This window comes from Malaclemys terrapin, chromosome 2, assembly GCF_027887155.1.
Source record: "Malaclemys terrapin pileata isolate rMalTer1 chromosome 2, rMalTer1.hap1, whole genome shotgun sequence".
Classification (NCBI taxonomy): domain Eukaryota; kingdom Metazoa; phylum Chordata; order Testudines; family Emydidae; genus Malaclemys; species Malaclemys terrapin.
The window spans coordinates 268,219,011-268,291,099 of NC_071506.1; positions in this window are offsets into that span (position 1 = coordinate 268,219,011).

The window sequence follows — 72,089 nt, forward strand, 5'->3', positions numbered from 1 at the left end:
GATGAGTGGCAACTTCCTCCTGCATAAATAGGCCATCACTGAGTAATATTACTCCCCAGTGACTCCCTTTAACCTTAAGACCATAAGGCCATAACTTCAATATAGTTATGCAAAAAGAACAGGAGTACTTGTGGCATCTTAGAGACTAACAAATTTATTAGAGCATAAACTTTCGTGGACTACAGCCCATAGTGAAGTGGGCTGTAGTCCACGAAAGCTTATGCTCTAATAAATTTGTTAGTCTCTAAGGTGCCACAAGTACTCCTGTTCTTTTTGCGGATACAGACTAACACGGCTGCTACTCTGAAACCTGGAATATAGTTATGTTATTTCCTTAAATATTACCTGTACTCACATCACGCCATGATTATTGACATCAATAAGTTGCAAGCTTTCAATGGAGACCTTACACATGACTTTTCATGGACAAATACCCTGTAAGCAATGTTTTTGATATAGTGAATTTGTCAAGACTGAGACAAGAACTGTTTGGAAAGAACAGGGGGCCCTTTGCCAAGAGGTCTTTGTGTCACTGTCCCCACACCAAAAGCAGCGTAGAACAATCAATGCCAAGTTTCCAGGCCTTCTGACTTCCAGTCTGAGCCTGTAAGGAGCTGAGAACCCTCCACTCCTATTGAGGTCAATGGAATCTTGCAAGTGGTAGTCAGCACTCAATAGACTGGCCCTAAAACCTGGTCTCACATTTTTGCCATCTCATCTCTATCATTTGATCTTCCACTGCATTGACACAACTTTCTGCTTCCTCTGGTCTTTACCTGAAGCTGTTCAGCTCCTCTCTTATAAATGTTTTATTTTAAACAATATACCATATAAACTCTTATTTACCCTTGTACCATTTATACTAAATTAGGTTACTGGGGTGGAGTGGAGTCCTACAAAGAAAAAGCATTTAGTGGCTGAGTTTCTTTTCCATACGTAGAGAGCTCTTTGTGTACAAGTGTAATTCCTGTCAATGAAGCCATGTGACAGCTGTGCAGGCTTTTGTGTTGAGCAGCATTATGGCAGTTCCAGATGCGCCTTCTGTGTTTTAGACAGGTGGTTCACCGGAAGAAGAAAAAGGTTACAAATTATTTTAAAAAACAGATTTGATACAAAATGATTCTTTTCATAAATCTAGTCCTATACTGTAGAACTAAAAAAAAAAATTATCTTGACAGAGTTAAAGCTTTTTGTTACAGAGTAAAATGCAGTCAGAACATTCACATGTTCACAGTTTTCATCCTGTTGTCAATGAAAATGACTAAAATATTAAAGCCCGAAATAGGGATTTATAATGAAAGCATAAACAGCCTTAAGTATACAGCACCATTACAGCCTGAATTACTCTAATTAGAAGCATTCTTCATTATCTGCTTTATGCCTAATCTTCAGCAACACTTCACAACTACTTCTGTCCAGTGTGCAGTAAGACTGCATACACAAGTGTGCTTATAATTTCTCCAGACCACATGTTGGGTCTAACAGGAATAATTAACCACAACGTGAATAGTAAAAACATGGCTGTTTCGGCTGGTTAGTCTCTCAAGAAGAGCTTCATGGAAACATTTTTTTTCAACCAAAAATGGATTTTCAACCAAAATCACTTTTGTGAATTATTTTCATTTTGGTTGAAATTTAACTTTTCTTTTTTGTTTTGGTTTAGTGTTTTGGTTTTAAAAAACCTGGGATTTGGTTTGAAAATGAAACCAAAACAATGCAAAAAAGGCGCCTTTGTTTTTTGGTGAAAAATTGAAAAATCTGGGGTGAAATTTTAGAATAAAAAGAAAAATTTTAAACATTGCCTGAGGAAAAACAATTGACGTTTTTCAATCAGCACTAATCTCAAGCTTTAACATAAAAGATTCAGCCTTGTTGGCCCAGATAGGGTACTGCTGCTCCAATTCAAAGCTCAGTAAAGTTTTTTGCAAGTACCAGAGTTGACAACATTCGAAATTTTATTGTGAGTCCCACAACATTTCATGTAAAGCCTCAGCTGCTGGAGTTAGGAGCCTGTCTGAGAATCTCAGCTTTTATTTTTTAAAGTATGTTTGTAGGTCTCATGAGTTGAGGGGGAAAGCTGAAAAACATGACCCCCATGCAGCTAAAGCTACTGAAACCAGACAGCAAATAAAAAGAGCCCACCGTTTATTTTTTATTGTTGTTGTTATTTTTAAATCTCATGATTTTTGAATGGTCAAGTTTGGCAATAATGAAGTACTAAGAAAAAACTTTAGGGGAAATTAATTCTGTGAGAATAACAACAAGAAGCAGCAGATACGTTTGCATAGGGAACTGGAGTTTAGTGTGATCTGCTGTGTTCAGTAGATCAATAGACCTTCAGGGCACTGATAAAGCTAGCAGGACAATCAGGTAGATTGAACAAGGAGGATTGGAAGGAGACAAAGTCCTCCCCAGATATAACTTATATTTTCCCCTTTTTTCTTGTGTTTACAAGTGGCTGAAACCTTCTCAACTTTACTTTCAACAACAACAAAACCCACACTAGCAGGCAGAGACCAACACTTACAATGAAAACAGGGGATTGGCATGGAAATGGAATGCAACCTTAGCTATGTGAAACCCTAATACAACCTGAACTGTGGTGATTTTAGGGAAGGAAAGCCACTGAAACTATTTTGAAGTTCTACTGTACGTGAGGCTGCACATTAGCAGGGAGGAAAGCAACCTGAAAAAGACAGGAGGATAATTGCATTCAGTTAACAAACAGGTGAACAATGATGATTTTAAAACGGAAACCAAACACTTTCAAAGAAGTCAGGCACACAAGTTAGACTAGCTCTGGGCTGACAACCTCACACTGATATTAATGCAGCCAATGCCTTGTGGGGAACATTTTCACCAATATGATCTGATATTTTCAAAAACGATGCCAGTAACAGGATTCCTGAAAGATCAAGCACACTTCATCTTGTTCAGCCTATTTGCTCACTGCAGGAATACTCTTCTTGTGGCCAGTGCTCTGTCAGCATGCATTCAAGGTAAAACCTGATCTTTCTACGTCAGAAAACAGTAATATCCTCTGCTGATAGTTGAGTTCCATGCTCAGTAGTACAGCCAACTCTCACCCATATGCTGGAAGGTTGAATGCTTTTTAAGCAACAAGTGCTTGCAGTGAACATGCCTTTTCCACTCTGAAGGCCACGACTGTAGGGGCCCATTTACTACCTGGGGTGGCCTTTACTACTCACAGAAGTCAATGGGACTAATTCATACTGCACCCAGACTCCTGCTTTTTTCTGAATCAAAATTGTTTTGCTCCCCTTTTTGTAATGCTTATATTCAATGTAGTATATGGAAAATGTTTAGCAAGGTTTATCTTTTTTTCCCAGGGAAATTTGTACTCTTCTAATGCCATTTTTATAATACCACCCATCAGAACCCATTTTTCATGAATATATTTTGCTAACATAGTCAATAAGGACTTACACTGCAAATACCAAAGTAATAAATGATAGCATTCGGCGACGTATACATTATAATTTTATGCAAAAATATTTTCATGAATGATTGTATTAAGGAGAAAAGAATGCTCTTAATCCTATCATATCTCTAGCTATACCTTTTAAAAGCCAGATTTATGTTACACCCAGCTGAAATTTATATCAGTTATACATGTACCAACCTCTAACAAAGGATAGAACACAAAGAAGATCATACAATAGTAAAACATGAGATGAAGAAACTGGTGAAAAGCTTTCATGAAACATGGGCAAAATTTGTCACCAATTAATGTGTTTTTTAATTTTTCTACATTTATTTTCCCTCCCCGCTCCCCTGTTAAAATGTGATTAAATGTCTTATTTACTTATAGCCATTTCTGAAGCACTCGTCACTAAGGCTATGAGTTGGTCACAGAGGTCATGGATTCTGTGACTTTACATGACCTCTGAGACTTCAGCCCTGGGCGGCAGAGCTCTGGCTGTCAGTACAGAGACAGGGCTCTGGCTGTCAGCCTAGGTGGGAGGGGCTCCAGCTATCAACCCTGGGCAGAAGGGCTCCAGCTTCTGTGATTTACTGTTTATAGCCCATGACTTTTACTAAAAATAGCCATGACAAGACCTTAGCCTTATCACTGTAACACCTGCATGTGGCTATGGACAGGAGCGGCACCAGGGTTTTTGCCACCCTAGGTGGCAGCGCTCCTCCTCTGAGCATTCGGCGGCGGGGGTCCTTCCACTCCGCGTCTTTGGGGCACTTCAGCGGCGGGTCCCAGGGCGAGTGAAGGACCTGCCACCGAATTTCCGCCGAAGACCTGGAGCGGAAGGACCCCCCGCCGCCAAATTTCTGCCAAGGATGGCAAAATGCCGCCCCCCAAATCCTGTGACCCTAGGCGCCTAGTGGAAGCGCCGGCCCTGGCTATGGACAACTTGAACTCCTGTATATTTTCAAATTTTTATGTAAAGTGAATATAATTTTATAGCTAAAGAAAATTAAGAAAAATCAGGAAAATTAGAAAGGTTAATAAGCTTGCCTGAGTGGTCCCAGGGGCCTGGGAGTCAAAAAAATATGGGTTCTAGTTAGGCTTAAACACCAATGTACTGGGTGACCATGAGCAAGTCACTTACCCTCCCTATGACGCAGTTTCCCTGTCTGTAAAATAATGGTAATTAAGTTATTTGATAGGAACATCGCAAGGCCTAACTAAATGTTTGTAAAGGAGTATAAAAATGCATGGAACCACCATGACATTTGCAAGCCATCACTATTCACTCTGTATGTTATAGGTCTTTCCCCCACCCTGTGTCTAGTTTGTCTAATATGGAAGTAAGCTCTCTGGGGAATGGACTGTCCTTTATTTTATATTTGTACAGTGCGTAGCACAAAAGGGCCTCATTCTCTGTTGACCCCAAGCACTAGTGTAACAATAACAATAAAAGTAATTGTAATGCCAGATAGTGGCAGAGGTAAAAAATATAATTCAGGAGTTCAGATCTCTGTGCCCTGGGCTCAAACGCCTAGGCTATGCTGCTTCTAGGTAGGCTCTTCCTAGCTGAATTTTTATAGGCCTCTTTAATCATTCACTCTGACTCCTCTTAGCCAACATTTCATGGGCCTCTTTTGCTTGGATTTGGCAGTAGTTCCATGAACTCCAACTTTCATCATGAATATTTTGCGCAGCAGTAGTCACCAGCTTTCTTGGAGAGGCTGATGGGGACCTGCTGTCCCTCACTCACCTGGAGACAATAGGTTCCTGGAAGGTGCAAGCACTATTTCAGGCACTGGAGCTGATTCTTGTGATTTGAGGCACAAGGCCAACTGCAAAGAGCTGCTCCCCCAAAACTGATTCACATGGCTCCCCCTATAAAGAGCAACTCCTCAGTTTCAGACACTACGGTTGCACCTCTCAAAGAGCAGCATTCCCCCTTGATCGGAAACACCAAGGCCCCAGACAATGCATAACTTTCCACTGAGAAACCTACCTCCACTGCCCAGCTATGCTGTTAGCACCTCACAACCAGATTTATCCTTGATTCCTTGGCTAAAGGACAGACTTTTACAACCACTCTGGAAGCTGAACCTGCTTTTGAACTTAAAGTAGGGGGAAAGTAGCTGTGTGTGGAAAAGAACAAGATTTCAATTCTTTTTTCTGTGGGGAAGTTATAAAGTAGTGTTTAAAAACCTGGTATTTTTAAAGTCAGACTACTTTTTTTGACTACCAGGAAGAACCCCAAGACAGAAAGGAGAGCTAAGTGTCGTTGCCTATAAATAGCTGTGGCTCAGAGCAAACAATCACAAAGCCAATAACTTTGCTCCTTATACAAGTAGTTACTTTTTAACTCCTGCAAAAGCAGCTACTGGGAAAAAAAAAACAAAAAAAAAAACCTGTGACCTGATATTATCACCGTAATGAAAATATATATTTTATGTACAAATTGTTGAACTGAACATATTGTATCATATTTTTTCCCTTTGGCCAGGAGCAGACATTTGGTACGTTAAGAAGTTTCCCTGGCAATATACTTAAATTATATTTAAAGGTCTCACAAATTGTATTTGTGGTTTTCAGCAGAAATCATTTTTGAGAAGAGCTGCCTTTTTTGGCATAAAGTAATTGGAAAGTACCATAGATATCTCAATAAAACACATCAAAAGTAACTTTCTATGGCTTGTTTTGACATGTCCACTTGTGGGTTGTGTCAACTTTAACTAAACATCAGTTTTTCCCTCAGACAGAACAAACCATTAAAATATTCAACAGAAAAGGCAAATAGAAATAACTGTGTTTGCCTATTTTCAAATAAAAGGAGATACAGAAAGGCGTGGTGACTGCTGCTGAAAGTGCATTTTTCTGATTCATATATTTGCCGTAACTATTTGCATAGGATTTAAATGTCTAAGAAAAATGTCTCAACCATTTTAAAGAGAATGCTGCATTTGAAAAACTTGAAAATGCTAATCTAGTTTCATATTTACCAAGGTCTGTTTACTATATGTGTGATCAATTCACTAAATGACAGAAAACTTTGGTAAATATTGTTTTGATGTTGAGACTCCGTGACCTGTTTATAGAGGAACGGCAATCTTATCTGCTCTAGAACCGGTCCTAAAGGGGCACACTGTACTGATTTCAGTTGAGATTTTATCTTCTTGCCTCTCCCCCTCCTACGAACAGTGAATTCTAAGTTACTTCCTTGTCAAGGCCACTTATCAGAGCCACATTTACACTTGATATCATTTTCTAAACCGGTAGCAGATCGTTTATATGTTGAGGGGGAAATGCAGCAGTGTTTTCATCTGAAGGAAAAGCAATTCTCAAGAAAACTTATGCTGGTTAGCAAGCCAATATCCTGGTAGATAAAATCATCCATAATTTAACAAATCTGGGAAACTGGCAACCAAAATGACAACCATTTTAAGATAGACCTATGCGTTTTCTGTGTGCCATGGATAATCTGGGGCACATTATTCTCTGTTGATGCCATACTTGTAAATGTATGATGGAAGAACTTTCCTTAAGGAGGAAATTTCACTACAAGTATCTTAGCGAATCAGCCTACATTAGCACATATATCTATTCATAAGCCATATTGCCCACTTTTCAATAAGTGCTATAAATGGCAGTCTGTATACTACATGGGCAAAATACACCATAGGCCTAAAATAGGACTTCTTTATTCTTTATTATACATTAGCATTGTTCCAGGGTCACAAGGCAATCAGGAAGGGAAGGGGGTTTTAGGTAATCAGAGTGAGAAGCTATGGAGAGGCAATCTATTCTAAAAGAACTGGCTTTCCTAATTAGACCACACTGGGACACAGTGGGACAGAATGAAAAAGGAGTGAATTTGGCCCAAAGAAACTCAGTTTGATCCTGAACAAAAGAATTGAGGTTCTCAGATACATTAGTTGTTGTGTAAAGGTCCCACTCCTGCTGTCATTGGATGATTGGGATCAGGGCAGACTAAATGATTGGTGGCCACCAGCAGAGGCAGGAAGGAGAAAGGCGGGGTTGTTTCTGCCCATTACCAGCTGACAAAGACTGTGTGGGTCTCTTCACCATCCATCTTGCACCCTGAAGGTCTGGTTTAGGGATTTAAGTATGTTTGTTGCAACTTTGGCAGGTTCCAATGCAGCTGGTGTGCTAAGAAAGGGTCTGATGTGAATTCCCAGTAACCCAATAGACTGCTTGGGCATAGGCCCTGAGCACAACTCTGCACAGTGTGGGGATGCATCTCCAGGTCCCGCACAGTGTGGGACTACCTTCATCTCATCTCTCCTACTTCCAGTGTGGAGAAGGGGAAATGGGCTGGAACTCCGGATTCTTGCCAGGGTCCCCAAGCAGGCCTGGGACGTAGCGGGGACTTGCCCTCGTACCCATCCTCAGGTTTGTAGAACTCAGGGCTATTGGTGCCCACTTAAATTCTGCACTGGTAGAGCCTTGTGGGTAGTTTGGGAGGGGTTCCCCATTGGCCAATAATTTAATAAACTTGCAGCCTCCACATTTAACTGTACTCTGGCACATGTCTCACATTGCTTCTGGGTCCATGTCAATGTATAGTGTGGGTTACACACTAGGAGAAAAGCAATATACAAATCAAAGGAGTAGGTCAAAACATGGGGAGACAGACTTAGAAGTAGCACACATGAGAGGAGGCTGTTTGACTCCCAGACACCTAAAGGAAAGCAGGATTCTTTTTGATTATCCTATGGTGATCTTCTAACCATTCCCACTGTCTAGCCGAGGTTCATATTAGCTGACATAGTGACATGATTTGGCACTGCTGCCCAGAATTGACCATAACACTTCATGTACTTCTACCAGCCTTCTCCAGTGATCCTGGTGGAGCCAGACTCAGGAGGAGCACAGAGAAGATAAGTTGATTTGAAGAGGCAGGTGAAGGCAAGAGGCCTATCTTTTTTTAATATGATTGACTCATGCTACTAGGCCTCAGGTACTGAGTTTGGAAAATAGACTAAGCAGGAGAGGAAAACTTTATTTTTTAATAATGTGATTAAGTTGTGGTTGATTTAAGATGCTTCTGACAAGAAAAGCATTTAAGAGCTCTGATACTACAGTCACACCAAGTAGCAATGGGATAAAGGTTAAGGTTAAGGCACTTCGCTTACAAAATACAGTAGACCCAAAATCAATCAAGAGGCAACAAGTCTTGCTTAACACCTCCCTCCCTATTCCTAGCACTGTAGTGCTACAAAATGCAAACTCAGATTCCCTCCTGTATTGTACAGTTAATTCCAAGGATAGCAAAGGTGCTCTCTTCTGACAGTGCTATCGATATACTGCCCCTCTTGACTTCTGAACCCTATTCTAAGGAATCAGAGAAACCCTCTGTTAATCAATTGCAATTTTAAACTAATTTAGATAAGAACTTGGAGGCAGGGTTCAAGAGTAATTATCTTCATTTCCCACATTTCTTGCAAAACACAGTGCAATTCCTCTCTGCTGCTTTTTACTCTACATTCTACTCACAGTGTATTCCATTTCACGCACTATAACCCATTTATTACACATACTGATTTCTCAGGATAATAGGTATTTTTTTAGATTTGTAGGATAGTCTCTGAGGTCACATGTTTACAGATCTAAGTCCTTCAGAAAACCTTCTAGGGTGCTACATTCGGAGGCTTTTTACTGTAAATGGGATATTATGGTTTGTTAACATATTGATACTGAAGAAGAATGTTCTTCTTTGACTTTGAGTTCCTTTGACTTTCACTGGGACTTGTGCTCCTAAGATGCTTTTGAAAATCCCACCCATAGTCAAAATTTTCTTCACCCATTTCAGTCCCTACCTTGTTCCTTTAAGTGTTCCAGTGGTAGCTGCATGTTAGAGGAAGAGCCTTTTCCCAGTGAAGCAAGTGGCAAAACTCTTATAAACTTCAATAAGAGTAAGATTAATCTAAAAGCCCAATTTTCTCAACCCCCTTAGGCAGAAGTAAGGTCAGAGGTCTAATTCCGAACTTCATCATTTACATATTGGATTACTATGGAAATTCTGAAACTACATCACAGTGGAATAAATCTTGCTCAGGTCCTTCCCAGCAGGTCCCACTGCCTAGCTTGACTCAGAAAGAGCCTAAAGATGACTGTAACTCTAACAAGTGCAGAATCCCTTCACCCTTACAAAGAATTAGTATGTATTCATACCCTGCTAATTAACTCAGATAATAAGTGTTAGTCAACCTTTCAAAATTCTGCTAGTCCACTCACCAATGGTTTTGATTTATGAGATTATATACCACATATTTTTTTTCATTATTGCAAACAGCATGGACAAAGAGATTTTGATCTTGAGTTGCTAAATTTGCAGGACTGGGTAACAGGTGGAATCTTTTCCCTCAGTACTAATTTGATCATGTTTCTGAAACAATTGACGAGAAGTTCCAGATCTAGTTTGTTATTTATTTTTTAACTACAGTGATCAATTGGAATCCAACTGGGTTTACAGTGCAACTTAAATTATTCAAACCATGGATACTCACAATTCCCTCTGACCTCAAACAGGGTCAGATCCCCTGTTGTCTATTAGTTACAATGACAAGTCTCCAAATGGGCAGAAATCTTGATTATCCAACCTATCCCTCATGATATTTGGATAACTGAGCTTATGCACTCTTGAAAGTTGTTGAAATATCACCATTCTGCATAATTTATCATTAGAGTTGAGGTGAATAGGGTTTAGGATTGGTTATAAATTAGAACTATATCCTTGATTATACAAATATTATGCAAAAATCCAGTTGTTACAATTGTTATATAAATAATCCTTCTTGTGGTAAATTTTAAATGGTAAGAATAATATGTCTTCCTAAAAGCCCTCCTCAATTTACTAATAGTCAGCAAAAAAGGTGTAACACTGGAATAAACCATAAGAGAGTCAGTACATTCATAATGTAAAATACATCCAGTACCTAAATACTTAAAGCTCATTCCTACACCGTCTTGAGAACCCTGGCCCCAACCCAGAAAAACACTTAAACACTGACTAATCAGTGGTACTACTTATGTACTTAAAGTTACGCACATGCTGAAGTGCTTTGCTGGCTCGGCATCCCAGTGCTCAGCGCATTGCTGGATGATATCCCTAGTCCACAGCCTTATATCTATCCAGGTATATATATATATAGTACAATATCTGCACACTCCTATAAGTATGGCATCCAGGAGATCTTTGAATTTTGTAGGACCGTCCGTCTCCCCTGCAGCGGAATCTTCCTTCTGTATCGCAGAGCAGTGCTTTTTCCTTTACAAACACAAGGATGCGAGAGTGGGAGTGAGGTTGGGAGTCTCCCCTGTTCAAATTGGCAAGGAATGTACTGGATTTAAATCTTTACAGCGCTGTGCCAGTTTCAGCAGTGTGCTACTCTAGTGTTACCGCAGTGTAACAGTGTTCATTACCTAATTATTTTAAACCCAATTCACATTCAGATAATAATCAGTAAGGGAATTAATTATTCAATTATTACTCCTGACCATGGCTTGATTCAGAATGTTGATCCTCCAAAGGCTACTAACCTGACTCTCCAATCAATTTAGACATGAGCATAATGCTGATTACACAACTTGAATTAGTTAGGAAAGTACAAGAGACTATCTTACAACAAGCAAAATATACTGAACCTCCAATGGCTTAAAGTTAAAATCAGCAATAGAGACGTCAACCTTCTGGACAGTTGCAGCCAGTGGACATAGGGACTTTCAAACAAATCGTATGACTCCTCATATTCAAGAAATTAAATGGCTGGCTCATTTTATTCAGATTAGTTTAATTTGTAAATTAATTTCAGACAAAGTCAATACCCCACTGAGTAATACATCAAGCTAGATGGCTAGAAGACAAGCAATTGCTTCTCTGACCCCAAACAAACAATATGGCCCCAGTAAGGAAAAAGTCCACCAGTGGAGGGTGTGGCAGAGGAAAATGTCTCCCAAATATTCACTCAGTCACTCAGACTGGCCCCACACACTCAGGAACTACTTCACTCACTGAGCTTCACCTTTCACAACACGCATATCGACCCAGCATTTCCTGGACCTTTCCTACAGTATCTATCTAGCTTTTTCAGTGGCTTCCTCCTTTATAGTACCTGAGTGTCTCAAAAGCATTTAAAAGGAGAGTAACAATAATAATCTCTCTCCTTTTCCTAGACTGCAAGGTAAACAGCTGGATTCATTTGTATGGTTTGTTTTGGTTTTTAATTTCTCTGTGTGTGAAAAGCTTACTGGGAGAAAGCTACCATGAAGAAGAGTACTTTTGCATGTAGTTCTGAACACCACAAGGCTCATGGTCATTCTTATCTCTGAGCCACTTGTGCAGTTTGGATCCAGCTCCTGTGAAAGTTCTGTTTCCCATGCTCACAAGCCCCCACTGGTGGTCAACCCTTGTCCTGTCTCCAGTGGAAGGTAGCTGTTAAACAATTAGGGCCAGTCCCTTGGAGAGCTTTGAATATTAAAACAGAGATCTCAAATGGGACTGAATGGGGAATATTCAATAAGGAACTGGGTCAGACAGCAGAGCATCACGCTGAGGTGTTCCTGGCTACTCACAGTGCTAAGCAGCCACTGCTGTATGAATGCACCCACTCATTGCTGCTATACATACTCATGCCACCACAGGTCCCTGCAGACGCCACACATCTATTCACCCACTTGCGCCCCCCTCCGCACAAGTACACCCAGTAACTCACTGCCCCCCATCCATCCACCCATTCATCAGGTCCTCCTCCATAAATTCACACACATACTAACTCATTCGGCTTCCCTTCAACATAAAATCCACACACCCTCCTTCCTGCACTGCCCCCATCCCGCACCCAGGTACCCAACACACCGAACAATTCAATCAGTGTCCGCTACCCCACACTGCTCCCAACTAGAGCGGTTTCCATTCTGTGGAATATTTAATATAATGCATGGTATGTAGCACGGTACATCTAATATTTTAATACTATATACAATATTTAATATAATATATACGATATATCATATTATGATATATAATATTAAATGTTTTAAGATAAAAGTCATAACAAAATGTGCCAAAACAATATAGTCAGAATGAAAAGTCTGGACGTTATCAAAACGAAATGAGGAAGCTGAAACAATTTGTTTTGACATTTTTCCATCCAAAATTGACATGTTCCTGCTAAATGTTTAAATTTTGAAGAAATTTTTCTATGGAAAACTTGCAGCCAAAATGTTTCAACCAATACCCATGCACACACCTTCCTTCAGCCACTGGTTCCTCTTACACACACCCCTGCATGTCCTCACTCACTGCCCCATTTCCCAACGCTGATTGTCCCCACCCACCCACAAACATGCAGTCACATGCATCTTATATGCTCAGGCAGCCCACTCCCTCTTTGGCGAGGCCTTAGAGAACCAGGTATCGCATGGGCTGGGTGTGTGTGGGCAGAGCTCCCAGAGACATGCTGATTCAACGCATCCCCACGGCAACATCTGCCTAACTCTGCCCTCCCGCAACATGACCTCTGAGAAAGGGGTGCAGTGGAAACATCAAGTGCCCATTCCAGGGCAAATAGTGCCCAGAGCTCACTGGGCCTTGCTGCACTGGCCAAGGTGAATCTGATCTCTACTGTCTATTGCACATTTCATTGCAGAGAGCTGAGGCTATGAGCATGTACACGGATTTGAACCAATGTGTCAGACAGATTCTTGCTTCTTCTAACCTTATGTGATTAGCATTTCCAAGGGCAGAACTAGATGACGCTCCAATAAATATTAAGGTCAAATGCCGGCACCTATCTCAATGAGATAAAATAATCCACTTCCAGGCCCATCTCTAATGTTCTGAGATCACAGAGTCATAGGACCATTAAGGCCAGAAAGGACCATTGTGGTCATCAAGTCTGACCTCCTGCACATCGCAGGCCACAGAACCTCAACTCACCTACTCCTGTAATAGACCCAGAACCTCTGGCTGAGTTACTGAAGACCTCAAATCATGGTTTAAAGACTTCAAGTTACAGAGAATCCCCCATTTACACTAGTAAACCTGCAAGTGACCCATGCCCCTGCTGCAGAGGAAGGCACAAAAAAACCACCCAAGGTCTCTGTCAGTCTAACCCAGGGGAAAATTCCCTCCCAACCCCAAATATGGTGGTCAGCTGGATTCTGAGGATTTCGGCAAGATCCAGCAGCCAGACACCTGGGAAAGAATTCTCCGTAGTAACTCAGAGCCCTCCCCATCTAGTGCCCCATCACCAGTCATTGGAAATATTTGCTACTCGTAGTTGCAGATCTGCAAACAACTGAGGTCAAACAAACAGGCCTGTAGTTTCCCAGATCACATTTTCCCTTTCTTAAAAATAGGTACAGGGAAACCCCGCTATAACGCGCCCCGCTATAACGCGCCCTGCAAATACGGCTCATAATGCGATCATAAGGTGGCTCCCGCCACCCCAAGCACCAAAAAAAAAAGCAGCCCGAGTGCCGCTGAAGCACAAAAAAAAAAAAGAAAAAGAAAAAGTGGCCGGAGGGCTGCCGAGGCACACCAAAAAAAAAAAAAAAGAAAGAAAGAAAAAGAAAAAGCGGCCGGAGTGCCGCCGAAGCAAACCAAAAAAAAAAAAAAAGAAAGAAAAAGCGGCCGGAGCGCTGCCGAAGAAAAAGGAACGTGCTTCCCCACTGCCTCTTCCCCTCTACCCCCACTTCTCCTTTTGGCGGGAAGAGCCATTCTCCTCCCCAGCTGCCCCTCGCTCCTCCTCTGCCCCTTGCACATCTCCCCTGCTCTCTGCCCAAGAGAAATTGACCAGCTTGAAACTGACCAGCTTGAAATGGTAAAATTTTGGTAACCCCGCTATACCGTGACCCCGCATTTATCACGATTGAAATTTTTGGACCCCAATCATCACGTTATAGCGGGGTTTCACTGTACTATATTAGCAATGCTCCAGTCATAGGGTATGAGCCCCGAGTTTACAGATTTATTAAAAATTCTTGCTATTGGGTTTGTAATCTCACGTGCCAATTCCTTAAATATTCTTGGAGGTTATCTGAGCCCCCTGATTTAGTCCCATTAAGCTGTTTGAGTTTGACTCCACCTTGGATGTGGTAATTTCTACTTCCATATCCTTATTTCCATTAGCTACCCTGCCACTACCCCAAAGCTTCTCATTACCCTTATTAAAAACTGTGGCAAAGTATTCATTTAGGTGTTGGGCCAGTTTTAGTTCAATTTAGACTTTTGCAAATGATCATAGATTTAATTATAACTAAGTGCAGACCCATCAATAATTCTGGAATGGGACACCTGCCCATGTGTCTACGTTATGTGAGTGGGTCTATGATAGCAGGAGCTGGAACAGGGCCCCAGCATCAGAAAGTCCACCAGCGACAGAGGGTGCAGTAGCATAGTGCAGCCACAACTTAACCGCACCGTCTTAGAGAGTGGGGGGGCCTGGGACCAGAGCTGATCAGAAAGTGGACAGCACAGCCCAGGAAATATGGCCAGGGCTGGAGGGGATGTGCTTCCCACCTGCTTCCACTCCCTGAGCTCTTATGGACCCCTATTTGTGAATGAAAGCTGCTCCCCCTTCAAAAGCAGAACCTTCAGGAAGGGTAGCAGCAGTAAAAACACTTACCCTTCTTCAGAGCAAAATACTCCCTGGGGCCAAGGTATCACAGAGAGGTGCAATTTATTTGCATGTCTTCACCACAGTGAACCTGGCCTGTGTATTGATTTGCCCCGCGTATAAAAAAGTTCTAGGGACAAACCACAGAGGTTCAAAATGGCTCAGTCTATAATTTTTTTAAATCAGAAATTCCCTGGTCATCAGTTTTCTAACTCCTAATTCTGTTCCAGGAGAGTTAGCTTTTAGCCCTGTTCACTTATCACACAGAAAAATGAAGGCGATCAATTAAAGTTTCCCCATGCACCCTCTTGGACAGATGGTTGCTCCATTTTAATTAAGAGTATGTATTGGACTGACAGAATTGATGTATCTGACGTGACAGACGTTTTCTGTGCTCATTTAGGTTTTTAATCTTCCGGTCTCTGTAGTATTGCTGGAATTATGCTATTTGCACTGTGCTCTTGGGCAAATGATTCAATACACAGTCAATTGCTCCAATTATTACATTTTTATTATTTGTCGTTGCTGATTTTTGCCATGGTGAATAAACATTGCAATAGCAATTCACCACCATTACAGAGGTCATGGTGAGTGGACCTCACTGAGGTCTTTGTGAAAAAGGAGAGAAAATGGACCAGATTTTAAAAGATATTTAGCCTTCTAAAGATGTAGATAGGCACCTAGTGGGGTTTTCAACTGTGTCTAGACACCTAGCACCCACTGAAATCAATGGGAGTGAGGCACCCATCCCAGATCTTCCACAGGTGTTAGATTTAGGCACTAGGCACCTTTGAAATCCCATTAGGTGCCAATCTCCACCTTAAGTGACTAAATATTTTGAAAACTCTTACCCAGTGAGTTCTTTTCTTTGATTTACCCTCTAGTGGTCTCTTTTTTAAATTAAGTTCAACCATTTGGATGATATAGGTCCATGCTGGTGGAGGAAAAGTCCTCTTTTACCTGGACCAGACCAAGCAGCACCCACCCACACGTGGAAGTGGTGAAATACTGGGTTTTGTCAGGATACACTGTGGGCATTATGCTAGTCATTCCTTTCTTGGGGGTCTGGGAAGGAACTTTTTCCTCACCGCCAAATTGGCCCAGGCAAAGTGTGTGTTGCCTTCCCCACAGCAAGTTATGGGGGGCTTAGTTGGAGCAAACAGGCTATGATGGTGCAACTCATTATGTAAATGTGGGGCAGATCATAGAATATCAGGGTTGGAAGGGAGGTCATCTAGTCCAACTTGCTGCTCAAAGCAGGACCAATCCCCAGACAGATTTTTGCCCCAGATCCCTAATGATCCCCTCAAGGATTGAACTCACAACCCAGGGATTAGCAGGCTAATGCTCAAACCACTGAGCTATCTCTCCCACCCAATGCAGGTACTCCATAAGGAAGGGATGCAGTGATCAGATAAAATGGACTGGGAAATTATTTAAAGGTGGTATTCTTTAAAGGAGTGGGAACAGGGGCAGGGATTTCAGGGCTCCTGTGACTGGTACAGCAGGGAGCTAACCCTCACTTCTTTATAACCTTCCCATAACCCTCATTTGAGGGAGAGTGGATGGTGAGGTCCCAGCAGGGGGTTGGCTGGGGACCAGGATAGGTAAGGGGGAGGGGGTGATGGAAGCCCCCCAGATATATATAGAAACGCTTATGGAATCACCTGCACTGTACACTTTTATCTGCTGGGTACTCCCAGACATTTCAGAATAAAGTTGCGGCCTAATTAAATCACATCCAGTGTCTCCTGTCCTTCCAGCATAGCTGGAGAAATGTACAGGGTTTAATGGAATGAATTGGCTTCCACATCACCTGCTTTTATAGAACAGGGTCCAGTTTAACAGCATTCTGCTCATGTGCATTAATAGTCCCACAGTCATTGTTTAATTATAGTTACCTCTTATATGCAGTAGCATGCTAATGTCATAGGCAGGCTCGGCAGAATTCAATTTTTATATATTTTTATAATTTCAACAGATAATATCAATGTTTATTTGTAAGCCCTTTTTAAAAAAATTATTGATTTAAATTTTCACCATAGCAAAAATTATGGATTTTAAATGATTTTTTTGTTTTTTATCTATTTAAATTTTTACAATTGCTGGAAATTATGAGCGGTCAAACAATCATTATTTAATGACAGAAGCTGTTGAGGTTCGTAAACGTAAAGCTTTATAACCATTACCGCATACATTGTCAACATCACATGTCAAAATATACAAAGTAACTATCTTTAAATCAGACTCTAAAAGTTCTCAGACAGCACTTTTCTTTCCTTGCCTATCTGTAAATTTTGATTATTATTGATGGAAATATTTTTTCATTGCTTTGTGTGTGTACGATGAAATTGATGTTTACCAACATTTACTGATAATAATCTAATCCTTCCAAGCCTGCCATTATAGATGTAGAGACTTATCGGCATTTTTTCATTTCCCTATAATACAGTAGATATTCATTAAAATATTTGCACTTGCAGCATTTCCATGTTCCCTGATTTTATTGTGCCTCTCCAGAGGCTGTTTTGGTCCTTCACTGATATTAATATCAACATTTTCTCCTTGGGATTTGTTGAATACAAGTCAGTAGCTGCAAAACCCTGTATCCAGCTTCTTGCAAATTTGTATTCTCACAACTACTGCAAATTAAGACATATACAGCACTTCTTATTGCCAATGTTACCAATACAGAGGGAAATTCAATTCTCACTGTAGATTTTCCGGGTACTTCTTCTGTGTGTATCACTGCAGTTATGAAGATGACTGTAAAGACAGAAGGAATGAAAAACACTGGCAATCTTCTGAAGGTCCACAGGACTGGAGGAGAATGAGTAAAAGAATTCCTAAGCCAACATTTTTATCTATACATATAACATGTTTACTATAGCAGCCCTCACTGAGGCATCAAAATGCCAGTCCAGTTCCCATTGACTTGAATGGGAATCTTTGTCCAGGTGTTCAAACAGGTCATTTAGATCTGCAACACAGACTTTTGTCTTCTCTTTTCCCACATTCTATGATTTCTGGCTTTTTGGTTCACCTCCTCTCATAGCTCCCATTAGTGTTTTAGTATTCTATTGGGAGTCTGGAAGTTAGATGGATCTTGAAGTGTCATCTAAAGTTTTAACCCTTTGGGAGGAGAGATAGCTCAGTAGTTTGAGCATTAGCCTACTAAACCCAGGATTGTGAGCTCAATCCTTGAGGGGGCCATTTAGGGATTGGACTAGATGACCTCCTGAGGTCCCTTCTAACCCTGATATTCTATGATTCTAATATGGAGATATACTTATCTCATAGAGCTGGAAGGGATCTTGAAAGATCATTGAGTCCAGTCCCTTGCCTTCACTAGCAGGACCAAGTACTGTCCCTGATAGATTTTTGCCCCAGATCCTTAAATGGCCCCCTCAAGGATTGAACTCACAATCCTGGGTTTAGCAGGCCAATGCTCAAACCACTGAGTTATCCCTCCCCCCCTGTGTTAACTCCTCCCATAGCTCATTCCCAAGTTGAGAACATCTAACAAAGAGCACTTGAATAAGGAGTTAAAACTGCAGGATAACTTGCTCATTGAGAACTGCAGTTACCCTGACACCTGTGAAATAGCATATACAGATAAACACCAATAACCTCAGAGACTCCTAAATCCTGTAGAGGTAAAAAGCCAAAGCCTCCCATCTGAGGGAAAACAACCCTGGAAATACTTGTAGGAGGCACTGACGGACCATGTCTAAAATAGGAAAGTCTGGTATCATTAAGCACAACCTATCTGATTTCAAGGTATTATGGAATGGATCGACAGACCACAGCAATGTCAGGATATTAAATTGCAAGAAAAGAAATTTAGAGGCATTAAGACTCCATTACATACAAAGAGGAAATGTTAAAATCCATGAGGGTGGAAGTAAGCTGGACAATCCTAAAGGACGTTGTATTTGTGACACAACCACAATTACTCTGAGAAAAGAAAAATACAAGAAAACCAATGTGACTCCCTGAGGTGCTGCTCAAAAACCAGAAGGTAAAAATATCCGCTTCTGGATATGGAGAAGAAAAAAAAGAACCAAATGGATTTTCAAGCCCAAAACAACATGTGCCTGCAAATAATAATACCTAGCTCTCATCTACAACTTTTCCTCAGTAGATCTCAAAGTACTTTACAAAGGTGGTCAGGATCATTATCTCCATTTTATAGATGGGGAAACTGAGGCACAGAGAGGCAAAATAACTTGCTTAAGATCACCCAGCAGGCAAGTGGCAGAGCTCGGAATAAAACCCAACTGCTTTGAGTCCCTGTCTAGCGTTCAACCCACTCATCAACACTGTCTCCCTATTCATGCATATACAAAATGCTACCCTGGCACATGCTATCAGGTAAGTGCAGGCACAGATGATTACTTATGGATGTATGTACCCATCTTGATGGTCACACATGCATAATGGCTGTGCACTTTTTTGCAATCACATCTGCTGTGCTTTGAAAATCTGGATATAGGAATATTCAGAAAAATGGAATATAATCATGTCAAAATGGTCAGATACCATGCATCATCCTAGGGTTTTTGGAGAGTTAGCTAATGATCTTATCAAATCACTAACGATTATTTTTGAGAGGTTATGGTGGAGAGGTAGCAGGTGTTTGTGAGGCTGTGAAGCAAATGCAGTGGTGATCTTCAAAAAAGGAGGAAAGAGTGATCCTGGCAGTTACCATCAAAGAAGTGTAAGTGAGCATTTTATAAATATTTTCTTGCAACAAAACGTAAGCTTTCAGATAGCTATTTGGTACTACAGTAACTGTAATAAAGTGTCTTCCCAGTTCTACACACAGATTTAATAAACAGACTCACTCCTCACTTACAAGAGTTAGCCATTAGACATTTGATTCTGTATGAGGAAGATCTGGTCTGCTGAGATGATTCGAAGAATATCAAAGGGATCCAGTCGTTCAGACTGACATTATCACATGAGCAACCACATTTTGATATTTAAGCTTATACATTCCTTAAGCCTCAGTCAAATTTCTTGGCATTGTCAAAAAACCAAGCCATGCTCTTGATGAAAGCAGCTGTCAGTCAGCACCAGGACTTGCCTTTCGAATAGCCATACTTGATCTCAAACACTCTCACCTGTACAGCATGATAGGTTGAATCAACTCCACTCTTTTTCTCTCAACCTTAGATAAGCCTGTCATCAAAGTGAAGAGATAAAAAAGAATCATAACTCTAATGTCAGATTTGACAGAGAAACCTGTTAGGCAAGCAGCTTTAAACTGTTTCTCCTTTCTACGTATCGAGTGATATCCTGGCACAGTGACAAGAAGTTATCACTGCACTTATTTGTACAATGAAAGAAAAAAAATTACCAACCTTTGCTGGACCTTAGAAACAAATGATCAGAGAAGACATTTGATGAAACACTATCACAACTGCACAGCTTTCATATTGGTTCTTACAAAGACCACTGTGAAGAGCCCATAACAAAACATTAAAGGTAACCACCCTAATAAATAGTTAAGTCAAGTTGCTAAGTAAACAGGCTTCTGTAGGCCATATCCTGAATTCCTTACTCAGGCAAAATGCTAATAGTGCAGGAATAGGTCCAAAGACAACTAGCTAATGAGAAACTGCAAATAGCTTGTTCATCACAGCTAACATTCCAATTCCTAAGCCTGAAGAAGGGTGGCGAGAATTGGCCCCAAAAGTTGCATATATAACAGAATTAAATTATGAAATACTGTCAACGCAACTGTTAATTCATTTATAGTATCTATGATTATTGGTCCTATATGTGGCCTTTTGCCAGAGTTACATTTCTGGGAGATGCAGTTTTAAACACTACCACTTTGCATTTATGCATCATATTTCATCCAATGATTTAACAATGCTGTACAAATGTTAATACTCACAATTCCGCCATCAGATGGGCAAAGAATTATACCCATTTTACAAATGGGTAAACCGAGGCACAGAAGTATTTTTAGGCTCAAATCTTAGGAAGTGCTAAACACTCTGGGTTCCCATTGGTCTGAATGGTAGTTGATGGAATCCAGCATAAATGACTTGGTTACTGCTGCCCAATGAATCATGGCCAAAGTTAGCCATTTTGGCTCCTAGTCCCCTGTTCTAACTCCTGGACTACACATCCTCCTGCAAAATAGTCTGAGACAATAGTTGCTACTAGGTTTGTGTTTCAGAATAGAATTGAGTGGCTTTTTGAAATGAAAGCTATCCTATCTCCGAGCACCTTAGGTTACCAGGAAAGACAATACTTTCAATTCCAGAAAAGCTACAGAGAGAAAGAAAATTCATGACCGTCAGAAAAGGTCTGAGAGTTAATGCCTTTTCCATTTAACTAAATTAAAGCAGAATTCTAACAGAGTGCTGGGCTTCTGTCAGAAACATACAGGAGCAGAAATTAACGGGTGCATTTTCAGTCATTCCTAAGATAACCCATTTCCAAAGTTTAATGCACAAAAGTGGCATATGTTCTCAATAATAAATGGTTTTTTACAATATTTCAGATAGTGAAAGCGATTTCCATGCATTGTTTTTTAAGATGCAAAAGAGAAAGCAGTTTACAAATAACAAAACTCTATGGCTGAGCTTTATAAAGAGGCCACAAGTAGTTAGCTGTATGTTGGAATTTTCAAAAGACTCTAAGGCACTCAGATGCGCAGCTCTCACTGACTTACAATGGGCTATGTGCTTATCTCCTTTAGGCCTGGGCTACGCACAGATGTTGCAGTGGTAAAACGAATATGTTTGAGGGATGATCTTTCACCAGAATAGTTAAAGTGGTACAACACCCCTAGTGTGGATGTAATTACGTTGGTATAAAGGTGCCTTATACCAATGTAGCTAATTCCCCTTCTCATCAAGGAATAGCTATATTAGCAATTAGGTGTTTATATGCTTTTAAAAATTCCTCTATATGCTTATCTGCGTCTTTAGGCACCTAAAACACTTGAAAAATCTGACATTTAGTCTCTCTGAGCCTCAGTTTTGCCTCTGTATAATGGGGATAATAGCAGTGCCCCATCCCACAGGAGTATTGTGAGCATAGGTGCTGAATCAGCGGGTGCTCAGGGGTTCAAGAACCCATGGGAAAAAAAATAGGGAGTGCTCACCATTCACGGACCGTGGCCCCCCCCATGCTCTGCCCCAAGGCCCCACTCGCACTCGGTCTCTTCCCCTGTGGCCCCGCCTGTACTGGTCCTCTTCCTGCTCCCACTCCACCTCTGCCCCTGAGGCACCCATCGCTCGCTCCTCTCTGTTCCCTCCTCCCATCACTCACCCTTAAGGCAGAAGGGTGCAGAAAGGAGTGAGCAGTAGGCAGGAAGTGCTCATGGGTGGGGCGAGAGGAGCAAGCAGTGGATGGGTGGGGCCTCAGGGTCAGAGAGGGGCAAGCAGCAGGAGGGTGGGGAGAGCCTCAGGGAAGGGGGGAGAGGAATGAGTGGGAGGCGCTCATGGGAAGGGGTAGAGAGGAGCGAGTGGTGGGCAGGTGGGGGTGCCTCATGGGAAGAGGCGGAGCGGGGTGGGAAGAAGCGGAGTGGGGGCGGGGACTCAGGAGAAGAGACCAAGCAGGAACAGGACCTCAGGACAGAGTGAGGGTGGAGCACCCACCGGGAAAAACAAAAGTCAGTGCCGGTGATTGTGAGGATAAATACTAAGCCAGCTGGAGAATGACAATTCCAATTTACAAAGATTTCAAAATTTGGCTTCATTTCAAATCAGAATGAAACCCAAACAATTCCAAATTCCCTGTGAAGGAAAATTCTGAAAGAAAAATTGTTTTGAAAAATCAGAAATGTTTCACTTTGACAAAAATCTAAGTATTTAGCTTCAGTTTCCATTTATTTCATTTTATATTATAGTATAGAATACAAAATACAGGAATTCTCATCCAAAAGTTATTTTAATGAAAAATCCAAAAGTTTCCTTCTGAAAACGTTGAAACAGTGCATTTCAACAGTGGTGAAAATTCTTTCCCTCTAGTTTTTCTCCTAAACGAATTTTTGGCTACATTGAAACAATTTTATGAAGCATTTCAATTTCAACAGCACTACATTTTCCAACAGAAAAATGGTTCTATCAAGTTTTTTCCAACAAACACTAATAAATATATTTGAGCATAAGCTTTCATGGGCTACAGCCCACTTCATCGGATGCTGTAGCCCACGAAAGTTTATGCTCAAATAAATGTGTTAGTCTCTAAGGTGCCACAAGTACTCCTGTTCTTTTTGCGGAATACAGACTAACACGGCTGCTACTCTGAAACTAATAAATATGTTATCAACCCTGAGCACGGTCGGCTCTAGGTTTTTTGCCACCCCAAGCAAAAAAAATTTTGGCGGCCGCCCGTCCCAGCCCTGGGCTCCTCGCCGCACCCCCCTGCCGCCCCAACCCTGGGCTCTCCCCCACCACCCGCACGCCCTGCCCTGGGCTCTCCCCCCCTCGACCCGCACCCCCCTGCCGCCCCAGCCCTGGGCTCTCACCCCCCCACCCGCACCCCCCTGCCGCCCCAGCCCTGGGCTCTCCCTACCCCCCTACCATTGCCCCCCTGCACACACCTCCTGCCACCCCAGCCCTGGGCTCTCCCTCCCCTGCCCTGCACCCTCCTTCCGCCATAGCCCTGGGTCACTGGTAACTCGCTCCCGGGGCAGGTCATTCAGCAGGAATTTTGGGTGTGCACAGAACACAGACAGGATTGGTTCCCATATGGTTACAAAACTGCAGTAAAGTGGAACAATTTTCAGCTTGTGTGATTGGAGGATATCTGGATGCATATTATAAGACTGTCCTACATAAATGAGGAAAAGTTGAGATGCCTTTATTATTCTTTTGTTCCATTCTTTCTTTCTTTCTATGGGGAATTTGTCAATGCAATATCACTGTCTTCCTTTTAAACAAACAAACAAACAAACAAACAAACAAACAAAAGGCAATGGTTGTTGAAAATAGCAATTCCAATCCTAATAACCACTGGGAAGCATTTCTTGCTCAAGTTTATCCTACTTTTTCTACAGCAAGTTACAGTGGATCAGTATATTTGATTTGGGAGAAATGAAGTAACAGCCGCTCAACCTGAGCTTGAACACTCCTGAATTTTGAGGTGTTCAAATCTGGAAGGCAGGTGCTGGGGAGGGGTCTGTGGCTCCGCAGGGGAGCACGGCAGCATGTATGCATCAGCGTGTCTGGCGCTGCGCGAAGCTAGACACGCTGGTCTGAGTGGCACGGTAAAGGGGCTGGGGGGTTGGAGAAGGGGAAGGGAGTTCCGGGGGGGGGGCAGTCAAGGGACAGGGAGAAGGGGGGGTTAGATGGGTCAGGGGTTCGGGGAGGGGGGCAGTCAGGGGACAGGCAGCAGTTGGATAGGCATGGGAATCCCAGGGGTTTGTCAGGGGACAGGTAGGGGGTGAGGTCCTAGGGGGGAAGTTGGGGGGAGTCTCAGGAGGGGGCAGTTGGGGACAAGGAGAAGGGAGGCTTAGATAGGAGGTGGGGTCCCGGGAGGGGGCAATCAGGGGACAAGGACCAGTGGGGCTTAGACAGGGGGTGGGGTCCTGGGGGGCAGTTGGGGCAGGGGTCCCGGGAGGGGGTGATCAGGGGACAGGGAGCAGGGGGAGTTGGATGGGTTGGGGTTTCTGTGGGGGGCAGTCGGAGGGAGTGGATGGGGGCAGGGTGGGGCTACCCTCCCTCCCCATGGAGTGTCCTATTTTTTTAATGTTAAAACATGGAATCCCTACTCACAGTGTCAAGTATCAGGGGGTAGCCATGTTAGTCTGTATCTACAAAAACAACAAGGAGTCTGGTGGCACCTTAAAGACTAACAGATTTATTTGGGCATAAGCTTTCGTGAGTAAAAACCTCACTTCTTCGGATGCAACAGTGCAGCTCTCCCTTCAAAGCAGGCTGCAGCATGAGGTCTCAGCTTCCTCACTCCCTTCCCCTCTTTCCCGTTGGTAGTGGCCAAGGGAATGCTGGGAAATGTAGTTCTTTTCCTGCTCCGGGGCTGGCTCTATAGGCAGAGAGCTAACCAAGGAACTACAGCTCCCAGGACCCCCTGTTGGTTCTCAGCTCCCATGCTTGATCCCTGCCGCCCCTGCAAATGGGCTGCCCCAAGCATGTGCTTGCTTTGCTGGTGCCTAGAGCCGCCCCTGACCTTGAGGTACTCAGGTACTACAGTAATGAGAGCCATATAAGTACCTAAGATAGGTTGCATTCCATGTTCTTATATTGAAATCAGTTTGTCTTTTCAGTGTAGGTATAAAGGCTATTCCAGGTGATCTTCTGTTTTTAAACATTTTCCTCATTTTTTTAGACTAACTTGAATGGATAAGAGGTACAAAATTCTGATTAGCACCTGAAGACGGGAGAAATAGAGCTACAGACCGGCGCAAAATCTTCTGAAAAGCATCTTGAATATCCCTGTGTATTCCAGATTTAAATTTTTGTGCAACTGGAGCTATTGGATGGGCACCATCCCTCAGCCCATTACCTCAACTAAATATAGGAGTCATCAGGATGAGAGCTCTGTGTTGATGCTATTGCCAAGTTAGGGAGCACTCACACAGATAAGCAGCCCATGACCTATGGTCCCTATGACAGGTCATGCTGTTGCCCATTGCTGCTCCTGAACTAGAAGGCCTGCAGGATTATTTCTCCTCAATGTTTTAGAGGTGCCAGGATAGGGAGTGACCTACTTCTACCCCATACTCTTATTAATGCCTGCTCATTTTCTGGCAAATGACTTTGTGCACCACCATAATATTCTAAATGTTTCTCTATTTTAACTTTATTTTTATTGTTTTTTTACAAACTTTACACACACACACACACACACACACACGTATATATTACATATAATTATTATTAAGCCCTTATAAAAATAATTATGCACCTGGAAAGGAGGAGAGACTGGCAAAGCACCAACACTTTGTTCCTCACAGAATTTCCAGACTGGAAATCATGTAACATATACTGGCTTGGTAGAATTTGATTTTTATTGATACCACTGTTTATTTTTAAGCATTTTTTCTATTTTTATCAATTTAAATTTTCACAGCTTCAGGAAATTATGGGGGATTAGACAATAATTATTTAAATCTTTATAACTGTCAAAATTTACCCTTAAATCAAACTCTTATAAGTTCTCAAGCCGCATTTTTCTGACTTTGCCGATATGTAAATTTTTATTATCATTGATGGAAATATTTTTATTAGACAGTTTGTACGGTGAAATTGACATCTGAACATTTTCCAATAAAAATCTAATCTTTCCATGCCTAAACATACAGTAGCAGATTAGCATGTATGAGCATGGGATCCATAAGAAACACTCTGTTCAAACTCCATAATTTGGAATTTTATTTGGCTGGTTTAAACTGGGCTCCAAAACCCTGATACATTATGAGGAATTAGAAGCCACAATGCTGGATCTGAGATATTCCAGTCAGGGTCCTCAATGCAATCTCTTGCAAATGATAGGGAATGACAGTTCAATTACTCTGTTTTACATAGGGTCACTAATGCAAACACCTTAGAATATTGTACATAAACAGTTAAACAAAAATCTAATGTGGAGGTTGTGATAGGTGTGAATTTTTACAACTGTCTAGTTAGAAGAAGACCCTGAACTTTTCCAGGTTCCCCAATCCCTACAGACCCAGCTGGAATTATTTAATAGATACCAGTATAAATAGTACAGTACCATTAAATACAAGATGAACAGCAAGCCTAGCAGCATCTCAGTCAGATACTATCTCTACATCCCATGTAGCGAACACTATTAACCTGTAGCAGATCTGGAACATGGACATCACTATGAATAAGGATGAATATGCCTCAAACCCCATTCTAGCCATCCTGTTTTAATGAACCCTTTATTTGCTGAGGGATAAGTGTGAACAAGCAGATCAACACTCTCTTGGATAAATTTTACATCTGACCTGTGAAATGCAGGTCACTTAGCAAGTATGACACACAATACTTCCTAAGACCCAGAGAAGAAAGGTTATTCCTAATGTGGCATAGCAGCCAAGCCACAGGAAGCTCTTTAAATATTATTCCAGTTTTCCTGAAATAAATGTTTTAGTTTCATTCCTGCTGTGAATTTTTACCTCACACTTCTGAATTTGAACCACAATTATCTTATCTGCAAGGTGATTAAAAAGGACATTCTACTTTCTTCTCTTCAGTTCCATACCCTGAAAAAGCTGCTCTTTCCAGAGCTCCCTAGAATGTTCATCTCTCATTGCCGGCCACATCTAAACGTGTGTTTTTATATATGCATGCTTTGGAACATATCAGGAACATCCTGTTTTTCCCAGGCACCATCTTCATATGCTGAGTTGTCCTTGATGGCATCATGGCCCAAACTTGCAATTCTACACCCTTGATTATGTTGTTCTGTTTACTAACTTCTTCCACCTTTACTTTGACTATCCTTTTTCCCACAGTGCTATTTTTGACATCATACTAGATCAAATCCTTTCCTTAGTTACACTGTGGTGGCATTATGGGATTATATGGGTGTAAATTTATATGGACCTTGAGTTAAATCCATTTACCTCTTATATCTCAAGCACAAAATGATTGCAAGTTTCTGACTCATACAACTAGATTTCACTTTGAAATGACAAAGAAAATATTACTGCAAGGGATGTGCAAAACTCAACTTTTTCATTTCATATTGGTTCACTTGAACATCTTTTGTTTAATCTCTACCATTATGACCATCAGTGAATAGAGCAGAAGACAATGTGATTTTAAAATGCTAGATATTTTGTGGCTTTAACTTGAGTTTATGCTTTCCTATGGAATAGAAGCCCATCAAGTCCAACCATGAATATATAACTAGACTGCTAATATGGATGCATCTTATCTGAAAGCCATTTTACCTCCAGGCCAGAAGACTGTAGAATCCAGTACCCGTTCCTGGAACAGCTGTCATACTCAGTACACTAGTGCAGGAAAGCTGCATATCTTAAGCCAGCCTCCAATTCAAGGTACACACAATATGTTTGGTGTCTTCATAAAACTGATTTTGCATTTTTCCAGGCTGGACTTTTTTCATAATGCTAATATCCAATAAATGTAATATCAATGAGTGCAACACCCTCAAATTACTATACTGCATAAAATAACAAACATGGTACTCAAACATATAACCTACAGTCCCAGAGCTGACAGGACTACCTGCTAAACCATACATCAATTTAGCTACAACCTGAGGGCTAGGCATATTCATATTTAGAGGACTGACTGACTTTATGGTCCCTAGTGCCTGCCAGACCAGTGGACAAATGAGCAGTGGCCCGGTGGCTCATGCTGGGCCCACTGCAAACTTCATTTACAGTGCCTCTCACCTCCATGAAGAGAAAGAGTCATTGCACACCCCTAATGCATGCAACTCCTGACCTACACTATCTCTTCTACTCTGTCTTTCAATCCTGAGCAGATTCTCTCATGTAGGCCAAATTACAATGGGATATTGTGATACCAGCAAGTGTCCACTAAGCACTAGCCTGAGACCAAAACACTCGTTTTCATTTGGGCCTCAACTCTGGCTCTGAAACCAGGTATCCACGGGGAAAACATGTGTGCATTAGCCACCAGACTAGATACACATGCCCTTAGGAATTGCATTTCTGGTGCCCAAATCATCATTGCCTTCCACCGGGTAGACATTCACACCAGTGCAAAGTGGGTGTAAATGCTACCATTCTGGTATGCTTGTGTTCTATACCCACTTTGCACTGGTGTGAATGTTGGCCAATGATGAATTAGGCCTGTGTTTCTTTGTTGGATGCAGGAGACAGCATGACAGATCCTGAATGTGAAAACTTTTAAGTGCCAGATGCATTGCTTGTAGAACGTCAAGATGTCAGAACCACAAATTCAAACTGTCTGGCTTTTGGAACTGCTTCACACAAAACTATTTTCTTGCCACCCACCCTCCAAACATGCTCAGGTGCTGGCATTTTCACCCAGACTAATTAACAAACACTATGGAAATGAAATCACATGACCTTACCATGGAGTTCAGTAAGCTCCTAAATTGCCGCAGAGTACAGCAACATAACTCATAAAATCTTGTGAGGTATTGTAGCAATCACTTTATAACAACAATTTAAGTGAAACAAATAACATGAAAATGCAACACAAATGCGATAATTATTCTAGTTTATGTGAAAACAAAGATACACTAACGCTAAATCACCTTCTCAAGTCCACTGACTCTCAACAGCTTCCCTGTTTACTCAGTCACAGCTTCCCTTTCAGCATTCAGAAGCCATGTACATTTTATTTGAAGTTAGCATTCTCTTAAAGAGACTTTTTTCAGCCCTCCATTCAATTTCTATGGGGAAGTGGCCCTTTTAGAAGGCCCCAGGAAGGAGGGATTCAGCTGCAGTAGGAGATGCCAGCAATACTTTTGCCCCAAATCTCCTGAAGAGCCAGGAATTGAAGAACAAATGGCACCAGCAGCATTGCCTCTCCCTCAACCCAACAGCCCCAGTGACATCATCAGCATCAGATTCTGCGGCCTACTTTATGGTGTTGGTTGACTTGGATGGGTGAGAGGAGGGTGAGTAACTGAGTGGATGGTTAGGTTATGAGCAGATACTGGTGCTACCTTTGCAACCCCAGACCTCACATACATCAGAGTGTACATTCTATGTTTGATCAGTGAACTCTCTGTTCAATTGCACCTGCCACCTGCAGGGACACAGCCCTGCCCCTGGTCAGCAGCAGGGAATGTGGGAAAAACTTCAGAGGCCTGGCTGCTCCTCTGGCCCTAGGAAGCCAATACCTTAGAGGGAGGTGAGTGTCGGAGGACAGAGAGGCACTGTCTGAGGGAATATGGGGATATTTTTTTAAAGCTCTGATAATGTTTAGTTAGGATGTTGTCATTTACATGAAGGGGGAACAAAATAGTCCATTAATTACTTAACATGCAAATAGGTAGTAAGCCCAGAACACACAGTTATGGCTTGATAGGGAACTTTTTTAAATGATGATTTGGAGTCATCAACCTGTGCACAGCGTCACGGTGTGTGGCTCTTCTCCTACCTTCTCCCCATGGAAACAGCACGAACTCCAGTGGTTATGCCTTCACTCTATCCTTTTATTTTAAGGCCCCTCCACCGTTTTCCCAACAATCCCCATGCAACAGTCTATTTGCAGCACCAGCAGCACTTTTTGGCCCTCTTCCCAGGACCTGAGGGGAACAGAGGTCTTTCTCCCATGAGGCCTCTAGAATTGGGCTCAACTAGCCCTGGTCCCCTCTCTCTCCCTTTGGCACTTCCTTCCTGCCTTTTATCAGCCTTGGGATGATGGTCTAATTGGCTCCTTATTCCATCCACCCAAACTCATTGTCTAATTAACTCTGTCAGCTTTCTGGGCTGGGGGGCTAATTAACAACTGAGTGATCAGAGTGCATGCTCACCTGTTCACACCCTGCAGTTCTAAAGGAATACAGAGATTTTTGTTGTTGTTTTTTTATTAAACTGTACTATTTGACTAAAACTCTTAGAAATTAAAGTATTTTGGTGTTATGCTTGCCAACAGACTTAATTTAACAGAATAGTAGAGTTATAGCTGCAGCTCACTATATATATATTTTATCTCTCTTATAGAAAAATCTTCAAAAAAATATTAGATACAGAGCACAAACAATTTGAAAAGTAGTAATTGGATTTCTAATGATGGGATGGATTGTTATAATATTGAGGAGGTTTGTCACATATTATTCCAAATTGAGACAACAGTACTTCCATGCTGTAACTGAAGAGTTGTTCCACTGGATGCTGTTGAAATTTGTGCATTGCATTTTGAAAAAAATTGTCAGTGTTGACAACAACTCTTTGAACAGAGTGTGTGTTGTTTTTTTTACACTGAACATCTCAGACTCTACACACCAGAAAAAAAATGCTACAATAGATTAAAATAATGGCGATGCAGCCCTAAGCGCACCTTTTGCATTTGAATATCTGAATTGGCTGTGTTATAATTGGCCAAATTCTGACCTTAGTTACAACCATGAAACCTCACTCAACAGGATCGCATCGATGTAATAGAAGTTAGAATTTAGACCAGTTTGTGGTACACAGATTTTATGCCTTTCAATCTGCCTTTCAAAGTTGTTCCAATGTGTAAGGTATTCCTGGAAGAACTTAGCATATTACTAAGCACTTCATTAATTGTTTTATCTTGCTGCTAACTGTCACCCAATAAGGCAAAGACACAAGCACACAATCAGAAGGCCCAATCCTGAATGCCTTGTGCATCTAAGACTCCCGCTGAATTCAATGTGAGTTTTGGATGTCCAAGGAAGTAAAGTTTGGACTGTAACAACGTTTAATTGAAATCCATATATATACCTGCTGGATGCCAGGACTCAATAAGAAAATAGCTGCCATACTCATCCACAGAAGAAAAGCTCTTCTAGAGAATATTTCCAAAACTGATAATGCATCTATTGCTGCACCGCATTGACGTTGTACTGCTGGTCTGGGAGCTGTAGATCCTTGTATGTCCTCTGTTACTGGTGCTATCTTGGAATTCAAGCAAACTCCAAAGGGTGTAGTGTTTCTCTGTGGCCAAGAAAACAAAGCTTTCAGCTTCAAGAATGTGAACTGCTGTTGCAGAACATAAAAATGGTCATACTGTATCAGACCAATGGTCCATCTAGCCCAGTATGTGCCAGACGCATAAAAGAGAATGGACAAAACAGGTCAGTTATCAAGTGATCCATCTCGTCATCCAGTCCCAGGTTCTGGCACAAAGAGGTTGAGGGACACCCAGACCATGGGTGTCCCTGACCATCTTGACTGATAACCATTGATGAGCCTATCCTCCATGAACTTGTCTAATTCTTTGTTGAACCCAGTTATAGTTTTGGCCTTCACACCATTCCCTGGCAACATGTTCCGCAGGTTGACTCTGTACTGTGTGAAGAAGCACTTCCTTTTGTTTGTTTTAAACCTGCTGCCTATTAATTTCATTGGGTGATCCCTACTTCTGATTTTATAGACCTCTACCATATCCCCACTTAGTCATCTCTTTTCCAAGCTGAACAGTCCAAGTCTTTTAATCTCTCCTCATATAGAAGCTGTTCCCGTAATCATTTTTGTTGTCCTTCTCTGTACTTTTTCCAATTCTAATATATCTTTTTTGAGATGGAGCAACTGGAACTGTGTGCACTATTCAAGGTGTGGGTGTATCATGGATTTATATGGTGGCTTTATGGTATTTACTGTCTTATTATCTATCCCTTTCCTAATGATTCCTAACATTCTGTTAGCTTTTTTGACATCTGCTGCACATTGAGTGGATGTTTTCAGAGAACTATTTGTAATAACTCCAAGATCTCTTTCTTAAGTGGTAATAGCTAATTTAGACCCCATCATTTTGTATGTATAGTTGAGAAAATATTTTCCAATGTGCGTTACTTTGTCCTTATCAACTTGGAATTTCATCTGCCATTTTGATACCCAGTCATCCTCTTTAGCGAGATCCCTTAGTAATTCTTTGCAGTTAGTTTTGGACTTAACTTTCATGAGTAATTTTGTATCATCTGCAAATTTTGCCACCTCAACATTTACCTGCTTTTCCATCTCACTTATAAATATGTTGAACAGCACAGCCCCAGTACAGATCCTTGGGGGACCCTGCTATCTACCTTTCTCCACTGTGGAAACTGACCATTTATTCCTACCCTTTGTTTCCTATCTTTTAACCAGCTACTGATCCATGAGGGGACCTTCCCTCTTATCCCATGACTGCTTACTTTGCTTAAGAGCCTTTGGTATGGGACCTTGTCAAAAGCTTTCTGAAAGTCTGAGTACATTATAGCACTGTATCACCCTTGTCCACATGTTTGTTGACCCCCTCAAAGAATTCTAACAGATTGGTAAGGCATGATTTCCCTTTACAAAAGGTATGTTGATTCTTCCCCAACCTACTATATTCATCTGTGTGTCTGAGTGATAATTCTTTTCTTTACTATAGTTGCAACCAATTTGCCTAGTACTGAAGTTAGGCTTATTGGCCTCTAATCGACAGGATCACCTCTGGGGTCTTTTTCAAAAATCAGCATCACATTAGCTATCCGCCAGTGATTTGGTACAGAGACTGATTTAAGCGATAGGTTACGTACCACAGTTGGTAGTTCTGCAAAGTCATCAAATAGCAACAATAACAAAATCATCAATGGCATCTCTCATAGATTTGAAGCAAAGGAAATCCTGCTAAAACATACCGGACATCCTTTCAGTCACGGCACCTCAGACACAACTGCGCATGACTCTGCAAGCCAGCTGAAGGACGGACCGATGTTAGTGTTACGCAGGGAACTGAAGAAGCAGGGCCTCTGCAGACATGTTCTCATTCCTGTCTACCTAATGACTGCATAGTTACTGGACTCTAAAGCGACCTCACTACACCCCCATCCCTGTCCATCATGTGTCTCAGAGGGGAAAGCACTGAATCGTAGCTTCAGATTTTAATAACAGTCATTGAAGTCAGTGATTACTAACCCTATACACCATCGTGAGCTCTCCTCCCCAGTCTACCCAGCAATGCTTCCTTGGGAGGAGGAGATTGCTTTCTGCAGTATGCACAGCAGGGCTTCCTTGCTCCAGAAGGACTCTCATAGCTTCTGCTGTATCAAGCCCAAACTGTCTCTCTCACTTCTGTTGCTAGGATTTCCCAGGATGATGGTAATACATATGCAGCATGGGACAAAGGAGATCTCTATTATCTATCTATATCTTCTCCTTGTGGTCCTGATTCAGCAAGGTACTTCAGCAAGCATGTCTATAGCTTCAAGTACATAGATAGCCCAACTGACTACTCACATGCTTAAAGTTATGCATCACCATACTGAATCAGCGCCTAAAGTTACCTGTATTTTCTTCTTTTTTAATTTATGAAGCTGCTTCATTCATTGCACTCTTTTGAGAGAATCCCAAGACTGAGCACCAACAAAACAAACTGCTTCACAAGTGGGTTCAAAGAAAGGGGTGGGGGGTGGGGGAGAATAAATGAATAAAAACAAATCACACATTTTCAGAGGATAGGATCTTCTTCCATGTATGTCTTCAAAAATGTGCTGATTAAGTGACTTATCTCCCAACAGCAAAGTTTAATGAAGCTGACATTTCTTCCCCTCCAATGTTCTGCTGTCAGACTAAAAACCTTTCAACTTATAATAGATATGTATGGTAATAGATATCTGAACGAAAGATCAAACAGACATTAAGCACCGCAAAAAGAGCCTGCTAAAAAGATGAAGTCACCCTCTAATGACATTATTATGACATACAAATTAAAAGAAGAACCAGTAAAGAGGATGATAATGCTATTGTGTTACTCAGGTTTTTTACCAACAAAATGAAGTTACTCACTTTCTATATCTATCCACTCAATTGACTGATATTCTCAGGATAAAGTATACACAAAAATACGTTTTTCTTCAACACTAAGAAGAAAAAAATCACCAAACAAACTATATCTCTGTTTGGGGTTGGTATATAGTATCAGATGAACACTGTTTTTCAAATGTTTGATCCTGTGCCTCAGAAAACTATAAAACACCATAAACCAAAATTAAAAACTTCTCCAGCAGTCTATATACAGTAGGTTCGAACTGAAAACCCCCGAGGAGGGGATAATTATTACTTTGTTGTAAAGCAGATGCATTTTTGGAAGCAGATGCATGCAAGGTAACTTGACTTTGGGAAACCACATTTGAAGCAAATATTTATTTGTATAACAAACTGAACACTTTCTACCAACCTATTAAGCAGATAAGATTAACTCAAACCTTTATTATGACACTTCACAGGTAAACTGAAATAAAATTTCAGTTGCTACAGTTTCAGTGGCTCTTCAACTATTCAACCACAGCATTTGGGTTGAGAGCCATGTCATAATCCTCCAGCAGTAAAACCGACAGAGAGGGACAGAGGGAACCTTGAGACGAGGCTTACAGGGTAATTCCTGAGGACTAGGCAGTTGTAAAGAAGACAAAATATGTGACCTCTGAACCTCACAGATCTGGGAAACGCCTACCCAGTAGATCCAGGAACCTTCACTTATAGAGACAGCCTGCGTTACCACTGGCAGCACAGGAGATGGGCTGCTGTGGACATGACCCATCACACCTCCAACCTACTCTCTTCCTACAAGGAGAGGATATCATAGATCAGGAACTAATCAGTTTCTAGCAGCATTAACGTCTGCTTAAATAAAAAATGGAGACACATGCTGACCAGAGTGCTGTTTCCTACCCTCATTCCCTCCGGCACCTGCACTTTGCCTCCCACAAGCCATGAAATCATAACTCCATGAAGTTGCTACAGGCTCCTGGGAAATGGAGGAACTATTTCCCCTTTTGACTGCTTTGGGGAGGAGATGGGTTTCCCCACAGCATTGTACTTCTATTAGCTGCTTGAAAGATAATTTTAAGCACAATTCAACTCCTAGAGATTACTAAAAATGGCTTCTCAGGGGCTATATTTATTTTGTTTAAAAGACTCCCAATTATGTGTGCTCAGTTTGCATGTAAAGGTGTTTTTCTAACCCTTTTAACTCAACCTGGGATCTGACAATAAAGCTGGGTTGTTTCCTTATGGTGTATCACCAACAGTAATGAGAAGTCTGCAAACCACATTCTGCCTTCAACCCCACTGTATTCAGAGTATGGCATCAGGAATACCTGCCCAACCCTACTGTCTTCAGTGGGTTTGACTGAGAGTAACTGATTGGACCCGAGTGACAAATTCTGTTGATTCATGAGGAGGACTAGAATCCAGCTTATGCTCTCCTAGCTGTGTTGGCTTTCCGGGATGAATAGGAATAAATAATAGTAAACAATATTTTGGTCTATAAAGCGATTAGCTGTGACTGAGTAATCCCACATGTGTATCTGTGTGAGAAGATATGATTCTGACACTCACTTTTCAGACTAGAACAGCCCTTTAAATAGATATACAGCAATAAAACACATTAACCTTTACTAACAAAGTATTCCTTTCCTTAGTAAAGAGAAGGATTTTGTTCCCTAGTCATTAATACAGTGCTTTGCATCTAGCTGATTTTTTTCTGCCCTCATCTGCCAGCAATAGATTAACTGGTCTACTGCTCTAGCTTTCCACAGTTCCTTTGGAATCTAATAGCTAAAGCTTCCTTAGGCTCACTTTGAAGAAGTTGACTTCATTTGACCTTACCTGACACAGTAACAGTGTCATGTCCACATGGCAGTAAGCATCTGTTGATAGTTTTGTTGATTTATCTACACCAGGCATATTACTGCTGTTAGATTTGGTTTAGCTCCCGGTGTTTTCCTGGAGAAAATACAGTCATAATTCTCAGGTTATGATCAAATAAGAGGCACAGTGTAAATAATAATCGCTTTTAAAACCACAGCAGACCATTTGGGGTTCGATGCTGCAAAGAGCAATGCACATGTTTAACATTAAACTTAAGCGTACTCCCACTGAGTGCAGTGGGACTAGTCGCATGCACAAAGGTAAGCAGGTGTATAAACCTTTAGAAGACCAGAGCCTTATAATTATCATGTACTAGACCTAAGCCAAGATATTTGACAAAAGAAAAATCAGAAAAAGAACACTGCATTCCTATAAAGATCTGATACCTGGAAAATCATGCTTACTTAGGGTATGTCTACCCTACAAGAGCAGCACTCCAGCAACATCGCTGTAGTTGGTGTTGGTCCTGCTTTGAGCAGGGGGTTGGACTAGATGACCTCCTGAGGTCTCTTCCAACCCTAATTTTCTATGATTCTATGAGTCTATAAACACTTACTAAAGCAACAGAAGGGATTTTACCATCACTGTAGCAAATCCACCCCCGTAAGAGGTGGTGGCTATTTCAACAGAAGACTTCTTCCCTTGATCTCACTGCATCTACCGTGAGGGCAGGCTGGCCTAACTATGTCACACAGGGTGTGAAATTTTGGGAAGTGCTAATGTATAATTACCACATTGGTGAGAAGAAGTTAATTGTTAATAGAAATCTTCATATAGACCTGTGACAATATTTGATTTCAATGAGCCAAATTTACTGCTATAAACAACCAGCAAATGAGTGTAGAATTTGTCTCAATACCTTTCTGACAAAGCAATATGTGGAGCTGAATTCTCCAGCCCCTGGGCCCTTCTGTAATCATTTATACCTGTGCACCGTGAATGTAAAATATCATGAAATCAGCAGGATGGCGAGACACACCAGCTTTGCACTTTTAGAACGTACGTGAATGACAACACAAGGTAAGTACAAGGTAGTAGAGGATCTGACCCTTTATCTCGTAACAACAGAAGGCCTGATTCTCTGGTCACTGACACGGGTGTAAAAGAGAAGTGACTGCATGGAAGTCAGCCGAGTCACACAAGTGTACAACTGTCATAAGTAAAAGCAGAACAAGGCCCATAGTCCTTATCCATGGCACTTTAACAGTATTATTCTAGCCACCAGAGGGCTCACATTTTTCCTATTAATTCAAAAGAAATATTTTTGAGAATGACTAAGAGTTAGTAATATTTTGAAGATAAAGGCTGTACAGTTCAAACAAAATATGTTCCTACCAAGACCAGCCTGCATGGGAAACAACACGACAATCAGTACTTACATTATATAATGTGTTCTGTTTCTTTCATTGTTTAATTGCGTTGAATGCACCCATTGCAACGGAGTCGGGAAGCTTCACAGTCAATTAAACAAACAGATCTTCAACAACAACAAAAGTAGTGTTGTTTATATAGTTTCATTAAATGCAGGGTGTTTGGGGATGATTGTAATTGAATCTAAATAATTCATTTGGCATGGGAGGGAGTTATGAAGTGCATTAATAAAGTGCTTCCTAACAGGACTTGAATTTATCACTAGATTACACAGTGGAGGTGGTTAATGTTGAATGGGATTTGCAGGTATTATTTTGGACACCAGAGGGTTACCATGTTTTTTCATTAATGCAACAGAAATGAAGAGAATGAAGAGGAGGGGAAAAGTCACTTAAGAAAACAAAATGTGTGCCAGTAACAAAGTTCTACAAAACACATTCCCCTGGGTAATGCCAAGATCTACCTGCATGTGCAATCTCATTAAAATAAGATTTCAAGTTACTGTATTTCACAAAGAAAAATAAGAATTTTCTACTCTGACTTCAGTACAACCACTCTGTATTTACCCTGGTGTAAATTACATCAGCATGTGGCCCATTGGCTATAAATTCCACATATATAGGACACCTATTACCATAATTTTTTTCCATGTGATGTTAGTTTGAGTAGGTTTGTTATATATATATAAAATTCCAAACAGTATGGTATTGTCAAGGCAAAACCCCAGATTCCAATTCATGTTCAATCCTGTCGAGCTGGTAATGGCGTGCTCCTTCCTAACTTGGCTTCGATTCACTACCGTGACTCTCAACTCTCAAGCAATACATGATTCATCTCAATACTATTTAGGGAAGGACTCACAATGGCTTTGATAAGTCAAATGATGGTCAGATATTTTTCTTCCAGCTCATTAATTTTCCAAGAAACAATGGGCCAAATCCTATGGTCAGTTACACCACTGAAGTTGATGTACCGACTGGATGGTGTGCTACAGCAACTTTTAACCTACATTGGAACTAAGCACTTCTTAATCATGAACAGGTTTGTACCATTTGGTTTGTGTTCTCTGAAATCCTTTTACAAGACCCCTCAAAACCATCCTTGAAACATTAATAAAACAAACTCTTGCATGTTAACCAGTAGCCTGGGCAAACTTCACCTGGGATAGTTGACTTAGTGCCAAATCCTGGCATGCCATGGAGTCCTCGGTGTCTCAGTGTTCCACAATAAGCAGCACAGTCATCAAGACTAACAAGAAAACTGAAGCCCCACAACTCCCTGAGATGACTGTGTTAGATCCTAGGTGACTGCCATGCCGTTCCTCCCCAGGGCTACATATCATGAATCTGGTTCTTCCCTACCCCATTGCTGTCATGTATGGAGGGAAGCTGTCAGAGGAGGCAGTGCCTCTTGGGAGGAGTGGATTTCTCCCCTGCTTGGCAGTCAGTGTTGGGAAGACCTAGAGGAGGGGAGAACAGGGCCTGCTCTGCCTCAGCAGTCAGGTCCATATCTTCCACCTCCAGGGCCTGCAGAGACTCCTTTATAGTGCAGATAGTCCAGTGTGGAGCATGCTGGCACATGCTTTCCTCCACTGCCTCCAAGGGCTCTGATATGACTGACAGCTTTTTTTCCTCCATCTGTGGGGGTCTTCCACGTGACTTCTCTGACCTGCCGGTCTTCTACCAGAACCACCTCTGGACCTGAAAGCTGGTCTCGGTGACTGCCGAGGGGGAAGATCTCCTCACAGAGCCCTTGCTAAACAACTGCCAGCTCAGTGTGCAGATGGTAGAGTCCCCCTTGGTGCACTTTCCCTTTCAATGGCATGAAGGAGACCTTGGCGCACATTTACCTCAATTGCACCAGGTTGCAGGCCCTTTTCCGGCCCCTCCAGAACCTTCTCCTTAGGGTCTGTCTGAACTTCTCCCCAGACCTCCTGATATTTGCACACCCCACCTGTGGCCCCATGAAGTCACAAGACCTCCACGTCAACCTCCTCCTGACATTGAGCAAGGTGGCCATCCATTATACCAGGAGGAGGACGCTGGATGGGGAGTTTCTGTGCAACTGTGGGGCCTAAGTCTGATCCTCCCTTAGGTCACATATCCGGGCAGAGTCCCTCTGGGCCACATCCACTGGTTCCCTGGTTCCTTCAAGGAGCAGTGGGCACTGTCCAGGGTTCTCTGTTTGGTGTTCCCCTCTGGCTTCCTGCTTTTGACCCTGTGACCCTCACTCCTGTCCGTTTTCTCATTTGCTGTCCCCTGGATTTACTTGAGCCCTGGGTTCAGTGGCTCCTCCCCTTAGACTGGGGGAGGCGCCTTCAGATGCAGGCGGGCATTGCCCAGCACTCTGTCACAAACCATACAAGAGAGGGATTAATGTGCTTAAATATAAGCAGCTTGCTAAAATACTGGGCAGAAAGGTTGTTCTTGTGTTATTTCTGACCTTAGTTTTTGTTACTTTATTCTGCATGTATAGAGTCTATTATACATTTTGTAATGTAAAATTAATGGAGAAAATAATACTGTAAAAATGCTATTGCAGGTGTTAAAAAAATTACCACAGTAGTCTACAGTGATGACCTCAAGCCCTATGATACCACTGTAGAGGTTTGGCCTGTTACAGCAAGATAGTCAGAGGTGCTGCAATCCTCTAGCACCTTTACTACTGACCAGTCACAATTTTGAGTGACATCCATTATAAAGAGGAATTTTCATTAATCAAGAGTACACAATAGCTCCTTTGATTACATATGGATTTAAAATACCTGATAGATCAGAGTAGTCTAAAAAGTACCAACAAGTGTGTTATATAAACAATATGCATGTTCAAAATTAGTATATGCACCAAAATAGAGACCTACTTGATACACTAAATTATGGTTTGCAGTTCCCTCTTCACTTTCTTCTTTGTGGTAATTTACATAAATGACTGTGTAGAGTTGGCCTTAAACACCTATGCATTTCAAGCACAGGTTAAATTATAAAAGAGATAGCAACATCTTTTTTGTCCATCATCATTTAATAAATCAACAGGTCCATTTCTGAGGATTGATGTAATGGTATTTATGAGTATTGGCAAAGTCATGTCCACTTAACTGATGCAATTAAGCAGTGCCTTGCTCTTATTATAATAATAATGGGTTGACTGGTGAGTAATTTATTTCTTTCCAATGTAACTGACAAAAAAAGATTATATTCCTAGACAATGCAATGTATTTGGATCATAAACCTGCTGCCTTCTCATCTCCACCATTAGCTTAGATTTATCCTTCCCAGAGAGTGGTGGAATACACTTTAAACAAAGTATCAGGTTTAATATGGAGGGATGCTCCTGACTGTGTTAAATCCTGCACAGGAGTTGAATATTTTAGTAGCCACTTTTATAAGAGTGACATGGGACTGAATTATTATTATCTATATAAGGGATTCCAGGATTGTTGCTCTGTGTGTCATTCTGAAGCCTAGAATGTCTGTTGAGTCAATATGAAGTGATGGAAACAGCTACTAGCATGGTTGAGAAATCTTTTTGTTGAGAATATCACCAGGTTCAATCATTACTGGGATACGTGGTCTGCTACCATCCAATTTTTAAGTTGTCAGCCATTTTGGCTTTACAAATCAAATTACACTCAGGTGACAGAAGGTATGTATCTATGTTATGCCAAGAGTCCAGTCTTCTTCTCCATCTCATGTCCTTGTCACAAACTAGATGTTTTTTCCAGAACCGTGCATTAGCTATGGCTCTTTCCGTCAATCCAGTGAGGTCCTCCTTCGTACAGGTCTTCCCAAAGAGTCAGCAAATGAGCAGGTGCTCCATGGTCTGCAACTCACCACACTCGCATATATTCGTGCCATTAGAATAGCCCCATTTGATCACATTAGTCTGTGATCTGTCAGTTTACGTGCACAGGCTGTTCAGACATCACCATGTTGGCCAGTCTGTATCAGCCCCTCCGAGAAGGTTCTGCTGGGGTTCCAGATCTATTTCAGTGCTTCTGACTGCACACAGCTTTCATTCCATAATCTCAGTCATGCCTTGCCAGCTGTCATATCCAAAGGCACAACACTGGTTATAAAATGTTCACTATTTAAGGGATTTGGTAACTTCCGTGTGACCATATAATGCAAGGATCGGCAACCTTTGGCACATGGCCCGCCAGGGAAAGCCCCTGGCGGGCTGGGCTGGTTTGTTTACCTGCCACGTCTGCAGGTTCAGCCGATCGTGGCTCCCACTGGCCGCGGTTCACTGCTCCAGGCCAATGGGGGCTGCGGGAAGCAGTGCGGGCTGAGGGATGTGCTGGCTGCTGCTTCCCGCAGCCCCCATTGGCCTGGAATGGCGAACCGCGGCCAGTGGGAGCCATGATCGGCTGAATCTGTGGATGCAGCAGGTAAACAAACCGGCCCGGCCCTCCAGGGTTCTTACCCTGGAAAGCCGCGTGCCAAAGGTTGCCGATCCCTGATATAAAGAATGCTTGGATCTTCCATCTGCTGTGATCTTTCCCTTTGGATTGCTACCTTCCTCCTGATATCAGGTGTGCAATGCCAGCCAGTAAATACAAGCTATCCTTTGGTGTTGGCTTGAGCCATCCTGTTATTCCATGACAACTGTTGTTTAGAAGAGGGTCTAATTTCTTAGCATGGATGGATCGTTCCCACACTGGACATGTATACTTTGCTATGAAGTAGCACAAGGCAATAGCAGTGATTTGCAAAGTAAAGTAATTGGCTCCCCACTTTCAGATAATCAACTTTCAGAGATTGTGTGTGACAGGTGCTAACTTTCCCTTTCATCTTCTCTACATGTGCTTTGAAGGAAAGTGTGGTATCCAATGTCACCCCCAGGTAGATAGGGTTTGGGTGGATTAGCCAGTAGGATTCCATCCCAGGTGACGATTAATTTCTGCTTGGCTTCTCTATGGCATAGGTGAAAGGCCGTCACCTATGTCTGGGTCGGGTTGGTACAAAGTTGGTTCTTATTGTAATAAATTGAGAGGTTGCTCAGTGCACACATCAGTCTGTTCTCGACAGTGGCAAATTCCTTCTCCTGTGACGTGATGCATAGATCATCAGCGTATAAAAAGTTCTTCATATTGCTCTGTATGGGATGATCATTGGTATATATGATGAAGAGGATTAGTGCTCACACACTGCCCTGGGGGAGGCCATTTTGTTGTATCCAGCAGCTCCATTTCTTGCACAGTACTACGTAAAAATGTCTGTTCTCCAAGAGAGATCAGATGAGCTGCACCATGTGGTAGTCATGTGTAATGCTGCAAGTCTTTCACGGATGTCACAGCGGCAGTGGGGCTCTGGGCTGCCCCCTGCCCAGAGGAGCAGTGGCAGCGGGCCGCCCACTCCCAGCAGCAGAGGTAGCATGGCTCCAGTCCATCCCCCAACCAGAACAGCAGAGGAGGCAGCAGGGCCCTGGGCCGACCCCTGCCCAAGTTGGTCTTGTATCTTGAAATGGGTCAAAACCATAAACTTTGATTGAAATATCCTCTGCACTTTGCAGCTGAAGCCTAATTCTACTTACACGTTATTATTTTATGGTCTGTTTCAAGTGTAAATCCTAAAGTTCTCAAAGGCCTCCTATATCCATCTTCATCCTGCCTTCCACTGAACTACAGCAACAACTCTTGTCTTCCACATAATATAAGCCAAATGTTCTAAGTTCTTATTTCATAGTTTCATAGAGTTTAGGGCCAGAAGGGACCATTAGACCTGCTAATCTGACCTCCTATGTCACAGGCCATTAATTTTCACCTAGTTACTCCAATAAATGCTCATTCATGTGGGCATTCATGTTACTGCCAGGTATGACCCTGAGCAGATCAGCAGTGATTACAGAGATCTGGCAGCAAGCATGAAGGAGTCAGGGGCACAGACTGTGTTCCTGTCCATCCTCTTGGTTAAGGGTAAGGGCCCAGGCAGGGACTTGTCCAGAATAAAGTCCAGAGCAGTTACAGATACACTTGGTGCTTTAATAGGGCCAATTTCACAAAGCTGAGAATCATTATGAGCCAAATCAGCTGGGAGAAAGAATATAATTAGAAAAATGTGAATGATAATTGGAAATCATTTAGTAACACTTTACTAGATGCCCCAAAAGCCACAATTCCAGAACTGGAAAACCAACGTGATTTAGAGGGGAAGTGAAGGCAGCTGTGAAAAATTAAAACATAACAAATGGAAGAAAGTGGAAGTTGATAGTAATGAATATAAATCAGAAGTTAGGAATTGTAGAAAATTGATAAGGAAAGCCAAGGAGAAATCTATGGCCAGCAGAGGTAAGGACAATAATGAGCTTTTCAAATACATTAGTAACAAAAGGAATCCTGACAATGTATTGGTCCATTACTAGATGGAAATGGTTGAACTATCAATAATAATGCAGAAAAGCCAGAAGCTTTCAATAAATATTTCTCTTCTGGATTTGGGGAAAAACAAATGATATAGTCTCATCATGTGGTGACGATAATACTCTTTCCATTCCACTAATATCTCTGGAGGATGTTAAACAGAAGCTATTAAAGTCAAATATTTTTAAATCAGCAGGTCCAGATAATTTGCATATTAGATTTTTAAAAGAGCTGGTTGAGGAGCTCACTGGACTGTTAATGTTGATTTTCAATAAATCTTGGAGCACTGAGGAAGTTCCAGAATACTGGAAGAAAGCTAATGTACCATTTTTCAAAAAAGATATAAAATTAACATGACACATTAAATGGAATAAAAACTGGCTAACTGATAGGTCTCAAAATGTAAATGTAAACTGAGAATCAAGTGGCTGTGTTTGCAGTGAGGTCCCACAGTGATCAGTTCTTGGCCCTATGCTATTTAACATTTTTATCAGTCACCTGGAAGAAAACATAAAATCATCTCTGATAAAGTTTGCAGATGACACAAAAATCAGAGGAGTGATAAATAATGAAGTGAACAGGTCACTGATTCAGAATGGCCTGGATCACTTGGTAAACTGGGTGCAAGCAAACAATATGCATTTTAATATGTTTAAATATAAAAGTATAAATCTAGGAACAAAGCTTACAGAATGGCAGACTCTATGCTAGGAAGCTGAGACTCTGAAAAAGGTTTCAGGGTTGTGACTGATAACCAGGTGAACATGAACTCCCAATGTGACATTATGGCCAAAAGAGCTAATGCAATCCTGGGATGAAAACAGGGGAATCTCAAGTAGGCGTAGATAGGTTACTTTACCTCTCTATTTAGCACTGGTGTGACCATTGCTGGACTATTGTTCCAGTTCTGGTGCCAACAATTCAAGAAGGATGTTGATAAATTGGAGATGATTCAGAGAAGAGCCACAAGAATGATTAGAGGATCAGAAAACTTGCATACAGTGATAGACTCAAGGAGCTTAATCCATGTAGTTTAATAAAGAGAAGGTTAAGGGGTGACTTAATTACAGTCTAAAAATATCTACATAGAGAACAAATATTTAATAATGGGGTCTTCAATTTAGCAGAGAAAAGTATAACACAATCCAATGGCTGGAAGTCGAAGCTAGACAAATTCAAACTGGAAATAAGGCATAAATTTTTATTTGTGAGAATAATTAACCACTGGAACAATTTACCAAGGGTCATGGTGGATTTTACATCACAGACCTTTTTAAAATCAAGATTGGATGTTTCTTCTAAAAGATCTGCTCCAGTAATTATTTTGGGGAAGTTGTATGATCTGTGTTATACAGGAGGTCAGACTAGATGATTACAACAGGCCATTCTGGCCTTGGAATATAGGAAAGCTAGTGCACGTGTAATGGCAGTGTAACCGCGGTACCACAAGCAATGGCAGCTGATGCATGGTTTAGCTGTGCCAAGTACAAATCCAGCTGAATCTAGTGGGCACATACTCGGCACCGCTAAGCTATGCCTCCACTGCTGCCGCCAATGATACCATGGCTAGAGTGCTATTAACACTCGCGCTAGCTTGATGAGAGCTAGCACTAGTAGATGTATGCAGACAGGGGAATCACACTCCTAGCTCACAGTGTAGATGTAGCCATAGAGTCACAGATTCACAGACTCCAAGTCCAGAAGGGACCATTACAATCATCCAAAATCTTCTGACCCAGGTGGCTGTTGGGTAAATCATGCACCATGACAATGATAGTGGCAACTCTCATTACAGAGAGACAGGGCCACCAGAACACACTGCTAAAAAGACAGAGGTCACCTTCCTAGCATCCTCTTCGTTTCAGGGGCAACCTTTCGCTCAGCCCGCTATTTACTTCAGGTCTTTAGTTGCTCTGGGGGGGACCTCTACATGGAGCTCCTGCCTCTCTGTCCTCCCACCTCTCTCATTCTTCCAGCAGTGGCCTGTCTACTGAACACACACACTCCCTTGTATGAGGACCTAGCTGACAGACCCAGCCTGCACCACCATGAGTGCAGTGTATCTGAGGTGGTCTCCTCATCTGGCTGGTAAGAGCCACATAAGTGTCCATGCTGCTGACAGCCTGGCCTTGCTTGCCCAGGTGGGAAGTTAAAGAGGCAATTTAGATGTGCGACATGACTTAGCACACGTAGGAGATATGACTCCTGTGAGTGGGTCTAAGAGAGATGCTGCAAAGGCCCATTTGTTAGGAATTGTAGGTGCTCAGTACATATGATATCAAGTTGATTTTAGAGTTAAACCAAAAAGAGAGGCTGGAATCCAACTTTCAAAAGCAGGGTTAGATGCTCCAAAAGCTGATGTATATAATTTTTGCCACGTGGGCACCCACCATCTTCTTTGATGTTGAGCCATTGACCAAATGGGACAATGTCTCAGACTTTCAATGCTGGCCATTAGCTATTTCCTAGAACCGCCAAAGAGGATGAAGAGTGCATCTGACCTAGAGCATGTATTTTACATATGCACTCATAGCTGTGTTGTCTATCATGATCCATGGTGTCCTATGCAGTGGCCCTCAGAGCAAGAAGAGCTAGTTGTACTGCTTTTCGTTCAAAAATATTTATATGAAGATTCCTCTCTTTTCATGACCATGGTCTAGGCACCTCATTCCTACAGTCTGTTAGGAAAATCCTACACCATGACAGCAGAGAGTGTCTGACTTTTGTAAAGCCTGACCTTTCCTCCCCAGATCCTTCTCAGTCATCTTAATGACTGAGATCACCAGTTGCTCCTTTCTAACTACAAGCCCCAGAGTCTGGAAGACTGCTCTTCTTTGGAATGGTGCAGGAGAGCTAGACACAGATTCCCTGTTACCTGACAACTGTTACAACCACTGCCACTGTTTTGGTGAAAGTCCTTGCAGCAGATGCAAGGCCAAAGAACAGGAAGCAATATTGGAATGGCAACTGGCCAGTGTAAAATGCAGTGTCATGAGGGATATGCAAACAGGCACTTTTAGATGTGAGCTCAAGATGTTGGGTGCTGCAAAGTCACTGGAGCTGACTGCCTGTACTGCAAGCTGAAACAAGGCAGGAAGATGAGCAGAGAATCTCGATGTTGATTGGCCTGCCTGTGAACCAACGAAGAGGAGGCAAAACCCAGAACCACAGAAATTATATTTTTAGCCAAACTTTTTCCAGCATCCCAGTAAGTTGGAGTTTTGACAACTCGTATGGAGTTTTGAAAACTTTTGTGACTGTGTGGTTATTGTACCACTGAAGTCTGGAATATTTTATCTGGCAGAATTCAAAACAACTTGTTCATTTCTAGTCAGATGCATCTGGAATTCAGACTGGAGATTGAACCCAAGTATGAAGTAGCATGGTTGTAGTTTGTAGATAAAGGACCCCTTCACTATGCTAACTGGGTTCATTTTTGTTGTTGCTTTATTTTTCATGTGGTATTTATTCTAATCCAATCAAAATAACTGAAGTTAATTTTAAAAGGCTTTTTTGGCTTATTAGCTCTTCGGAGACATACGAAAAGTAATTGGCAATGAGGATAATATCCATTTGAAAGCAGGTGATCCAGCAGTGATGAAGAGGTCTCTGATTAACTGGAGAAAGGAAAGGTAAAAATGGCCATGTATGGTAAAAACTGATGGTTTCCATTTTGACAAAAAAAGGTTAAAAGGATTTTGAAGTGTATGCAAAAGGGGTGCAGCAGTATTTTTATGACAATGATGAAATGAGGCTCAGGAAGAGATCCATTTTCCTATCCCTAGTTGGGGAACAAGGTGGCTTAGGATTTCCTCAAGAACATGGCAAGATAGACTATAAGGGTTTGATTGAAGTGCTTAAAAAGCTCTATGAATCCCAAACAAACTTCACAGCAGAGAGAGATACAAATTTCATTTAGAAAACCATAGCGAAGGGGAAAGCACCTCTGATGTTCTAGCAACTCTTAAAAATCAGTCCCTGACCTTCATTTTAGTAATCATCTCTGAGAAGCCCTCAGTCACCAGAGATCCAAAAGGGAGAGGGGCTGCCAAGAATTGTGCACAGAAACAAGTAAACCTGAAAGGAGCAATGGTTATCGTGTTGGTGCTGGAATCCACCAAAAGAAACATACTGCACTTTGAGAGAGCACCTCTGCCTGCATTTCATATTGATGAAGGAAAGGCCAGACCTTAGACGAGGAAGTGGACATGAGTTGCTGCACCCTGGAGGAGACCAGCAAGTTGGAAGGATCCACGTTTCCATTGTTTGGAAACATCACATCAATCAGAGCAATTATGTAGTAGTATGGGAACTGTGCCAAGAGAGGGTATTGGGGCATCACTAGTCATGTACATTACTAGAGAAAGGAATTAAATAAAAGGAAGCTGTTCTCATTAAGGATATGGAAAACCACCTAGTTATGTGAGTATCTAGGAGCTAATTACATAATCTGCTCCTAATCAATGAGATGGCTGGTCATTTATATCGCTTCTTAGAACCGCTTGTGGACACAATAAGCAGGATTCAAATGCCACATATAAGGTAATATAAGTACAAATAAAGGAACTCCACAAATAGAAATCTATAGAGGTGCTGCACTATTTGTAATTCTTGAAAAATTGTACATTAAAATATTTGCTAACGTCAAACTAAGAGAAACAAGTACAGTATTGAATAAGAGGCATTAGGGGATAAAGGTTATGATAGCTGCAGATAAGTGTAAAGTAAAAGGGTATCTGTTTGCTGTCAGCATTAACTGTTACATAAGAAGATGGTCCTTCACAATAAACTTAACAAGGCTAAATTGCATTGCAGTTCTAGGAACCATGCATTAGATAGCTAGTGAAGTTAAAACAAACGCTTTTTTGATATATGGCTTAGTGAAAGGCATAACAACAAATCTGCATGCAGTTAAAAATGCCATTCTGATATTTCTTAATGCTCCTCCCGTGCCTTATGCTTTGCTAGAACATATTAAAAGGCAAATTAGAAGACTGCAGAAACAGGGGATAATATGACCTCTAGAGTTCAGTTTAATTTTGTGTCTTACTAAACCCAATGGTAGTGTGAGGATCTGGGGAACTTTATATATAGTCCCCTTTACCTTGGTTGGAAGTGTTCAGGTAACAAGGTGATAGGCACAGTACAAGAATCTAAATGGATCACTATCCATCCACTTCCAAAACCACAGAATGTATTTCCTAACAGGTAGGAGGAGTGAAGTTTATGGAACCTGATCTGTTCCCAGCATTTACAAGTGGCCAGATAGCCAGATTCTTAAAAAAAATCAAATCAAATCTAAGATTAAACATATATATAAAGCTTACTAGGTATGAAAGGCAGCCATTCAGTGTAGCTAGTGCCCCTGCCATATCCCAAAGACTAATGCATATATTTTACCCAGATTTCAACTTTATCGTCTCCTATTTAGAGGACACTTGAGAAATCTAGAATGGGTTCTGAAAAAAATATGGATTTAAAATTGTAAAAATAATAATAATGGTGTCTTCCAGAACTAATACGTTTATTTAGGGAATAGCAAAGATGCAAAGCAAACACAGCCTTTAAAAAAAGAGGCAAAAGCCACTGAAAAATTTGTTGGTACCCAAAAATGTTTCAAAGTGTTTTTGCCTGTTGTGGAATATAATAAACTCAGTGTCTTCATTGTTACAGAAAATTTAAAAAGGCATATTTCCACCTTAATCCAGAGCTTCCTTAAATCAAAAACATGGAGACCTGTGAGAAAGGTCAGAATCTGGGGGAAACATGGGCCATTATAGCAGGGACAAGGGAGAGGTAAGAGGGAACATAGAGGGGAAATAAAATCAGTATATTAGATATCTCTATACTAATGTGAGAAGTATGGGCAATAAGCAGGAAGAACTAGAAATGCTAGTGAATAAACACAACTATGACAAACTTGGCATCACAGACACTTGGTGGGATAATACACATGACTGGCATATTGGTATGGAAAGGTACAGCTTGCTCAGGAAGGACTGGCAGGGAAAAAAGGGAGAAGGTGTTGCCTTATATATCAAAGATGTATACACTTGGACTGAGGTTGAGATTGAAATAGGAGACAGACTTGTTGAAAGTGTCTGGGTAATGATAAAAGGGGTAAAAACAAGGGTGATGTCATGGTAGGGTCTTCTACAGACCACCTACCCAGGAAGAGGGGATGGATGATGCTTTTTTTAAACAACTAGCAAAATCACCCAAAGCACAGGGCTTTATGGGGATGTGGGACTTCAACTACCCAGACATTTGTTGGGAAAATAACACAGCAGGGCACAGATTATCCCACAAATTCTTGGAAGGTATTGGAGATAATATTTTATTTCAGGAGGTGGAGAAAGCTAGTAGGGGAGAGGCTATTCTAGATTTGATTTTGCCAAATAGAGAGAAACTGGTCGAGAATTTGAAAGTGGAAGGCAGCTTGGGTGAAAGTGATCATGAAATGGTAAAATTCATGATTTTAAGGAATAGTAGGAGGGAGAACACCAAAATAAAGATAATGGATTTCAAGAAGGCAGACTTTAGCAAACTCAGGTTGGTAGGTAAGATCCCATAGGAAGCAAGTTTAAGGGGAAAAACGGTTCAACAGAGTTGGCAGTTTTTCAAATAGACATTATTAAGGGCACAAAAGCAAACTATCCCACTGCTTAGTAAAGATAGATAGAAAGTATGGCATGAGACCACCCTGGCTTAACCAGGAGATCTTCAATTATCTGAAACTCAAAAAAAAGAATCCTTAAAAAAGTGGAAACTAGATCAAATTACAAAGGATGAATATAAATAAACAATACAAGCATGTAGGGACAAAATTTAAAAGGCCAAGGCACATAATGAGCTTAAACTAGTTAGAGACATAAAGGGTAATAAGAAAACATTCTACATACATTAGACACAAGAGTAAGACCAAGGATAGGGTAGGTCCATTACTCAATAAGGGGGAAAAGACAATAACAGAAAATGTGGAAATGGCAGAAGTGCTAAACAACTTTTTTGTTTTAGTTTTCACCAAAAAGGTTAGCAGTGATTGGACGACTAACACAGTGAACACCAGTGAAAATGAGGTTGGATCTGAGGCTAAAATAGGGAAAGAACAAGTTCAAAATTACTTAGACAAGTTAGAAATCTTTAAGTAGCCAGAGCCTGATGAAATACATCCTAGAATATTCAAGGAGCTGACTGAGGAGATATCTGAGCCATTAGCGATTATCTTTGAAAACTTATGGAAGACGAGAGAGATTCTAGAGGACTGGAAAAGGGAAATAAAGACAACCCAGGGAATTACAGATCAATCATCTTAACTTCAGTATCTGGAAAGATAATGGCATAAATAATCAAGCAATCAATTTGCAAACACCTAGAAGATAATACGATGATAAATAACAGCATGGATTTGTCATGAACAAATTGTGTCAAACCAATCTAATAGCTTTCTTTGACAGGGTAACAAGCCTTGTGGATAGGTGGGAAGCAGCAGATGTGGTATATCTTGACTTTAGTATGGCTTTTGATACTATCTTGCATGATTTTCTCAAAAACAAACTAGGGAAATACAACCTAGATGGATTTCAGAGTAGCAGCCGTGTTAGTCTGTATCAGCAAGAAGAACGAGGAGTACTTGTGGCACCTTAGAGACTAACAAATTTATCTGAGCATAAGCTTTCGTGGGCTAAAGCCCACTTCATCAGATGCATGCAGTGGAAAATACAGTAGGAAGATATATATATATATATATATATATATATATACACACAGAACATGAAAAAATGGGTGTTGCCATACCAACTCTAATGAGACTAATTTATTAAGGTGGGCTATTATCAGAAGGAGAAAAAAAACTTTTGTTGTGATAATCAGGATGGCCCATTTCAAACAGTTGACAAGAAGGTGTGCGTAATAGTAGGGGGGAAATTAACATGGGGAAATAGTTTTTAGTTTGTGTAATGACTGATCCACTCCCAGTCCTTATTCAAGTCTAATTTAATGGTGTCCAGTTTGCAAATTAATCCTAACTGGCAGCGTAGTTAAGCACTGGAATATAAAATTACCTAGGAAGGTTGTGGAATCTCTGTCATCAGAGATTTTTAAGAGCAGATTAGACAAACAGCTGCCAGGGAATGGTCTAGATTCTAGTTAGTCCTGTGTGGAGTGCAGGGGCTGGACTAGAAGACCTCTTGAAGTCCCTTCCAGTCCTACTCTTCTCTGATTCCTCCTTTATTAATATTATGCTTCTCCAGTGCTAGACCTGTAATTCGACACATATTTAAAGACAGAGACACAACCACTATCTCTTGTTCACTCTCCCATCTAACTTTATTTCCCTGTGATTGCATTTGTGCTTAGATATGAGAAAGAGAAATCCATAGCACATTGAGTGGATAAATGAGGAGCCCCAGTTTGATTCATTTTGGGATCTTTATGTTTTTTGTGGTTACTTTCCCCCCAGCATGCAGGAATCAATCAATAAGTCATAGAGTAGAACAGATGATGTTTAAAATGTATATTAAATGCTGTTAGAAGAGTCCACCGAAATGAACACTATGACATTAATCTGATCCAGTTAAAGTCACTGTAGCGAATTACAAAGGCATATTTGTTTTTCAGGAGACATAACACCCAGGGCCAGATTCCGACACACTCGTGTTGAATAGCATCTTACTCCATGAGTGATTCCATTGCCTTCAACATGAGTCGGGGTATCAGAGACTGGCCCTAAGTTATCTGTGCTCACAGCAGACAGAATTCTCTGATCATGGTGCAGGAGAGTTTTCTAGCTGGCCACCTCCCACCGCACTTTTATTATGACACTGAAGCTCAGTAATATAATGGATTTATAGAGCTACATTATAGGTTTTACAGTCAGAGGTATAAGGTAAGCACACAGTGGCAGCACCCAAGTAATAATGAGTCCTGCCCACTAAGGCACAATCCAACAAAACACTTAAGCATGATCTTAATTTTAAATACATGCGTGGCCTCCTTGACTTCAATGGGACCCCTCATGTGCTTAAAAAAGAGCATATGTCTAAGTGCTTTCCTGGATTGGGGTCATAGGACAGGAAATGCAGAATGCCACTCAGAAACAGAGTCACTATATTATTTAACAGGTGTAGGGTGTGCACCTACCAGCACCAGCCTGCATCTTTTATGAACAAATGTGCAGGAAGGGTGGAGTCAGGTCACACTCTCAACTTAAAGACCCACAACATTTTGGGTCTATAACTCTGTTGACTCTGAGAACCAGTCCCCTTGTGACCTACACTGTGGGCATGAGCTTCAGCATTCTTGTCCTCTCCAGTCTGGGTGTGATATGGAGCAAGAGCTCTGAGCCTCTGCTTTCTCCTTCCCCAGCATACCTGTGCTGAGTAAGATAGTTTGGATCTTAAACAGCCGTTCATAGACTGTTTTTGTACTGCAATAATCAATCAATCCAAATCAGCTGGCATGGGGAAATCTTGGGTTCAAAGATATAAGGTGTCTCATTAGCCTTTTCTACAACTATTTAAAAAATAAATAAAAGTTAACTTGTCTATTATCCTTCTTAAGATGTTAGCACTAAGCTTCTACTAAAGTTAATGGGAATTGTGCAGGGATATGGAGAGAAGGACATGCCATGAAGTGCCTATCTTTTCTGGTTACCCAGATAGCTTTTTCCTCTGCAAATCAATGTACTGGAGTCTTGTTGAATCTACAGCCAGACAGGCTAAAAAAATAAATCCAGCAGAGGTCTGAACTTCTTTCATGCATCTTAATGGGGAATATTATCCATAGAGCCCATTTATGACCATTTAAGTGAAAAACACTATTTAAACAGGTAGCAAAAACAGCCTCCATCATTAAAATGCATTTTAAGTGTCAAGTGGGTACAGCATTAGTTGCGACTGTAAGTGTCCATGCACAAAAAACCCACAAAACCAGGACAAGATCCAGCTTGCCCTTTTGCCGCAAAATACCTTAAGATAATGGGTAAGAAGGAGTAGTGTATCTCGTAGATTTTTGGGGGGCTAATTCTCATCAAATGTAAAACTTTTATAAGTACCGGAATTTTATGTTTACAGAAAAGAGGAAAATATCTCAACAGATTTTTTTCCTTTTTCCCCATATATTTGGATCGCTTCTTCTCATAAGCTACTGACTTTTCAGCTACAGGCTATGACTTATCCCCTGACAACTATAGTCTCTGCAATAAATTGTTCAAAGTCAGACCTGGGGCTGTGTCAGTTCCTAGAATATCTAGGTTTTATATCTTCTCCAGGCTCACTTTAATTTAAATAATAAAAAGTGCAATCTGACCCCAGATGGACTAGAACGCATTTTATACCAGATTGCAATTTACTTTAGCAAGTACCTAAAAGTGCAAACTCTCCTTTTGAAAACAAAACACATGCATCATAAAAATAATGCACCCCATTAGCAACATCTAAAATGTTGCGCAATGCACATAATAAGAGCTAATTAGGATTTTGCGGACGCTAGAGCTGTGTTGTAAAATGACACTGGGTTGGCTTTCTCAGTATTTCTATTTCGATTGATGTCGGCATTCGCTCTGTTAGTTTTCAGTTGGTTTCATCTATCTTATTTTGGGTGTCAGGTGAATTATTAGTAATTAATTCACAAGTTTTAAAATTTTCCTTTGATCTTCAGATTTATCCATTGCTTTTAATAATTCTTTTAGAAAAAAAGAACCATAGAGTAGCCTAAATACTGCTCTAATGTACACCATACAAGCACAGAATTCAGGCCGAACAATCAGGCTGATTTCCTTCTCTCTCTCTCTTTCTAAAATACCTGGGATTAGGGAGGCCTCCGACAACTATTATGAGTGGTGGGAGTGGTTCAGGGCTCACCATCACTTGAGAGACGTGAGCTGGGGAAGGAAATCAAAAAGGCCAGTAACAAATGAACTCACATGTGAAGGCACATATGAGATGTCACTGGGAGAGGCTTTATGTACTTCAGAGCTGTGGCTCTCAACCTTTCCAGACTACTGTACCCCTTTCAGGAGTCTGATTTGTCTTGTGTATCCCCAAGTTTCACCTCACTTAAAAACTACTTGCTTACAAAATCAGACATAAAAATACAAAAGTGTCACAGCACACTAGTACTGAAAAATTGCTGACTTTCTCAGTTTCACCATATAATTGTAAAATAAATTGATTGGAATATAAATATTGTACTTACTTTTCAGTGTATAATATATAGAGCAGTATAAATAAGTCATTGTCTCTATGAAATTTTAGTTTGTACTGACTTTGCTAGTGCTTTTTATGTAGCCTGTTGTAATACTAGGCAAATATATGGATGAGTTGATGTGCCCCCTGGAAGATCTCTGAGTACCCCGAGGGGTACGTGTACCCCTGGTTGAGAACCACTGCTTCAAAGGGTGCCCCGAGCAGGGTTTGGGGGGTTTGAGGGCTGAGTGCAAACCAAATGGATTGAAATTTCATTAACCTGTTATTTTGTGGTTACCAAAATTGAATTCACAAGTAATTTTTTTCTGTCATTTCAAGCTGTTTCTCTACTAATGGTGATTCCATTAAAAAAATATCTATCACTTTTTTAATTTGAAACAACATTTCATTTCGAATTTTAGTTCAATTAAAAAGGTAACAAAAAAACCCACAAGATATTCAACCCCAACCAATTTTTTTGTTTGTTTTACTTTTCCAGTCCAGGCTCCAAACTGAAAAATCAGTTATTTGCACAGCTCTAATCACAAAATATTCCAGACTGTACTGAGAGGCATCTCAAAAACCAAAGGTCTATCCAGAAGGCCCCAACAGTAGCCTACTGGATAATGTAGTTCTCACTATATTTTCTGGTACTTCAGAGTTGTGGATTTCACACATGCAAGAATCTTTGATCCCACATTTTTGGCAGCTGGTGAAGAGATAATGAGCGTTAAGCACAATACAAGCAAGAACAAAAATCAGTAAGTTTCATAGAGACAAATTCAATGATGACATGATTAGAGGTATAAGCTATATGTTGGTGGTAAATTCTGCTCTCAATTGCGCTGGCGTAAAACTGGAGTTCAGAATGTGGCTCTCTGTAGTGAGATCATTTTTTAAATGTTCACTTAGCAAATAAAAGAAAAAAACATTTATTCAAGCTTTTTGAATTTCCTAAGCTGATGTGACATTTATTATGCTATGTCCCACACACATCTTGCTGCATCTGTTTGATAATCACGTAATGTAGCTAATGCTGCCAAATGAGGACATAGCCAACAAACATAGCAAAGCAGCTGAAAGACAGTTGTCTTGCAAAAAAAAAAAAAAAAAAAAAAAAAAACCCAAAACTGGTTTTACATATTCATTTTTGGGTTTGGGTTTTAAAAAGCTCATGTTGGGAGGGGTGGGGTCAGACTCAGTAGGGCAGATTCTGCCCTCAGTTACATCTTCACATGTAGTCAGTTTTGGGGGTTGCAGTGGATGCAGGTGGAGTGCATGTATGCATATGCATGCCCCCCAGAGTCCTGATTTCTAGACACGCTGAGCAGCCAGAGCTCCCACTGAAGTCAACGAGAGCTGTAATCCCGGAAGGCTCCAGTGAGCACTGGAGTAGATTTGCACATATGTCATTTAGGGCAGAATTTGGCTCAAAACATGCATTTAGGGATAAATGGCATAGGAAGATACCCACATTTTTGCATACACTGGGAAACTGTCACACCTCTCTGCCTCACCTGGCTTTCCTCCTTCCACCAGAACATAGGGTGACCAGATAGCAAGTGTGAAAAATTGGGACCCTTTTTTTTTCAGGGGTAGGAAGGGTATGGTGCCTATATAAGACAAAGTCCCTAATATCGGGGTGTCTGGTCACCCTACCAGAACAGGCCCGGAGGACCACTCCTTAGCCATTCAGAGGGATGGGGTTGTTGACCTCCTGCCCCCTCAAATGGCTCACTCTATAGGTCTTCATGGGTGCTGGATGGTCTCCTCTGTCTCCTTTTCTGGACATCACCAGGCCGGGACACTGCTCTCCCCCAGATCCTTGGGATCTTCGTGACACAGGTGAGCAAGAAGCAACCTGACCTTTCCCTACACCCAGAGGGTAGCAGGTGAAGTAAAAACTCCACTTCCACAGCACTGGCTGCAGTGCTAAGTCCTGGCAACTCACAAAGATTTAGGGATACTCTTTGCCCCTGAGCTTAGCCAATACAGAAGGAAAGGAAATGTCTGATTCTCCATTTGTCCTATTGGAGTGACTACTTCCCTTCAGGGTTCCCTAGGAACCACGCTAACTCTTCTGGGGGGTTCCTGCACAGCCACTACGGTGGGAGAGGGTCCATGTGCCTTTCCCTCTGCCCTGTGAATGGAAGGGCTCAGGCCTCCTGCCCCTGACCACTCGCAGCATCACACTTCTTTTCAGTAACAAAATGGGCAAAAGGCACAAACCTCAAAATCAAGGGATTCATTTTCCCAGTTCATTTCAAACTCACAAAAGCTGTCTGCATTCGTAAAAAAGAGGGAGAGAGAGAAGCTGAAATGTGGCCACTTTTTCTGCAAAAACTTGGGCCATTTTTAAATGTTATTTTTGAGCAAAACAGTCAACATTTAGAATTCCGAGATTTTAGTCAGATGATCAAAAATATGAAAGAAAACACTGAAATGTGTAAAAATTCAAATTTTTGTTTCTTCTGGTGCAAAATGGACCAACACAAACCATAAGTACAATAATACGGTAAAGTAAAATGGCTTGGCATGAACGTGAAAATGGTTCTTTGAGAAGTTTTGTGGGAAAATGAACATTTTTTCATAACATCAAGTAATATCCTCTAAATTTCAATTATAATATTCAAGAAAAATTGAATGATCTCCAAATGCAGATATCCTAACAAACCCGTTTACTGTGCAAAGAGAATACAACTACTTTCGCACTTTATTTTTGAAAGTATGTATGGCTGAATTTCAACCTTGAACTTGGCTATGGACCAAACCTAAGACCAACAGAGCCTACGCTTGTAGTTTTTTTTACAAGACCCAATCCTGCCATATGTTTACCAGTGATATCATAATAGTCTGTGCAATACGCAGTCTGCTGTGGATTTTGCCACAGCTGTCAATAGAGCTCATTCATCATGGACCCAAGAGAAGCACTCCATCTGCTGTATGGCCACTATTATCAACTGTGATACTTGTGTCAGTATCTTACTAAATAATGGTCTGATCCTGCTTCCATTGAAAAATCAATGGTAGAACTCCTATTGTCATGACTGGTAGCAGGATCAGCCTTAATTCACTAGCCTTTCAATTCTGAAATTGTGAATGACTATCAAATGCCTAGTCTGATATATAAGGGTGATCTCTGTCCCATCTTGATTAGATTTCAGGACTCGTAGCTAGAAGGAAAAAATGACATACAAAATTCAGCATGGCCTGTCATTATTACACAATCTCTACAAACTAATTCAACATAGCACAGTTTATTACAAATTTGCACTAAGGGAAAGAGAAGACAAAATAGAGAAAGATGAAATGTCCTAAAGAAACAAGTTATGTCAATCCATATAGGCAATAGTAATACAATTCATAAGTTGGGTGTTCAGTTTAAAGCCATTTAATGTACACTAATAATAATACTACCTAGTTCTTATATAGCCCTTTTCATCAGTAGATACAGAGTCATAGACTTTAAAGTCAGAAGGGACCATTATGATCATCTAGTCTGACCTGCACAACACAGGCCACAGAATCTTCTCCCCTCCCGCCCTCCCCACACTCCTGTAACAAACCCCTAACCTATGCCTGAGTTATTGAAGCCCTCAAATCGTGGTTTAAAGACCTCAAGGTGCAGAGAATCCTCCAGCAAGTGACCCGTGCCCCACGCTGCAGAGGAAGGCGAAAAACCTCCAGGGCCTCTGCCAATCTGTCTTGGAGAAAAATTCCTTCCCGACCCCAAATATGGCGATCAGCTAAACCCTGAGCATGTGGGCAAGACTCACCAGCCAGACACGCAGGAAAGAATTCTCTGTAGTTCCCACCCCATCTAACATCCCATCAGAGGCCTTTGGGCATATTTACCACTAATAATCAAAGTTCAATTAATTGCCAAAATTAGGCTATCCCATCATACCATCCCCTCCATAAACTTATCAAGCTTAGTCTTGAAGCCAAATATGTCTTTTGACCCCACTACTCCCCTTTACAAAGGAGATCAGTATTATGATTTTTTTCTCCAGCAAAATTATTTTAATTGCAAGTTCCTTTCTTCCAATTTCTGAATTTTTACACAAAGCCTATTTTTGTCCTTAGACACCTTTTTTCAGGAAAAGCACAAGCTTTCTGAAAAGTAAAGCAACAGCAACAGGTGCCATTTTTAACCAAGAAGAAAGAAAATGTTGTTGCCCTCCCATGTAAGGGTCCACACCAGAACCTTAGGACAGAACACCCTTGAACTTTGAGTTCAGTTTCAGACCCAGATAGCTGCTCAGTCAATCTTTGGCTCCCATCGACCTTAACTGGTATTTCATTGAAAGCAATTTTTTTCCATTCCAGTGAAGATTGTCACAGAGCAGACACCCCCTCTCTCTCATGGAGACTTTACTTTTGTTTTTTCCTTGTTCTCAACATTTAAAATAAAGGCCTTTCTTATTTAACATATCTGTTTGCTCTTTGTGTATGCAACATTACAACACTAGCTAAGTCAAAAATTCTAAGAGATGATCCTCTCTTAGGGTGTTCAGCAATTCCGCTCTCAGCTAAAAACCAGAAAGTGTTAAATATGCAAAGAGAGAAAATCATTTTGAATCTCAAAAAGAAACAAACCCTTAGTTCCAGTTTTAGCGAGAGGCACGTGTTAGTTCATAAATTTATCCAGACTGATCTTTCCACCTCTAAGAAAAACACAGAAAGTAAGCACAACTGTTCATTGGATAGCTTAGTAATAACTTTAATGCTTTATTGCTTGGTTTTTTATCTGATTCACAAACTAATCGGGAATCTTACCACTGCAAGAGACCTGTAAGAAGGGGCAATTAGGCAGAATGTTGTCCTCTAATGTATTCCTTTAGCAAGACATCCACAGGCTGTATGTTTAATGGAGCCACTCTGAAGTCAGTATGCCCTATGAGAAAAAGAGTGAACAACTTTCAAGAACTGGTAGAGTTATAAAAATCAAACAAATACAAAATACAGGGGATGATGCCAGTCTTTTAGAGGTCACATTTTGATAGAAACAGGCCCAAGCATTCCTAGACTTTGGAGTGTTAGAAATCAAGATCCCAATTTTTCATTTTCAACTTCTGTCTACTTTTTGACTGTACTGTTACTACAGAAGTTGCTATGGAACAATCTACCACTGAAGAGGTCACAGTCAGACAGCTATTAGAAAGTTAATAAGAAAGGGTCATCCAAATGTTATAAATATCAAAACTCTTCACTGAAATCTTAAGGCCCTAAAAAGAATAGAGAAGGCAAAATCAGCTGCAGGATGTATACTGCCGAACTGTTTGTTCCTTCCCCCTGACTTTATACTACAAAGAGCCCAGGGACCTTTTTCTTATGGGAGCATTTTTTCACTATTCTGGTTTTCCTCTAGATGCAGCAGAAACCAGCAGTACTTGCTGGAGGACTCCATCTTAGATCAGCTAAGTGCTGCTGGTTTAGAACCTTGAACAGCACCCTATGGTGGCAGAAATGTAGCATGGCAGGTTTCCATTGAGGTGACTGGGAAAAGTGCAAGTGATTAGTTACAGTAGTCTGTAGAAGCAGCAAAGAGTCCTGTGGCACCTTATAGACTAACAGACGTATAGGAGCATGAGCTGTCGTGGGTGAATACCCACTTCTTCGGATGCATGTAGTGGAAATTTCCAGGGGCAGGTATAAATATGCAAGCAAGAGTGAGTAAGGCTAGAGATAACGAGGTTAGTTCAATCAGGGAGGATGAGGCCCTCTTCTAGCAGTTGAGGTGTGAACACCAAGGGAAGAGAAACTGCTTTTGTAGTTGGCTAGCCATTCACAGTCTTTGTTTAATCCTGAACTGATAGTGTCAAATTTGCAGATGAACTGAAGATCAGCAGTTTCTCTTTGAAGTCTGGTCCTGAAGTTTTTTTGCTGCAGGATGGCTACCTTTAAATCTGCTATTGTGTGTCCAGGGAGGTTGAAGTGTTCTCCTACAGGTTTTTGTATATTGCCATTCCTAATATCTGATTTGTGTCCATTTATTCTTTTATGTAGGGACTGTCCAGTTTGGCCGATGTACATAGCAGAGGGTCATTGCTGGCATATGATGGCATATATTACATTGGTGGACGTGCAGGTGAATGATCTGGTGATGGTGTGGCTGTTGGTTTGTCATCATTGTCATTCAAGGTTGATTTTGGTGGACCCTTACTGCCTCCTGGACTGGGAAAGCCAAGGTGGCATTTTTTAATGGTTAAAACAAAATAAAAGGGGAGGTGGAAGAGAGCATTAAAAGTGGTTGGAGTTACTGATTGAAGCTGAATGGAGGTGAAGCCAAGGAACAAAGACACAGGTCTCCAGTGTCAATGGAAACCATTTCAGACTAGCCCTCAGTAGAGATGGGAGCGCTGCTCATTAATGAAGGTGGGGTTTTGGAAAGGATAATAGTAATCTAACTAAATAAAAAGGTTATCCTGGTTTTGGACACATAATGAACCTCTAACCTATTTCTGTCCTTCTTTCCCCCACTGAATGAAACTAGTCCACTGCCCACCATTCACACCTTACAGCTGTAGTGTGACAGATGTGCAGACCATTAATATCTGCCACTCATTCCAAGTCATTAAACTGAAACTCTGCACAGGCGTGTAAGCTATCACCAGGGGACCAGTGGGATGGGGGGTTAGTTCTTTTCACTGAAAGGGTCATTCTTATTAGAGACATAGTAGGAAGGAAGGAGTTCACATCCTGACTGGGGTTACACCAGTCTTGCAAAATGCTTGTGAAAATTTACCAGCCAAGGCACAAGTTCTCTATGCTGTCCCTTTACCACGATGGAAATTTCACTTGCCTGTCAAATATAACTTCATGCCCCAGGAGAACAGGCAATTAGAATAGAAAACATTTTAAAAAAACAGTAAAATTAGAGAGCTGCCTGAACTAAAATTGTCCAGTGTCCAGGGGAAGGGGGAGATCCAAGATTTTGGTTTGGTCCATTAGAGATAGACTCCGATAGCAAAGTTCAGGTCAGGAACTCCAATAGTGCATTGCTAAATGCCTCTATAAAAAGCTGAATAGATGAGTTTGGGTGCAGTGTGAACAGTGGTTTGGGTACAGTGTCCTGATCCAGGTGCTGTAGGTGGATTCAGTGATTTCTGTGCCGTTTTGTTAACTTCAGAAAACAGCCACTACAGTGGACACTAACTGGCACCTTCGTGGGCAGTTTTAGCTGGAGGCCAAGAACGGACTGAAGGTAGAGACCGAACTCCCTGTGGCACAACCCTTATGCATTGCAGAGCTCAGCTCTGGGGAGACCCTAGCAGAGCATCACACATGAGGGGCTGAGCACGTGTAGGTTAGGGGCCAGGGTAATTTCCACTGTGCGGATGTTCCTATCCTCACCCTATGGTGAAAGGAAAGGGAACAGCGGCAGCTACATAGCAACCCATCCTCCCAAAGCCCAGTCAACTACTAAGGCTAAGTGCTGAGCAGAATTTGCCCCATAATCACAGCCTATCTTTTAAGCAAAGGTCCCAGACCATTAGCATGGCAATAGATGCTCACACCCATCTCCCACAAACCCAGGCATTACGACACCCCTCTGCTTTGGGTATCCGAATTCTCTGTTCATCATTTGAAGGCAACTAGTTTAGCTAATCCTATCAGGACTGAATTTGTAGACCTTATATGCCATGAATTCATAGCATTTTTGTAGACTGCATGACATTCCAGCAACTGGCTGACTTTATAATGTTGCAAGTGGGTGAGTTTTTGTTCACTCTCTTGCAATCTCTCTGTAAGCAATGCAAGCAGAAGCAGGGCAAGTGTCACAGGCAATATTCAGTGGCAATTCCGGAAACTTTGCTGCTCAGAAGTGGCACTCAGCCAGCAGAGGGGAAAAAAGAAAAGCTCATAGCTGTGAGCGTGCACACTTTGTAACAAAAATGCTACTGATGAGGCAGAGAGAGAAATCTGGAGAGGTGACTTTGGGAGGTCACAGAAGACTAGTTTTTGCCAACAAACATGAACACTCGCAATCAGATTGTGGCCTCATGCCATTCACTGTTTTATGTGCTATCTCATCAAAATATTTGAATTTTCAATGGCTGGTTTAAAGGCCTACTTGTTGCAATATTATATATCAAACTCCTACAGGTTTTGAATTGTACAGATACAAAAGAAGGGTATTGAGGAAAGCTGGCATTAAGAATTATATTGTTCTCGATTAACATTTTCCTTCATTCTAAAAATTGTCAAGTGGCTGAAGGTCACTGAGCAACATGGCAAAACTGATGACAGACGGGTGGCAAAAAAAAAAATCACTGGAAAATGAAAATCCTTCATTGTCCAGATTGGAAGGTCACAAATTGCCATTTTAGATTGCCTGTTCTAAAAGAATCCTACCCCGCTTAAGGTGTCAGCTCTTCAAAGAGAAGTATTGTAAATATCGCTGCCTTTTACGTGATGTCATTTGTGAAGGACTCTGCTGATGTAAAGGTTATTACCCATTTATAAACATACGCTATTGTAATCATTAGCACCCTTTGTTCTTTGGTTCAATGGAGTTACATTCAAAACTAACAGGATTTTCTGTAGTCCAGGATTAAAGACTGTCAACTTAATTTTGGCTCAACTTTTATATTTTATTTTTTAAAAAATATCTTTTAAAGCCTAAAACCAATAGACATGACAGGTTATACACCTCTACTCCGATATAACGCTGTCCTCGGGAGCCAAAAAATCTTACCGCGTTATAGGTGAAACCGCGTTATATCGAACTTGCTTTGATCCACCGGAGTGCACAGCCCCCCCCCCCCCCCCCCCCCCCGGAGCACTGCTTTACCACATTATATCCAAATTCATGTTATATCGGGTCGCATTATATCGGCGTAGAGGTGTGTATATATATATATAGGCATTTAAAATATATATCCTAATGGAAGCAGCCAGTTAAATAAGCAGGATTTGAAATCCATACACTGTAGCACCAGGAACTCAAAAGCAATATTGACTGTAAACAAAAAGGTAGCTGATTTCATTTCCCAGGCTGAGCAAAATGAGAAAAGTAAACAGCACACAAAAGTGGTGGCATGGACAGTAGGTATTTGGAATTAGTTCACTTTTAATAATCAAGAGAGGCACTAGTAATAAGTTTACAATATATGATTTTTAAATTGACAGCATCCCATTAATACAGCTTTACATTGGTAGAGAAGAATCCCAAAGGTCTTGTCAAACTATGTAATGCACTCTGTGTTTGTGTGTGTATGTGGTGGGGTCTTTCTGATGACTCCTTAAGAACTGAGGTCCTGTTTGCTCTGTATGGTCAGTGTTGATCCTCTTTGTAAGAGCAGAAATTTTTCCCAGTGACCAAGGCAGAAAAATTCCCATCACAAACTCAGTTATAGTGTGTATTCCATGCCACTGGCTGCACTTCAATGGCTTTTCATGTATATTATTTGTAAGGCACTTTGGGATTTTTTAGACTGAAAGGGGCTATGAAAATGTAAAAGGATTCCTATTACTTTACATACTATGGACCAGCTCCCCCTGGAGTCAGTGTCAGAACCTCCCAGTGTCTGCAACGGAAGCAGGCCTGGACCCTTTATACAGGGGATCACATCACTCACTTCTGGGTAGCCCACAGCAACCATCTGAACCAGCACCCACCCACAGAGGCAATGTGCCGAATAGGTTCTCTAGCTGAAAATACTAAGAGCATTTTAGATGTGTGGAATATAATTTCACAGATGAGAATTTCTCCAACACGCTATTACAGAACGGGATCTTTCAGAGCACGGTTCATCAGCATCTTGGTGGTCTGACCAATCAAAAACAATGATGTATTGGTTCACTACTGACTCATAACAAGCCGATTCCTTCTTCTTATTAACGATGTTTCTTACAATAGTGCCTCAAGATCAACCTCGAATGGGGCCCCATCATGCTAGGCACTGTAGAGGGCCTCTGCCCCAAAGAGTTTATAATCTAAAGAGACAAGACAGACACAGTGTGGCGGAAAGGATAGAATTCATGCGCAGAGTGAACAATGTGATGGCAGCAAATGGCATGTTAGTGTCAAGATTTATTTATTTATTTACTTGGTTGGGGGTGGGTTTACTTAGCAGGTGATCAACTGAATGGAAAGAAAAGGATGGGAAGAGGGTGAGGGGGACAGGGCCGGGGAGAAGAGGGTAAGAGGACAGGTGCGGCATGAATCTGAGATGAAGAGACTGTGAAGGAGGGGGAAGGAAAGGGAGAGGGTTGGCTCAAACAGCCCATCAGTACAGGGCACAGAAAGGCCAGTCAAAACTGGAGAAAGTTCTCTAAATGTCTAGCGGTCCCTGCTTTGGCTGCCTACTGAGTTACCCAAAGTATCACCTGCAACATCTTGGTTTTCCTTGGAAGTCTTCCATGCAGGTATAGGCCAAACCATGACTGGCTTAGGGTGTGATCCAAATCCCATTAAAGTCAACAGAAAGACTCCTATTCACTTTGAGTCAGCTTGGATCAGGCTCTTAGTTTATGAGACCGTTGTATGGTCCTTAATATTACGGAATTTTTAACGGAAATAAGTATTTTGTTCATTGTTTCTCTACAAGGTACTTCAATAATACAACATTTACATGCACAGGAAACATGACTGACTCAGGATACTGCGCATCTAAATGCTGTTCTTCCTACTTTTCCCTTTAGAAACACACTTATAAAGCTGTAATCAGCAGCAAGTGAACCGGATCAAATCAAATAAAAACCACTGTCATCTGAACCCACGGAAAACCCAATTTTTCCTAACAGGTTAAAGATCATATATTTTTTGAAATCATTTAAAAATGTTCACTCTTTGTTACTGATAGCACCTTGTGTTATTCCAAGTGACTCTTTTACAACACATTTGCTTTTCACCATTAATAATGTGTTGTAATGTAGCAGTGAACGTGAACAGCTCTTCACATTGTCCAGACTGATTAAAGTGAGTTTCGCTTCCTAGTTCTTATGCCCTAGTGCTGTGCTGTGATGTTTGGGACGTGGATTTGCTGAAGAAATCATGTGCTCACAAGATTTCCAGACAATTCCTGCAAACTAGGGAGGTTTGGATAGTTTATATCAGCATGGGATAAACATCTGTGCTCTTGGAAACAGAATCCAAACACTGCAACTTTCATGGTCTCCCCATCACCATCTATAACATTTGGATGGTGAGAGTATTCTATGAAGGTTCCTCCCTTTAGCAGGGTAAAATTGATTCCAAGCTCTGTAGTTGCCAACCGGACAGAGTGCAATGACTGTATCTTTGTGCTTTTCTGAATTATATCAACTAGACTTCAGAAAACTTCAGTTAACTATTTCTACAGGCTTTTCCGTGGCATTTGTGGTATCGAAGCACCTCACATATATGAAATGTTTTATCCTTGCAACATTCCTATAAGGCAGGGGGGTATTATTCTCATCTTACAGATGGGGAACAAGGGTACAGAGTGGTTAAGTGACCTACCAAAGGTCATAGAGAATGTCTGTGGCAAAGCCAGGAATAGAATCCAGATCTTCTGAGTCCCATTAGGCAAAAGACCATCAGATAAATATTTTAATTACACCTTGTCTGTACAAGGAAGTTGCACCAGGTTAACTTAAATTGGGTTTTACACTGACATAGTTAAACCATTGCAAAAAACTGTGAGGACTCTCTTAATTCAGTTCAAAAGAGTGGTTTATTTCAGGTTAGCTGAAACCTGTTCCTAAATAAGAGTGCCCATGTGGTCTTTGGTGTCAGTTTAAGTCTACAGTTTGAATTCACACTTTCAGTTACACTGGTGCAACTTTCTCATGTGGAATAGCCCTGAGACATGGGCCTGAGCTGAAGAGTTCAGATCTGGATCTGAACTTATGTGAAATTCAAAGGTATTCAGATGTGGGGATTCTGAACCACCCAGTGATAAACAAAAGAGCTTCAAAGTACAGATCTGGAGCAGACCCATCTCTAATTTTAGTAATATTAATATTCTCAGTACAACTATCCTGTCAGAAGGTATTTTTAAGAACACTAGCGGTTTTTTGACCAATTGTATGTGGGTTTTTTTACTAAAGAATCAGTTTAATTGGTTTGAATTCCTTCAGGGTCGATTCAGAACACAGCAACATGGAGGATTATACACACAGGACTTATGTTACTTTTCTCCACAATAAACATTATAAGTGAGTTAGCCGAGAGTCTGTACTTATAGCTGTAACCTACTATTGACATGTGTATAAGTTATAAGGGGAGGACCTCTCTCCAGTTTATTGTAATGTTCTATCAGTGAGATTTTTAGGATTTTTGAACAGTGTACTCTGTATATGGCAACTGCTGGTTAGTGTTTGCCTATTCTTCACTGCCTAAGGACTCTGGTTTTGTCTTAAGGGTCCGCGTAAGGTCAACTTCCCACCCCCCAACAGTGTCATAGAGAACTATGCTGAAGGTGGAGGAAATGCCTCCCTTTACTAAGCAGCCAGTGTTGATAAAACAGCTCTCTGTTAGAATAGCTTTCAGGGCAAACAGTGAGAAGGTTTACTCATTCAAACAAAGTTAAGAGTGAGCAAATTCTCTTAAAGATGTACCTATGTCTGAAATCTTTGTTTCATTTTCAGTTACTTGATAGAAAGTACAGATAAAGACAAGTAAGACCTTCCTTGAGAAAGCCCCTGTGCTCGTGACAATGTTTCTTTTGTGTATAACAGAGGAGCATTAAAAAAATATCCCCACTATTGTATTAAAGTGTGTGTGGGGGGGGGGGAATATGTGATGAGAAAAAATAAACAACCACCGTTTGAGTCTTTTTTACATATATGAGTTACCATTATTTTCTTATTCTTTCTGAAAGAAAGACAGCACAAGAAATATAAACACTTCATCCTCTCCTAGTTTCAATGCATTTGACACCAATGAGTAGTTTGGGGGAAAGTGATCAAAGGTAAAGGGTGGCTAAGGAACTGTATGATTTGTAAACATGTGATTGCTATTACAGCATGAAAGCTGTATATCATTTTACCACTACTACTATTTGTTTGTTCATTCGTCTTTAGAATTGTTGATGGTATCCAGACTAATCTTTCATTAAGCACTAACAATACACTTGTACATTCATAAAATAAGATTGTGGATACAGAAGGCTCTGACTAGGAAGACCGGATCCAATTTCCATATTCCCACTGAATGCTGAAGGAGTTTTTATCTAAACTTCAGGGCAACTTGGAACCATCTTTCCCAGGCAAATTGAATCACAGCCCCTTTAAACTTTGCATCCAGTCACAGGTAAAAGAACCTGTGCTAGGGAACTACACCCCACAAGTGCCTCCATGGATGGGACCTCTGAAGTGGGTTCCTACAAGGAATGCGGAAGGAAGGAAGGAAGTGGATGTGCCACACATAAATAGTGACATAGCCGGGGGGGTCTGTTCACAGCACAGGTTTGCATAAACCAGAAGAGCACAGGGGGAGGCAGAGTCCACTACTTCCATTCCAGCAGTAGCCAGCAGCAGGCCAGCCTTCACCTTTCTGCCACATCCAGGGTTGCGTGCTCCATCTCTACTGAATTAGGTTATAGTTTTGTGCCAGCACAGCCCTTCCACTCAGGCTTTGCTTTCTTCCTAGGACTGAGCCCTCTCTGGAATGATTTAAGCTAAATGGTGTTCAGCAGAACTATGTGGAAGGCTGCCCTGTTCTCTCTTTGTGGGCCAAATCCTTAAATGCCATACAACACATAAGTAAGCAGGTTCGTCCATAGCCTGGGAATGGGGGGGCGGGCACAGAATCCTTCCCTGGGCCATGACACTTTCAGGAGCCATTTCATGGCTGCTGCTCCAGCTTTGGGGCTGAAGTGGTATCTGTAACCCCTTTTGCAGTGTGCACTCATGTGTGTGTGTAATGCTGACAGACCCCGGTCGTCAGCGGGCAGGATCGAACTGGGGACCTCCAGAGCTTAGTGCATGAGCCTCTACCCCATACACTAAAAGCCAACTGGCTCTTAGCGAAGGCTGTAGAGCAGTCTCATTAATTGCTACCTCTTTAAGTGGTCTCGGTGCCACTAGATGGGACAGAACACCACACCCAGGAGGTGTGTGGGTTACATGTGCACTGGCCTGTGGATCTATGTTGTTGCAGTTACAATAGCATGTTCTCACTCCTTCCTTGGTCAATTCTGACCTCAAATTCCCCCTCCACATTTCTATAGAGTCAATATGGCACACTGGGTACAGAATTCTGTGCACCCTCTCCAGTACCACAGCAGTTCTGCCACATTAAGGGCCTTTCTCAACCATGGAAGACGTGTAGGATTTTGCATATTTTTTGACTGAATAGGTTGTTATGGGCCCCTCCCCCCTCTGTAACATTTTCCCTGACAAGCAGAGCCCTAAACACCTACCTGTTTAATCAAAATATAACCACTGTTGAAAAAAGCAACACAGACTGCTGGAAACTTCATCATATTCAAGAAGCAGGAGCTAATTCTGGAAAGTAGCAGTTAAAATGAGTTAGTGCCTTCAACCACAGTGAAAGCCATAGATAGTCTGAATGTAAATAAACCATTTTCGCCCCTCACTTAGGCAACAATTCAACAGTCTATCCCTGTGCTCAGTACATACTGAACTGGAGGCTTACATGTTAGTGCAGCTTCCACATTTTTATGAATAAAGGTTATGTGCAGCCACTTTCCATTTCTTTGCTTTGTCTGTCGTAAGTGAATGCTGTTCTTGACAGAAGGGAACTACTATCTGCATAGGACATCTTGCTTATTCTAACACATAAGCAGCCTCCTTATGTCAGGAGACAAAAAGCATCACAACTGTTATAAATCTTCTGCAACAAAGATTAATGTGATAGGCAATGAATATAATTATCTAGTGTATGAACCTTAACTACATAAGCAACATGTCATACAGAGACAGAGCACACCAAAAATCCTGGAACTTCACGGAAGTTTTAATCTGGTCTCTGTGAGATCTGAGTTGAGATCTGAGTTCTACGGCTCAGACTTGTCTCCAGTGATTGTCTGAATATACCGAATACAGTGGTGTTACTGTGTGATTGGTCCTCAGAATAAGCTGTGATAGATCACTAGGTAACTTGATATTAACTCATGCTGCTAATTTAGATAGATACACTAAGAGTGAAAATGATATTTAGCCCATACTAATTTCTTTAAATCTATAAGCAAGCTTTGATACCACTGACTCCCAGATTTTGTTGAATCGGCTGTGGACTCTCACATTAGAGGACAGGATTGCCTTTGAGTATTTCTGTTCTAGTGTTTCAGAAAGAGCCCAGAGGGTGGTAGGAGGTAATTGCTCATTTGTCCCGAGGGGCAGATATGGTTCCACAGGATTCTATTCCTTCAGCCCAGCTCCTCACCATGGTTGTAAGGGCTCTGAGGTAAGCAAGTTGCTCAGGTATCGCTCTCTCTCACTCTCATCAAATCCAGGTGGAGTGCTATCTTTGATCTCCAGTATGTGGCGGAGATAGGGGCTTGGATGAGAGCAGCCTTCAACAGAGTTGATCAATTACTATTAACAAGACTTATCTGAAATGGATGGCGAAGCATTACCATGACTTCAAGCATTCCTCTTAGATAGGACTTGGAGTTACGCATGACAGCCTTGGTAGCTAGTGCTGCCTGAAAGCCATCACTTGTTCCACAGGGATCAGTATTGTTCCCTCCTTCTCTCCAATCCCTACATGAAACCATGTGGAGCAACTGGGAGGCACAACGGACTCCTTATCCCAAAAGCATGCTGACCAAACCCAGCTTTGCATCTCCTGCTCAAAAGACACCATCAGCTTGGTCAAAGATAGCACAACACCCGCACGAGATCAGTACCTGATTCAAACTGAACCCAGGTGAGACTGAGACAATGCCAGAGGGAAGGGGAAACACCACAGAGCTAGCCAAGATGCTGACCTGTTCCTCATTAGCATGGTGTGAAGTTCTCACTCATAGTTGATGGTGGATACCCAGGTAACAAATGTGGTTAAAAATGCCTTATTCTGCCTCCAACTTGCCTGGAGAGTGAGCCCCTTACTGCCAGAGGAGACGCTAGTGACAGAGATCCATGTATTCGTCAGCTCCAGAGTGAATTCCTATCTCTCAATGTAGCTTGGGATGAAGGAGAAGGGAGCAATAAAATAATTCTAAATTGTGCAGAATAGGGCAATCTGTCTCCTTACAGGGGAAAAATACCCTTGACACAGCCCACGAGTGCTCAGCACCTTCTGCTAACTCCCACTTTACTTCTGATGCCAACTCAAGGTCTTGAACAAGCAGGGTCCAGGCTACCTCAGAGACCCACTAGCCATTCACAACCCACTGAGACAACTGCACTCCAATGGGGCAATGCAGCTAATTATACCTAGGAGGCCCTTGACTATAGAATTACCGACCTGAGAAGAGATTATGCAGCCCAGTCAGCCATTTGCAGAGCACCTTGCACAACACAAAGATTTATAACAAAAGCCTTCCTACAATGACTGAACACAAGAAATAGCAGCTACAACAAACCACCTCCCAGTAACACATGCTGAGGAACTGAGAGGAGAAAGAGTAAAGTCCACAATAGACAACATTTTGTAAATACTAATGTCTGTGTTTGGTGACTGGACACTCGGCCTGATGACCACTCTTGAAATAATTTAGATTTGAGACAGACAGCGTGCTGGTTGAGGCTCAGTCTAGGTAATGTTTGTAGGCTGACGGAAGCTGTTTAGCAAAATGGTGCCTGCCTCTGACCAAGTGAGCCTGCTCTCTTTGTCAATGAGGGTCACAAATTTCAGTGCAGTTTTGGATGGCAGATTGCACCTGTATTTGGCACGATGAGTGCAAACGTTTGGCTCTTACATCGATATTGC